Genomic DNA, 72,089 nt, shown 5'->3' on the forward strand with positions numbered 1-72,089 from the left:
AAAATCATCAGAGTACACCCAGAACTGTCTGTAAATGACAAAAGACTTAAAAATGACCATGGTTAAAGATTTGATGAAAGTTCATAATAATGCAGTTGACAAGAAAATTAGTTATTTCTGAGATATACATTTTAAAGTAATAACTAGGATTATTACTTATAACATTATACCAGAACATATAAGATTTTTAGAAGTTTCCTGTAATGTCTGAAACATTTATATTAACATATTTCCATACATATTTCCATACAAATACAAATAGAAGATTTTTAGAAATTTCATGTAATGTCTGAAACATTTATATTAACATATTTCCATACATATTTCCATACAAATACAAATATAAGATTTTTAGAAATTTCATGTAATGTCTGAAACATTTATATTAACATATTTCCATACAAATAACCCAATGAAAGTTTAGTATTAGTTGTTTTGTTTCTTTTTTTATACTGCAGGTTCTTATTAGGCATCAATTTTATACACATCAGTGTATACATGTCAATCCCAATCGCCCAATTCAGCACACCACCATCCCCACCTCACCGCAGTTTTCCCCCCTTGGTGTCCATATGTCCATTCTCTACATCTGTGTCTCAACTTCTGCCCTGCAAACTGGCTCATCTGTACCATTTTTCTAGGTTCCACATACATGCATTAATATATGATATTTGTTTTTCTCTTTCTGACTTACTTCACTCTGTATGACAGTCTCTAGATCCAACCACGTCTCAACAAATGACTCAATTTCGTTCCTTTTTATGGCTGAGTAATATTCCATTGTATATATGTACCACTTCTTCTTTATCCATTTGTCTGTTGATGGGCATTTAGGTTGCTTCCATGACCTGGCTATTGTAAATAGTGCTGCAATGAACATTCGGGTGCATGTGTCTTTTTGAATTACGGTTTTCTCTGGGTATATGCCCAGTAGTGGGATTGCTGGGTCATATGGTAATTCTATTTTTAGTTTTTTAAGGAACCTCCATATTGTTCTCCATAGTGGCTGTATCAATTTACATTCCCACCAACAGTGCAAGAGGGTTCCCTTTTCTCCACACCCTCTCCAGCATTTGTTGTTTGTAGATTTTCTGATGATGCCCATTCTAACACGAGTGAGGTGATACCTCATTGTAGTTTTGATTTGCATTTCTCTAATAATTAGTGATGTTGAGCATCTTTTCATGTGCTTCGTGGCCGTCTGTATGTCTTCTTTGCAGAAATGTCTATTTAGGTCTTCTGCCCATTTTTGGATTGGGGTGTTTGTTTCTTTACTATTGAGCTGAATGAGCTGTTTATATATTTTGGAGATTAATCCTTTGTCCATTGATTCCTTTGCAAATATTTTCTCCCATTCTGAGGGTTGTCTTTTCGTCTTGTTTATGGTTTCCTTTGCTGTGCAAAAGCTTTGAAGTTTCATTAGGTCCCACTTGTTTATTTTTGTTTTTATTTCCATTACTCTAGGAGGTGGATCAAAAAAGATCTTGCTGTGATTTATGTCAAAGAGTGTTCTTCCTATGTTTTCCTCTAAGAGTTTTATAGTGTCCAGTCTTATATTTAGGTCTCTAATCCATTTTGAGTTTATTTTTGTGTATGGTGTTAGGGAGTATTCTAATTTCATTCTTTTACATGTAGCTGTCCAGTTTTCCCAGCACCACTTATTGAAGAGACTGTCTTTTCTCAATTGTATATCTTTGCCTCCTTTGTCATAGATTAGTTGACCATAGGTGCGTGGGTTAATCTCTGGGCTTTCTATCTTGTTCCATTGATCTATGTTTCTGTTTTTGTGCCAGTACCATATTGTCTTGATTACTGTAGCTTTGTAGTATAGTCTGAAGTCAGGGAGTCTGATTCCTCCAGCTCCATTTTTTTGCCTCAAGACTGCTTTGGCTATTCGGGGTCTTTTGTGTCTCCATACAAATTTTAAGATGATTTGTTCTAGCTCCGTAAAAAATGCCATTGGTAATTTGATAGGGATTGTGTTGAATCTGTAGATTGCTTTGGGTAGTATACTCATTTTCACAATGTTGATTCTTCCAATCCAAGAACATGGTATATCTCTCCATCTGTTGGTATCATCTTTAATTTCTTTCATCAGTGGCTTATAGTTTTCTGCATACAGGTCTTTTGTCTCCCTAGGTAGGTTTATTCCTAGGTATTTTATTCTTTTTGCTGCAATGGTAAATGGGAGTGTTTCCATAATTTCTCTTTCAGATTTTTCATCATTAGTGTATAGGAATGCAAGAGATTTCTGTGCATTAATTTTGTAACCTGCAACTTTACCATATTCATTAATTAGCTCTAGCAGTTTTCTGGTGGCAGTTTTAGGATTCTCTATGTATAGTATCATGTCATCCGCAAACAGTGACAGTTTTACTTCTTCTTTTCCAATTTGTATTCCTTTTATTTCTTTTTCTTCTCTGATTGCCGTGGCTAGGACTTCCAGAACTATGTTGAATAATAGTGGTGAGAGTGGACATCCTTGTCTCATTCCTGATCTTAGAGGAAATGCTTTCAGGTTTTCACCATTGAGAATGATGTTTGCTGTGGGTTTGTCATATATGGCCTTTATTATGTTGAGGTAGGTTCCCTCTATGCCCACTTTCTGGAGAGTTTTTATCATAAATGGGTGTTGAATTTTGTCAAAAGATTTTTCTGCATCTATTGAGATGATCATATGGTTTTTATTCTTCAATTTGTTAATATGGTGTATCACATTGATTGATTTGTGTATATTGAAGAATCCTTGCATCCCTGGGATAAATCCCACTTGATCGTGGTGTATGATCCTCTTAATGTGTTGTTGGATTCTGTTTGCTAGTATTTTGTTGAGGATTTTTGCATCTATATTCATCAGTGATATTGGTCTGTAATTTTCTTTTTTTGTAGTGTCTTTGTCTGGTTTTGGTATCAGGGTGATGGTGGCCTCATAGAATGAGTTTGGGAGTGTTCCTTCCTCTGCAATTTTTTGGAAGAGTTTGAGAAGGATGGGTGTTAGCTCTTCTCTAAATGTTTGATAGAATTCACCTGTGAAGCCATCTGGTCCTGGACTTTTGTTTGTTGGAAGATTTTTAATCACAGTTTCAATTTCATTACTTGTGATTGGTCTGTTCATATTTTCTGTTTCTTCCTGATTCAGTCTTGGAAGGTTATACCTTTCTAAGAATTTGTCCATTTCTTCCAGGTTGTCCATTTTATTGGCATAAAGTTGCTTGTAGTAGTCTCTTAGGATGTTTTGTATTTCTGCGGTGTCTGTTATAACTTCTCCTTTTTCATTTCTGATTTTATTGATTTGAGTCCTCTCCCTCTTTTTCTTGATGAGTCTGGCTAATGGTTTATCAATTTTGTTTATCTTCTCAAAGAACCAACTTTTAGTTTTATTGATCTTTGCTATTGTTTTCTTTGTTTCTCTTTCATTTATTTCTGCTCTGATCTTTATGATTTCTTTCCTTCTGCTAACTTTGGGTTTTGTTTGTTCTTCTTTCTCTAGTTTCTTTAGGTGTAAGGTTAGATTGTTTACTTGAGATTTTTCTTGTTTCTTGAGGTAGGCTTGTATAGCTATAAACTTCCCTCTTAGAACCGCTTTTGCTGCATCCCATAGGTTTTGGGACGTCGTGTTTTCATTGTCATTTGTCTCTAGGTATTTTTTGATTTCCTGTTTGATTTCTTCAGTGATCTCTTGGTTATTTAGTAACGTATTGTTTAGCCTCCATGTGTTTGTCTTTTTTACGTTTTTTTCCCTGTAATTCATTTCTAATCTCATAGCATTGTGGTCAGAAAAGATACTTGATATGATTTCAATTTTCTTAAATTTACTGAGGCTTGATTTGTGACTCAAGATGTGATCTATCCTGGAGAATGTTCCGTGCGCACTTGAGAAGAACGTGTAATCTGCCGTTTTTGGATGGAATGTCCTATATATATCAATTAAATCTATCTGGTCTATTGTGTCATTTAAAGCTTCTGTTTCCTTATTTATTTTCATTTTGGATGATCTGTCCATTGGTGTAAGTGAGGTGTTAAAGTCCCCCACTATTATTGTGTTACTGTCGATTTCCTCTTTTATAGCTGTTAGCAGTTGCCTTATGTATTGAGGTGCTCCTATGTTGGGTGCATGTATATTTATAATTGTTATATCTTCTTCTTGGATTGATCCCTGGATCATTATGTAGTGTCCTTCCTTGTCTCTTGTAACATTTTTTATTTTAAAGTCTATTTTATCTGATATGAGTATAGCTACTCCAGCTTTCTTTTGATTTCCATTTGCATGGAATATCTTTTTCCATCCCCTCACTTTCAGTCTGTATGTGTCCCTAGGTCTGAAGTGGGTCTCTTGTAGACAGCATATATATGGGTCTTGTTTTTGTATCCATTCAGCCAGTCTATGTCTTTTGGTTGGGGCATTTAATCCATTCACGTTTAAGGTAATTATCGATATGTATGTTCCTATGACCATTTTCTTAATTGTTTTGGGTTTGTTTTTGTAGGTCCTTTTCTTCTCTTGTGTTTCCCACTTAGAGAAGTTCCTTTAGCATTTGTTGTAGAGCTGGTTTGGTGGTGCTGAATTCTCTTAGCTTTGGCTTGTCTGTAAAGCTTTTGATTTCTCCATCAAATCTAAATGAGATCCTTGCTGGGTAGAGTAATCTTGGTTGTAGATTCTTCCCTTTCACCACTTTAAGTATATCATGCCACTCCCTTCTGGCTTGGAGAGTTTCTGCTGAGAAATCAGCTGTTAACCTTATGGGAGTTCCCTTGTATGTTATTTGTCGTTTTTCCCTTGCTGCTTTCAGTAATTTTTCTTTGTCTTTAATTTTTGCCACTTTGATTACTATGTGTCTCGGCGTGTTTCTCCTTGGGTTTATTCTGTGTGGGACTCTCTGTGCTTCCTGGACTTGGGTGGCTATTTCCTTTCCCATGTTAGGGAAGTCTTCGACTATAATCTCTTCAAATATTTTCTCGGGTCCTTTCTCTCTCTCTTCTCCTTCTGGGACCCCTATAATGAGAATGTTGTTGCGTTTAATGTTGTCCCAGAGGTCTCTTAGGCTGTCTTCATTTCTTTTCATTCTTTTTTCTTTATTCTGTTCCACAGCACTGAATTCCACCATTCTGTCTTCCAGGTCACTTATCCGTTCTTCTGCCTCAGTTATTCTGCTATTGATTCCTTCTAGTGTAGTTTTCATTTCAGTTATTGTATTGGTCATCTCTGTTTGTTTGTTCTTTAATTCTTCTAGGTCTTTGTTAATCATTTCTTGCATCTTCTCAATGTTTGCCTCCATTCTTATTCCGAGGTCCTGGATCATCTTCACTACCATTATTCTGAATTCTTTTTCTGGAAGGTTGCCTATCTCCACTTCATTTAGTTGTTTTTCTGGGGTTTTTTCTTGTTCCTTCATCAGGTACATAGCCCTCTGCCTTTTCATCTTCTCTGTCTTTCTGTAACTGTGGTTTTTGGTCCACAGGCTGCAGGATTGTAGTTTTTCTTGCTTCTGTTGTCTGCCCTCTGGTGGTTGAGGCTATCTAAGAGGCTTGATGGGAGGCTCTGGTGGTGGGTAGAGCTGACTGTTGCTGTGGCGGTCAGAGCTCAGTAAAACCTTAATCCACTTGACTGTTGATGGGTGGGGCTGGGTTCCCTCCCTGTTGCTGTGGTGGTCAGAGCTCAGTAAAACCTTAATCCACTTGACTGTTGATGGGTGGGGCTGGGTTCCCTCCCTGTTGGTTGTTTTGCCTGAGGCAACCCAACACTGGAGCCTACCCGTGCTCTTTGGTGGGGTTAATGGCAGACTCTGGGAGGGCTCACACCAAGGAGAACTTCCCAGGACCTCTGCTGCCAGTGTCCTTATCCCCACGGTGAAACAGAGCCACCACTTGCCTCTGCAGGAGACCCCCCAACACCAGCAGGTACGTCTGGTTCAGTCTCCCCCAGGGTCACTGCTCCTTCCCCTGGGTCCCGATGCACACAGTACTTTGTGTGTGCCCTCCAAGAGTGGGGTCTCTGTTTCCCCCAGTCCTGTCACAGTCCTGCAATCAATTCCCACTAGACTTCAAAGTCTGATTCTCTAGGAATTCCTCCTCCCGTTGCCGGACCCCCAGGTTGGGAAGCCTGACGTGGGGCTCAGAACCTTCACTCCAGTGGGTGGACTTCTGTGGTATAAGTGTTCGCCAGTCTGTGAGTCACCCACCCAGCAGTTATGGGATTTGATTTTACTCTGATTGCGCCCCTCCTACCGTCTCACTGTGGCTTCTCCTCTGTCCTTGGACGTGGGGTATCCTCCTTGGTGAAGTCCAGGGTCTTCCTGTCAATGATTGTCCAGCAGCCAGTTGTGATTCTGGTGCTCTCGCAAGAGGGAGTGAGAGCACGTCCTTCTACTCCGCCATCTTGGTTAATCTCCCCTGGATACTGTTTTTTAATGTTTTGTTGAGGATTTTTGCACCTATATTCATCAGTGATATTGGTTTGTAATTTTCTTTTTTTGTAGTATCTTTGTCTGGTTTTGGTATCAGGCTGATGTTGGCCTCATAGAATGAGTTTGGGAGTGTTCCTTCCTCGGCAATTTTTGGGAAGAGTTTGAGAAGGAAGGGTGTTAGCTCTTCTCTAAATGTTTGATAGAATTCACCTGTGAAGCCATCTGGTGCTGGAGTTTTGTTTGTTGGAAGATTTTTAATCACAGTTTCAATTTCATTACTTGGGATTGGTCTGTTCATATTTTCTATTTCTTCCTGGTTCAGTCTTGGAATGTTATACTTTTCTAAGAATTTGTCCATTTCTTCCAGGTTGTCCATTTTGTTGTCATAGAGTTGCTTGTAGTAGTCTCTTAGGATGTTTTGTATTTCTGCGGTGTCTGTTGTAACTTCTCCTTTTTCATTTCTAATTGTATTGATTTGAGTCCTCTCCCTCTTTTTCTTGGTGAATCTGGCTAATGGTTTATCAATTTTGTTTATCTTCTCAAAGAACCAGCTTTTAGTTTTATTGATATTTGCTATTGTTTTCTTTCTTTCTATTTCATTTATTTCTGCTCTGATCTTTATGATTTCTTTCCTTCTGCTAACTTTCGGTTTTGTTTGTTCCTCTTTATCTAGTTCCTTTAGGTGTAAGGTTAGAGTGTTTATTTGAGATTTTTCTTGTTTCTTGAGGTAGGCTTGTATACCTATAATCTTTCCTCTTAGAACTGCTTTTGCTGCATCCCATAGGTTTTGGATTGTCGTGTTTTCTTTGTCACTTGTCTCTAGGTATTTTTTGATTTCCTCTCTGATTTCTTCAGTGATCTCTCGGTTATTTAGTAACGTATTGTTTAGCCTCCATGTGTTTGTGTTTTTTACGTTTTTTCCCCTCTAATTCATTTCTAATCTCATAGCGTTGTGGTCAGAAAAGATGCCTGATATGATTTCAATTTTCTTAAATTTACTGAGGCTTGATTTATGACCCAAGATGTGATCTATCCTGGAGAATGTTCCGTGCGCACTTGAGAAGAAAGTGTAATCTGCTGTTTTTGGATGGAATGTCCTTTAAATATCAATTAAATCTATCTGGTCTATTGTGTCATTTAAAGCTTCTGTTTCCTTATTTATTTTCATTTTGGATGATCTGTGCATTGGTGTAAGTGAGGTGTTAAAGTCCCCTTTAGTGTAAAATAGTGTTAAAGTAACACTATTACTGTGTTACTGTTGATTTCCTCTTTTTTAGCTGTTAGCAGTTGCCTTATGTATTGAGGTGCTCCTATGTTGGGTGCATATATATTTATAATTGTTATATCTTCTTCTTGGATTGATCCCTGGATCATTATGTAGTGTCCTTCCTTGTCCCTTGTAACATTCTTTATTTTAAAGTCTATTTTATCTGATATGAGTATTGCTACTCCAGGTTTCTTTTGATTTCCATTGGCATGGAATATCTTTTTCCATCCCCTCACTTTCAGTCTGTATGTGTCCCTAGTTCTGAAGTGGGTCTCTTGTAGACAGCATATATATGGGTCTTGTTTTTGTATCCATTTAGCAAGCCTGTGTCTTTTGGTTGGAGAATTTAATCCATTCACGTTTAAGGTAATTATCGATATGTATGTTCCTATGACCATTTTCTTAATTGTTTTGGGTTTGTTTTTATAGCTTCTCTTCTTCTCTTGTGTTTCCCACTTAGAGGAGATCCTTTAGCATTTGTTGTAGAGCTGGTTTGGTGGTGCTGAATTCTCTTAGCTTTTGCTTGTCTGTAAAGCTTTTGATTTCTCCATTGAATCTCAATGAGATACTTGCTGGGTAGAGTAATCTCAGTTGTAGGTTCTTCCCTTTCACCACTTTAAGTATATCATGGCACTCCCTTCTGGCTTGGAGAGTTACTGCTGAGAAATCAGCTGTTAACCTTATGGGAGTTCCCTTGTATGTTATTTGTCATTTTTCCCTTGCTCGTTTCAGTAATTTTTCTTTGACTTTAATTTTTGCCAGTTTGGTTACTATGCATCTCGGCGTGTTTCTCCGTGGGTTTATCCTGTATGGGACTCGCTGCGCTTCCTCATCTTGGGTGGCTATTTCCTTTCCTATGTTAGGGAAGTTTTTGACTATAATCTCTTCAAATATTTTCTCTGGTTCTTTCTCTCTCTTCTCCTTCTGGGACCCGTATAATGCAAATGTTGTTGCATTTAATGTTGTCCTAGAGGTTTCTTAGGCTCTCTTCATTTCTTTTCATTCTTTTTTCTTTATTCTGTTCCGCAGCCATGAATTCCATCATTCTGTCTTCCAGGTCACTTTTCCATTCTTCTGCCTCAGTTATTCTGCTATTGATTCCTTCTAGTGTAGTTTTCATTTCAGTTATTGTGTTGTTCATCTCTGTTTGTTTGTTCTTTAATTCTTCTAGGTCTTTGTTAAACATTTCTTGCATCTTCTTGATCTTTGCCTCCATTGTTTTTCCGAGGTCCTGGATCATCTTCACTATCATTATTCTGAATTCTTTTTCTGGCAGGTTGCCTATCTCCACTTCATTTAGTTGTTTTTCTGGGGTTTTATCTTGTTCCTTCGTCTGGTACATAGCCCTCTGCTTTTTCATCTTGTCTATCTTTCTGTGAATGTGGTTTTTGTTCCACAGGCTGCAGGATTGTAGTTCTTCTTGCTTCTGCTCTCTACCCTCTGGTGGATGAGGCTATCTAAGAGGCTTGTGGAAGTTTCCTGATGGGAGGGACTGGTGGTGGGTAGAGCTGACTGTTGCTCTGGTGGGCAGAGCTTAGTAAAACTTTAATCCACTTGACTGTTGATGGGTGGGGCTGGGTTCCCTCCCTGTTAGTTGTTTGACCTGAGGCAACCCAACACTGGAGACTACCTGGGGTCTTTTGTGGGGCTAATGACAGACTCTGGGAGGGCTCACGCCAAGAAGTACTTCCCAGAACTTCTGCCTCCAGTGTCATTTTCCTCATGGTGAGCCATAGCCACCCTCACCTCTGCAGAAGACCATCCAACACTAGCAGGTAGGTCTGGTTCAGTCTCCCCTGGGGTCACTGCTCCTCTCCCTGGGTCTTGATGTGCACACTGCTTTTTGTGTGCCCTCCACGAGTGGAGTCTCTGTTTCCCCCAGTCCTGTCGAAGTCCTGCAATCCAATCCCACTAGCCTTGAAAGTCAGATTCTCTAGGAAGTCCTCCTCCTTTTGCCGGACCCCCAGGTTGGGAAGCCTGACATGGGGCTCAGAACCTTCACTCCAGTGGGTTGACTTCTGTGGTATAAGTGTTCTCCAGTCTGTGAGTCACCCACCTAGCAGTTATGGGATTTGATTTTACACTGATTGTGCCCCTCCTACCATCTCATTGTGGCTTCTCCTTTGTCTTTGGAATGTGGGGTATCTTTTTTGGTGAGTTCCAGTGTCTTCCTGTTGATGATTATCCAGCAGCTAGTTGTGATTCTGGTGTTCTCGCAAGAGGGAGTGAGAACACGTCCTTCTACTCCTTGGCCTGCTTTTGGCAAAAACTCCTGTTAAGTCAGCTTAGCAAGAATTCCCCCTACCCTGATGTCTCCTCTTAATAACTTTCTGTCCACTGACCTCCCTTGGTTATAAATCTCTTCTTTTCCTTGTTTTATTCAAAACTGAGCCCAGTTTTATACTGAGGTCCCTTTCCCCCTATTGCAATAGTTCCTGGATAAAATCTGTCTTTTGCTGCTTTAACTAATTTCCAGCTCTGTCTTCTTTAATTCCATCCATCCACCCATCTGTAAAAACGAGTACAGGAAAACCTCATTCAAAAGGAGTCAGGAAGCTCTGAAGGGGAAGCTCTCATGCACATCCTACTCTTTGCAGCTAATTTCACATACCCCTGCAGGAAAAAGCTTGCTTCACATACCCCAGCGGGAAGAAGGAAGATTTTTCCCCTTTCCCAGCAACAGCCCCGCCAATGAGGAACCACCGCAACTCAATGAGAAGTTGCCATGGTGCCTAACTCTCAATCTCCTCCAATGAGCTTTTGTTCAAAACGGCCCCTTTCAACTTTCTCCTTTCCTCTATAGACAAATGCTCTTCTCTTTTGTTCTCCAGACTTGCCTATGGTTCGCCATAGTTTGCATGACCAGAATTGCAATTCCTCTGCTTTTCTCAGCTAAACACGATTTTGCTGGATAAATCACTTACCTTTTTGTTTTAAAGTTTGACACATCTATCCTTTCCTTCATCTTTCCATCCACCTACCCACCCATCCATACATGCGCACATGGACATGTTACTTCTATATACTTTGGTATGTGTTTCCTGAAAATGAGGACATGCTATTACCCAACCATAGTGAAAATTTCAAAATCAGGAAATTGTCATTACCAGGGCATTATTATCTAATTCACAGACTGTATTCAAATTTCTCCAATAATCTTTTATACTGAAAAAATTTTTTCTTGATCTAGGTTGGATCCAGTCTACAAACACATGCTGCATTTAATTGTCATGTCTCTTTAGTTTGCATTAACTTGAAATATTTTTTTGTATCTTTAAACTTCAAGCCTCTAGGAACTGAGTTGAGTGTAGGTGTTACATCACAGCCTATTATAAATATTTCTTTGTGAGTGGGCTCCTTCAATCCTACACCCAGGAGCTGTTCCATGGCTTCTTGCTTTGGAATTGCTTACAAGTCAGAAACTACCTCCTGTGAAAGTTGTTTCCTCCAATGAATTAGAACATCTAGAGTCATAGGATATGTGTAGGGGGGTGATCCTTAAGCCACATGAATCCAAGTGAAGCTGACTGATGGTTTGCTCCCTGCCCTGATGCAGGTGTCTTTGGGCCCATGGACCTAGTGATGCCTGTCTGGATAAGCCCTGTTTAAAAGCTACTATCAAGCTCTGTAGCAAAAAGGCATCTGAATTAACTTACCATTTAAAAGTTTTATCTCCTAATGTCTAAAAGGTTTACGTACATGGAAAACACTTTTCTAGAATTGAATCTCCTTGCCTTAGCTCCTTCTTACTCGGGCTTGGCAATCTGCTATCAGCTGAGGTCACTGCCACTCACAAGCACACCTTGTGTTGTAACTGAAATGCACAGTCAAGTTGAAGCACGCTGCACCCTGAGGCCACCTCTGCCTGTTACAGGCCTGCTGGCTGCTGTGGGCTTGCTAGAAGCCTAGCTGAGGACACCTCCATGGCTTGTGGTGTCACCAACGCCCCCTTGTGGCTTTAAAAACGTTGTTCTTTTCTAACATGTGAGCAATTGGAAACTTTCTAGGTTACCTGTAGTTGAGGCCAGAATCTCTGCGGTTTGCTTGATGTTATTTGCATATGTCGTGCTGTCACTGAAGAAGCAGCCTTTAACCTATGGACAGAGCTGCCACAAGCTGCAGTCCTCTCTGATCAGGGCTCAGTAGAAAGCAGGCAACCCAACTGTGAAATCAGCTGTGTTGCCCCACACAGACTCCTAGAATCAAAGAGTTGTAGGGCTGTTCAGGGTGCTCGGGAAGCTGTAAGGTACATGATGCTAGAAATTTTGTTTACATGCAGAATATGAGCATTTTGTGATTTAAATTTCTTACCTTTGGCTCTAATAATAAAGTATGAAGAACCAGAATCTCAATCAAGTTTCATGCCTCCATGATTTCTAATTCATCATTAGTTTTTTTTCTGCCTTTTGCTACAATGAGTCCCTTTTCCTAAATTGTATTTCATCAGATACGGAGTGCTGGTTTCTTGATTCCCATTTGCAGGAATCATGGTCCCCAGTATGACATGGTCTTCAGGCCCTCATGCTTCACTAAGTCTGACTGCACAATGTTATAAAGCTTAGCGGTTCATCAATCAGACCCCTTCTGAGGAGAAAATTGGGAGCATTAGATATGAATAATAAATCTGTCATTCACTGCGTCTGTGACTTTGGGAAAGACCCCTAACCTTACAAAGCTGTGGTGTTCTTATTTACAAAATGGAAATAACAAGGACTTCCTTATCAGCTTGTAAGCTGGTTTTGATGGTTATGGAGATATTAGGCAGGGGAGTATCTTGTACTGTTTTAGCTCAGGAAATATTATCAAAAGGCCTAGTTTAGGTCATAGCTCATCTCATCCACTTGTAAGTACCCCTTTGTTCTCCACCTATTCATATAATCTTTATGTTGACCTCTTGGCTTTGCCCTCATCCCCGTGATTCTTATTTTTCTTAATTAGGTGTCTATTGTTGATTTTGGCAGATATGACAATTCCTCCTAATACCTCTTATTGTCTGTCTCTCACTTTTCTATGCTTTGAGCAGACCTCCTCATTCTATTTTTTTAAAAAATGTGCACACACACACACACACACACAGTCTGCTGGAATTTTTATTGTGATCGTATTGACTCTAAAGATCAATTGGGGGAACTGACATTTTGATAATGTTTTGACTTCCAAACAATAAATACGGTACATCCATGCATTTACTTAGCTTTTCTTTATCTCAGTAAACGCTCTTTAGTTTTCCACGTTAAGATATTGTACATCTTCTGTCAGATTTATTTCTATATATTGTTTTTGATGTTGTGATAAATTACATCAATTTTTAAATAGGTTTCTTGAAATATCATTTACATACATTAAAATCCACTCTTTTTAAGGGTGTAAGTCTATGAGTGTTGACAGATGCATGGAGGTTGTGTAACCACCATCACAAACAAAATAGAGAACTGTTCTACCACTTGCCAGAATTCTCTCATTTCCCTTTGTAGGGAACATCTTCCACTCCCCACTCCAGTCCCTACAACAACTGATCTGTTTTCTGTCCCTATCGTTTCGCCTTTTTCAAATTGTCATATAAATGGAATTGTGGAGTATGTAGCTCACCTTTTGAGACTGGCTTCTTTTACTTAGTCCAATGCTTTCAAGATCCATCCATATCACTGTGTGAATCAGTACTACATTCTTTTTATTGCTGAGTGGTTTTCCACTGTATGGATAGACTACAATTTATCCATTTACCAATTAAAGACATTTGAGTTGTTTCCAGTTTGTGACAATTCTGAATAAAGCTGCTATGGATACTCATGTATAGGTTTTGTGTAAAGATAAGTTTTCATTTCCCTTGGGGAAATACTTATGGGTAAGATTGCTGGGCTATATGGTAAGTATATGTTTAACTTTATGAGAAACTGAAAATCTGTTTTCCAAAATGGCTGTATCATTTCGTGTTATCACCAGTAATTTATGATGGTTTTAGTGCATCTTGGTATTGTCAGTTTTTTCTTTTTAAATTTTAGTCATCCTAACAGGTGCACAGTAATAGCACACTGTGGTTTTAATTTGCATTTCTGTGATAACTAATGATATTGAGCATCCTTCAAGGGCTCATTGGCCATGCCAGTAACTTCTTTGGTAAAGTGTCTGTTCCAATACGTTGCCTTTTTTTGAATTGACTTGTTATTATTAAGTTTTGAGAGTTCTTCATGTATTCCAGGTGCAATTCTCTTATCAGCTTTGTGTTTTTTTAAAAAATATATATTTATTTATTTATTTTTGGCTGCATCGGGTCTTAGTTGTAGCAGGCGGGATCTTTCTTTGCAGTGCGTGGGCCCTTCATTGGGGCACATGGGCTCAGTAGTTGTGGTGTGCGGGCTTAGTTGCCCCACGGCATGTGGGATCTTAGTTCCCTGACCAGGGATCGAACCCACGTCCCCTGCATTGGAAGGTGAATTCTTAACCACTGGACCACCAGGGAAGTCCCTCAGCTTTGTGCTTTGAAGATATTTTTAAATTTAAAAAAGAACAGAAGTTTCAAACTGTGATAAAGTTCAGTTTATCAATAATATACCGAAATTGCCAGCCTTCTTGAATTTGGAGATTACAAATCCAAGGTGAGACTGATTACTCGGTTTTGTGTTTATCTTCAGTTAGTTCTTTCATATGCAACCACTGAACTTCAGACGTGGAGTAAGTGGAGCTCTGGATTTAGCAAGGGTAGGAATTTCTCCTGGTGAATAAGATGGTGGGGGGATATAGGAGCTGAGTGCATGCTAGGAAACGATTCTAGTGATTACCATGGAAACTAAGATGGGTAAAGAGGAAGTTCAGGAGTGAAACGGTAGTGAAAAATGGCAGGGTCAATGGATTGGACCATTCCAGCGGGTCAAGAATTGTGGAGAAGTATCACAAAAAAGAAGCTAGAAAAATAGGAGATGGTGATCAGAGAGTGGAGCGCTTGCACGTGAGATCCTGGAGATGGTAGGGTTGTTGGTAATAATGTTTGGGGTGTGACAATGAGCGTGAGTGACTGAAGTCGGTTGGAGAACAAGATCACTGAAGGAGAGGAGTTCAAAAAATGGGAAGTCTGGTGTTAAGTAGGAGGACCACCTCCAGGGATGTTGACGTTACCAAAAAAGGTGACAGGGAAGGTGGCAGAGAGAGAGTGACCCTGGTTACATATCCCTTTGAAATATAATGAAAGCTACACACTATCATTTTAGAAAAGTGCACATACACATATATTTTTGGTGGTGTAATATTCAAACCCCTGCTCCCTTCATGGATGGATCTCTAGATGGATCTCTAGACCAGGCTGAAAGTTAAAGTAGCTCTGCTCCAAAATTTTAAATTTATCCTTAGGTAGGGTTATTATTTCTCCCTCCCTCCCTCCCTCCCTCTCTCCCTCCCTCCCTTCTTCCCTCCCTCCCTTCCTTCCTTCCTTCCTTCCTTCCTTCCTTCCTTCCCTCCCCTTTCCCTTCCTCCCTTCCTCCCTCTTTACCTTCCTTCCATGTGACTAACCATCACTTATGTGAACTTTGGTTAAGAACTCCTTTTGGAAGAATCCTGTTCCCCGAATGCAACAGCGAAGAACCGTGCTTCCCCATTTGCAACGGTAGGGGGCACCCTAACATTTCTAAACTTCGCGATGAGGTCCAGCTCACAGTGCAGAAGAGCAGCAGCCCGTTCAATAATACTTTCAGAAAAAAGGAGAATGTCAAGCTGGAGGGAGGAGACTGTCTACCACTGCACTTTCCGAAATCCAGGGTGATCCTAGCAGTTTCCTCTTTTATTATTTAGTGGCAGTAATTAGACTGGAAAGGAACATTTTCAATAGTAAGCTAGAGGGGAAGTCTGTTTGGATCATGAAGTTCCATCTCTTAGTGAAACAGGTACAGCAATGTGAAATATTCATGTGAAATATAAATAAATATCCAAATATATCACCACGTTTTCACCTAAATCATGTTTCTACAGAGTTCAGGATGGTCTTGTTAATAGTAAAATATGTTCAACTCATAAAAACTTTAAAAAGCCACTGTTTCCTAGCCCAGACAAATAAACTCAATAAATTTTCCTCACAACATAGCTAACAAATGGAGGAACTTGTTGGAAATATTATGGGGACCAATAAAAGGTAATTTTATTTTATGTAATACCACTTATGAAAACTCACTGTGGCTTGATGTGAAGAGCTGGACTCCTTAGAGGTTAACACCCCAATCATTAACCAACAATGAGGGTAAACTTGAAGGGCATTTCTTCTATTATGAAACATTTACAATAATAACCTTGTAAAAAATAATGGGATCTTTTTAAAGCTCATTTATTTCCTGGCTAAGTGGCAATTTCCCATCACTCAAAATGCCAATACTTCCTCCTGAAACCCTAGGGATAATCCAATTCATGTATGTTCGTTAAAAAAAAAAAATCTGGTTAAAATAAGCAGGTGATTCTGTTTTAATAATATCTGTCCTGCCAGCAATAAGACAGTCTCAGGTGCAAATAAATATATAAACAAACAGATTTTCTTTAAAGCACACGGGGTCTCATATCATTTCCAAATTAGCCAATTAGCATGGTGCTATTGGAAGAGATAATTAAAAAGTACATTTAGACTCAGAAATGTTTCCTGAGAGTAATCTGGAACTTACAGCCCTTATTCCACCTGTAATTACTTTGCCTGATTTTCCACTCTGTAGATAGAGGTGAACACACCTTCATCTGGGCAGAGGGAAAGCCTTCTTCTTTCTCTCCTGGAGTAAGCTTACATATATCAATACTTCAAAACGATCAATAAACAATTATTTTTTAACAAAAGAACTCCCCATACCAACTCTCTAAGTTGTTTGAGGGAGAGTTAACTAGTACAGAATTTAAATTAAGACTAAAAGTGTTGTCTTTGTCCAGAGATCCAGCCTGTAATTTGTTCTGTTAGAAATATTTTCACAATTAGAATCCTTGGTAAGTTCATCGACTTTTGTAGTAAAGGATGTCTGTCAGAAAAACTGAATTATTGAACTGTATGAGGTCACTTATATGTGGAATCTAAAAAAGACAACAAACTAGTGAATATAACAAAAAAGAAGCAGACTCACAGATATAGAGAACAAACCAGTGGTTATCGATGGGGAGAGGGAAGAGGGAGGAGCAATATCGGGGTTGAAAATTGGGGTACAAACTGTTGGGTGTAAGATAAGCTCAAGGATGTATTGTACAACACGGGGGAAATAGCCAATATTTGTAATAACTGTAAATGAAAAGTAACCTTTAAAAATCGTATAACAAATTTAAAAAGATAAAAAGAAAAAGAAAAACCGATTTACTGAGCTTTATAGGTGAAAGAATTTTGCTGGGGAGAGGTGGGGTTTGGGGAGGACAGAGGATGAACAGACAATCTGTATTTGTTTGATAGTCATTAAGTTGGTGCCTTTTAAATTTTAAAGTGCATATAAATCACCTATAGAGCTTGTTAAAATGCAAATTCTTATTCAGTAAGTTGGGGTTGGGCCTGATACTCTGCATTTCTAATGTTTCCACGTGATAAAGTGTTGCTGGTTAGAGGTCACACTTGGAGTGACAAAGTGTTAAGCTTTCTGGCAATTCTGTGCCTTTGCTTTATGTGTACTAGCTCTCCACCATTCACCCTCCCTGTTGGTATAACTCTTTTACTATTTACACGCCTGCTCTCTGCTCAGGCGTGCATGCATTCCTTCTCTTTGGGTAGCATTCACTTTATTTTTAAAAATAAAATTTTAATTTTAGAACCGTATTAGGTTTACAGAAAAAATGTGAAGATAGTTCCCCGCACTGATTCCCTTATTATTAACTTCTTAATAATTAACTAAGGTCCATGACAATGAATGAACCAATACTGATACAGTATCATTAACTAAAATCCACACTTTATTCAGATCTCTTTGTTTTTACCTAATGTCCTTTTTCTGCCCCAGGATCCCATCCAGGACACCACATTCCATTTAGTGGTCATGTCTCCTTAGGCTCCTCTTGGCTATGATAATAGTTTCTCAGACATTACTTGTTTCTGATGACCTGGACAGTTTTGAGGAGTGCCAGTCAGGTATTTTGTAGAATATCCCTCAATTGAGAATTGTCTGATTTTTTCCCTCATGGTTAGACTGCAGTTATGTGTTCTGGGGGGAAGACCACAGAGGTAAAGTGTTATCCTCATCACATCACATCTAAAGAATATACTCTCAACATTATTTATCACTGTTGATGTTGGCCTTGATCACCTGGCTAAGGTAGTGTTTTCAAGTTTCTCTACAGTCAAGTTACTCTTTTTTACCCTTTTCCATACTGTTCTCTATGGCAGGCAGTCACCATGTGCAGCCCACAATTAAGTGGGAGGTTATGTTCTACCTCTCTGAGAGTGGAGTGTCTACACAAATTATTTGCAATTCTTCTTCATGGGAGATTTGTCTATCACCCCCCATTTATATGTCTATTTCATCATTTATTTATATCATAGATATTTATTCTATACTTTGGGTTATAACCCCATGCTATTTAATTTTGTTGCTCAAAACATTCCAGTGTGGTTTTTTTGTTTGTTTGTTTGTTTTTAGCACTTTTGAATTTTCTGGCACTATAAGATGCTCCAGGCTCATCTTGTATATTTTCTGCCCCAGTCATAGAATTAGCCATTTCTCTAAGGAGCCCTAACCAGCCCTTTTAGTAGAGAATGCTAGGGGGAACCAAGTTCTGGGCACTAAGTGTGTTAGTTTCTACAGGGGTATCTTTGCTTCTGTGTCCTCTTGGCTGATAGAGCAAGCAAATATACATGTGAATATTAATCCATGTATATACACATATCTGCAAATATTTCTATGTATAAATATTTGTATGTACATTAAGCTAAACATGAGTTTATATTGATGTCTCTGACTCCATTTTTTTTTTAACATCTTTATTGGAGTATAATTGCTTTACAATGGTGTGTTAGTTTCTGCTGTATAACAAAGTGAATCAGCTATACGTATACATATATCCCCATATCTCCTCCCTCTTGCGTCTCCCTCCCTCCCACCCTCCCTATCCCACCCCTCTAGGTGGTCACAAAGCACCGAGCTGATCTCCCTGTGCTATGTGGCTGCTTCCCACTAGCTATCTATTTTATGTTTGGTAGTGTATATATGTCCATGCCACTCTCTCACTTTGTCCCAGCTTACCCTTCCCCCTCCCCGTATCCTCAAGTCCATTCTCTAGTAGGTCTGTGTCTTTAGTCCCATCTTGCCCCTAGATTCTTCATGACCATTTTTTTTTTTTTTAGATTCCATATATATGTGTTAGCATACGGTATTTGTTTTTCTCTTTCTGACTTACTTCACTCTGTATGACAGACTCTAGGTCCATCCATCTCACTACAAATAACTCAATTTCGTTTCTTTTTATGGCTGAGTAATATTCCATTGTATATATGTGCCACATCTTCTTTATCCATTCATCTGTTGATGGACACTTAAGTTGCTTCCATGTCCTGGCTGTTGTAAATAGAGCTGCAATGAACACTGTGGCACGTGGATGTCTCTGACTCCATTACCGCATGGATCATTCTAGACCTCGTTCCTTGCTTATCTATAACCACCCACTCCAACAATGAAAATCCAGGCTCCAACCTCCCTCCATCCACTGAGGGCCTGCTGGCGGATGGGGCCATGTTGCTACGAGGCTGCCTGCATGCCCCAGAGGGGTGCGAGGCTAGTGCTGGTTTGTTGGTGGGCGAGTATGCCTCTGGCACTAATAGGCTAGATGGTAGATTCCAAAATGGCATGCGCCAGTGCTGGCATCATTGCGGTACAATGAACTCCCCGATATGGCTGCCACCAGTGTCTTCATCCCCGGGGGAGTCCCAGTTGCCTCCTGTCCCTCTGGCAGGATCTCCAAGGTCAGCAAGTGGGTCTGACCCAGGCTTCTTTCCAATTACTGCCTCTGCATTGGGACTCAGAACATGTGAGGTTTTGCATGTGCATGTGTATCTTATAGTACTCTGGCTCCCAAACTTAAGCCCTACTAGTTTTCAAAGCCAGACGTTTTGGGGGTTTGTGTTCCTGGTGCAGGACCCCTGGCCAAGGAGCCCAGTATGAGCCTGGGGCTGCTTGTTTCTTGGGGAGAACCTCTGCAATTGTGATATTTCTCCTGTTTGGGGGTCACCCACTCACGGGTGTGGGTCCTGACTAAGCTGTGTCTCTGCTGCCACTACCCATCTCATTGTGGTTCCTTCTTTATATCTTCAGTTTTGGAAAATCTTTTCTGGTCGTTCTCATAGATAGTTGCTCTGTAAGTTGTAATTTTGGTGTGCCTGCAGAGGAGGTGAGTTCGGAGTCTTCCCACTCTGCCATCTTGGTCATACCCTCAATCGCATTTTATTTTCAATCACATGTTTTAGTTGGATGTGGAAGTTTGCTTGACAATTTGATAATTATTGTCACTCAGCATGTTGGCAATATTCACTGTATTTTAGTTTACATGGTTACTTTAGAAATAACTGCTTTCTGACTAATTATTGTTTATTTGTAGGCCATATGTCTTTTCTCTCTGCTTGCTTTCAAGACTTTCTCGTATTTTTTGTGTGACTCTATTTTGCTTATTTTGCTCAAAACTCGTCTACTCCTTATATCAGGATTCACTTTTGACAAGAGAACTAAAAAGAAAACCCAAGAGTTTCATATGCTTTATTCTCTCAAGTTAAAAAATAAAGAATAACCTGATTTAAATTTGGTGGAGATTTTTGCTGAACGAGACTGAAGTTTCAGAGATTAGGAACAGAACTGAAATCTAGTTTTGGGCACGGGGACTGGACTAACACTTTTTTTCCGCCCATTACTAACACATGGACCTGATGGATAGAATACAAGAACAACAGCAAAACTAAATCATACCTTTAAAAAAAGAGATGGAAATCTGTGGGTACTTCACTTAAAACAAAGTTAGAGAAGACATGTAATTTGAAGTTAGAGAAACATGCTTGCAGCATGATATCCTGATAACCTGGGCCTGTGTGGGATACACGTCAGAACTGAAGCTCTTATGTCCAGCCAGGGCTCTGTAAGGGCTGCTGTGGCAGATTGCATTCTCCAGAGATGGTCATAAGAATATTTCTTAGTCCACATGGTTTTGTAGAAACTTGTCCCTCCTTCATCAAAGGTGGAATCTAATTCCCCTTCCCTTGAATCTCTTATGTCTCACTTTTAACCAATAGAATTGGTCAGTGGAAGTGATGTTCCATGATTTCCAGGTCTCGGTCAGAAAATGTGGTGCATCTTCCAGTTGCTGGTTGGAACACTCGTGCTGGGGGCCTGTGCTGCCATGAAAGCTGTCCAACTGCCCCAAGGCCACCGTGCCATGAAGAAGCCCAAATTATCGCATGTGGAGAGACCACTTGGAGAAGCCCTGGAACTACACTTAGAGCGATGCCTGGCCAGCACCCATCTGCTCCTGCTGGCCTCCACCCCACCTCCCCACCCCACTTCCAGCTGCAGTCACCTAGTACTGCAAATGCTTCAGAGATATTGAGCCAGAACTGCCCATAGAGCCAGTGTCAAATTTCTCACCCACATGAGATAAGAAAATGATCATTTATGTTATTTTAAGTCGCTTAAAATTTAGTGATTTGTTATGCAGCGTTAACGACTTGAACAGCTGTTCTTTAGTGAAAAGGGACTAAAGGGATCCTTTCCACAGACCCACTGATGTGGCAAGAAACCTCCTCCCTGTCTGGGGACTCTGGGCAAATAGTCTCTTGGGAAATTAAAGTCATAAAAGATCTCTCACCTTCTGAGATTGTAAGGTATGAAGACAATTAAATACGGATTGTTGGGGATTTTTTCATTACATGGTAATTGCCTTTTAGGAAATAAAGCTAACATGGAATCAAGTAGAGCCAAGAGTTAGAGGGAGAGAGAGAGTCCTGAATACAATATTTGAGCACCTATTTCCAGCTATGCTTGATTACAGTTACATGATTTCCCCATTTGTTAAAAGGCACAATAGTAGCATTTACCGTTTGTGGTAAGCCCCAAGCAAAAAACTATTATTATTATCCAAGATGATTCCTGGATCATCAACTCTGTCTTAGGAAACCCATTCACTTTTCTTTATTTGAAAGGAAATGGTAGTCATCTTTACTTCCTAACAGGAACAACTAGTAAATAAATCCTCATTAGTATTAACTGACTCCATCCTTCCTTTTCACTCCATGCTTTGGGTAATAAAGATTTTAGTAAATAATGTTAAGCTTGAAAAAATGCATTAATGTATTAAATGATTTTTATACCCATAAGCATTACCTTATTATATGATGTCTGAAGGAGGAACTGGTGCAATATCTGAATATGATTAGTTTTATAATGGAATGGGGAAGCAGGGAGGGAGAAATGGTCTCATTTTTTCCTTTTTGGAAGAATGCATAATACTCTGTTAATTGACAAAGGAGAGAACTTAGCTTTCATGGGATTCGGGTTTGAGGAGTGAACAGTAAGTTCTAGCCAAGCTGGGAAACTTTGGGAGGTTCTAATCTGCAGAAAGTAGAAAGCCTCTATGTACCAAGAACATGGAAATCATGGCCCCAGTTTGGGCTTTGACTCTGCCACAGTTCTGTTATAATTTAACCCCCTGGTCAATTCATATCGTCACGTTTGAGCATCTGAGGAGGATATGTCAGGTATTGTTCAGAAAGCTCTGTGATACCCTGTGCATTGGGATTATACTCTTTAGAATGACAATGATAATTCTGATCCCAGAACTGAATGAAGTAGCTCAAAGTGTGTATGAGCTGGAAAAATATGTAGAAGACTCTAGAATTGCCATGATGACAAAAATAGAGTCTCATGTCTCAGTCCTCACAGAGCTTATAGTTTAGAAAGGGAGGTAGATTTAACCACTCACAGAAACAAAGCTGAAGTTACACTGTGATGAGTGGGAAAACTGGGGACATATAGAATACCAAGAAAGCCTCTAACTGGGGAATTTGAACCTCTGTATTTCATCAAAACTTAGAGGCAGTTTTTATATGATGCATGGTTATTCTATGTACCACTAAGAAAAAAATCAACCACAATGGAATTCCTAAAAGGGAACCTCCACCTGAAGCTGGGATGCCCCCTGCAATAAAAGGGCAAGTGAGAAATAAATGATCTCACGGAAAGGGACAGCAAGGAAATTTACTTGTCTCAATGTCGGCACTGAGCTGAAGGAGGAAAAGAAAACTCTCCCGAGAATTTCAATGTCAAGTCAGTGCTTAAGTGTTCTCCATCTGAATTCACATTAATAATAGGTCCCAAAACTCAAGGAGAGAATTTAAAGTGATTTCAGATTGGCAGTTCCCTGAGATGACTGGCAGAGGCAAACGCAATTCTTGTTGGAAGAATTGACTTGCATCTGGGCCAACAGTACTCACAAGACTCCACTTACTTGTAGGACACACTCTAATCTCAGAGAGGCTAAAGCATGAAGAAACTGGGATGGAGGTTGGGTCTCAAAGATTCACAGGCTCTATCTTGGTGAGGAGGTGGGAGGACATTCCAGTCAGAGGCATGAGCACATGCAAAGGGACCCAAGGAGAGGGAGGCTCAGGGAGGTCAGGTGACAGGAGGGCCGAGTGTGCAGAGCACAGATGCAGGGAACATGGTGGTGGGTCAGGCTGGAGAGGTGGGCTCAGTTGAGACAGCGCAGGGCGTTGGAGCCACATGAAGGAGTTTTGTCCAGATCCAAAGAGAAATGGGGGAGACTAAAAGGTTTTTGGAGGGAGAGTTTGAGAGAATCACATTTGTGTTTAGAAACAATGATTTTGGCTGCAGTAAGGAAAATGGATCGAGGGTAGATGGAAGCTTAGTGGATGGTGCCTACCGTATAATGGTCCAGCGGTCCCCAACCTTTTTGGCACCAGGGGCCGTTTTCGTGGAAGACAATTTTCCAAGGACTGTAGGTTGGGGATGGTTTCGGGATGATTCAAGGGCATTACATTTATTGTGCACTTTATTTCTATTATTATTACATCAGCTCCACCTCAGATCATCAGGTATTAGATCCCAGGGGTTGGGGACCCTTGGTATCCTATGACTCTCCTCTTTGCAAGAAGGATAACCCGGAAAGACTGAGGCTCACTTTGGACTTAACGGACTGAAAGGGAAGAGTCCTCAGACATGGCGAGATCAGAGAGCGTCACCCATGCCAGGAGGTCTGTGGGTGATGGGGATCCTGGGGAAGGACCCTGGTGGACTCTGAAGGTGTGGCCTGGCTTTCTCATAATATATCTTATAACACAGTATTTGCCTCTTTTTTGTTGTTGTTCTCAAGTGAACTGCCAAGAAACCGTAAGTGTTTTGAAAGAGATTTTCACAGAACAGATGATAATGTTTTCCTTAACTTCTCACCTATCTTATTTTTTAATGAAAATCTCCTGAAATTCAGTAACTTGGGACTGGTTCTACACTCAGAGAAAGGCAGGGTGTATCATCTCTGTGGCTGAATTTGCTATGTTTGGTCTTTCTGCAGATGCCTTAACTCTGGCTTTTTATTGAGTATTTTATCTTTGAACTCTGAAGACAGCGTTAGGAAAGTGACTTCCAACACTTATAAGAGATTTAAAATTTGCTCATTGTTTTACAATTTTGCTTTATAAATAAGCATAAAATTATATAAACAGGCATTAGTGGGATCATATCACACATATTGGGATTTTATTTAGTGAAATTATATTTTTCCTGTTTCCTTTTTCACTTGCTATTCTCCATTCCTAGCCTTCCCAGTCCATGACTCTGTAACCCCCTCCCACCAGTAACCCATGAAATTTATTTTTATTTGTTTAATTAAAACTTATGTAGTGCTAATAGGAACTGGGCATGTTTTAAGCACTTGACAAACTTTATGAGTCTGGTAAACCTTGTGGGTTTCTTCTCAGAATAATGTTTTTAAATGCATAAAATAAAATGCATGGGATTACAAAGTAAACAAATTATACTGAAAAAAATTATCAAATCTTTAAAATATTGTGATATTAAATATCATATTATTTAATAGCACATTAAATAAAAAGATCTAGTGTCAGGTCAAATAACTGGCATATTTCAAAGTAATGATAAGCATAAATAACATTTTGAGATACTTGGAACACCTCTGATGTGATAGGAAAATATTTGTAATTTTATTTGTAACACAGTCACAGGTATAGCAAATAATAATGCAGTTTTTTGCCTACATTCAGAATTGAAGGAAATGCTAAACTTCAGGTGGATGTTGTGAAAATCATTTTTTCTATTCAAGTTTGTGCATCAACCCCCAGTAAAGATACTAGTGCCTTTTGGGGGAGGAATGCCATTTCTGCCAAATGAACAGAGTATCTTGTACTCTGTGTGTTCAGAGCTCATAAGAACGTAGTTTGGTATTCAGGGAAATAAAAGTTGACGTTTCCATGTTGGCGGAGGAACACATGGGAATTGCTTATACGTCGAAGCTAAAAAATGATACAAATGAACTTATTTACAAAACAGAAATAAAGTCACAGACATAGAAAACAAACTTATGGTTACCAAAGGGGAATGTGGGTAGGGGAGGGATAAAGGAGGAGTTTGGGATTAGCAGATAAACACTAATATGTATGAAATAGATAAACAACAAGGTCCAACTGTATAACACAGGGAACTATATTCAATATCTTATAAAAAACTACAATGGAAAAGAATCTGAAAAAGAATATATATGTATATATATTTATATATATGTATAAAAAATATATATACATACATATAACTGAATCACTTTGCTGTAACCTGAAACTCACATAACATAGTAAATCAACTATACTTCAATAAAAAAAAAAGAACCCCAGGTTTGTGGACAAACACCTGCACGTAGGCATCTAAAAGGGCATCTGGATGCATGTAAAGGAGGCCTGTGGTCTTCTCTCCTTGTTCTCTTCTCAAATTACTTTCCCAACTCAGTAAGGGTCACCCAATTATAAAATCCACTCACTCAATTATAGAAACCATTTACCCAACTGTAAAAACAATTCACCTGATTGTAAAACCCAGAAGCCTGGGAATCATCTTTAACTTTCTCCTTTCCCTCACCCTCATGCCCAGCCCATCACCAGGGACTGTCAACGTTCCCTCTAAAAGTTTCCCCTGATCCATTCATTTCTATCTCCATTGCCATTTCCCAATCCAATCTCCATCATCTCTGACTTAGCCTCTTGGATTCCACTTTTCTTTCTCTGAAACTTGTTCTCCATAATGATTTTATAACACATTCACTTATGGTCAACTAGTCTATGACAAAGGAGGCAAGAATGTACAGTGGAGAAAAGACAGTCTCCTCAACAAATGATGCTGGGAAAACTGGACAGCTACATGTAAAAGAATGAATTTAGAACATTCTCTAATACTATAAACAGAAATAAACTCGAAATGGATTAAACACCTAAGTGTAAGACCTGAAACCATACGACTTCTAGAAGAAACAAAGGAGAACACTCTTTGACATATACTGAAGCAATACTTTTTTTTTTGTTTTCAAAGGCAAAAGAAACAAAAACAAGAATAAACAAATGGGACCTAATTAAACTTAAAAGCTTTTTCACAGCAAAGGAAACCATCAACAATATGAAAAGACAACCTACTGAATGGGAGAAAATATTTGCAAATGATATGACTGATAAGGGGCTAATATCCAAAATCTATAAACAGCTCATACAACTCAATATCAAAAAAACAAACAACCCAATTAAAAAATGGGCAGAAGAACTGAATAGACATTTTTCCAAAGAAGACATGCAGATGGCTAACAGGCATGTGAAAAGATGCGAATCATCAGAGAAATGCAAGAGAAAGACAAATACTCTATGATATCACTTATATGTGGAATCTAAAAAAAATGAAACAAACTAGTGAATACAACAAAAAAGAAACAGACTCACAGATATAGAGAACAAACTAGTGGTTACCAGTGGGGAGAGGGAAGGGGGAGGGGACAAGATAAGGGGAGGGAATTAACAGGTACAAACTACCATGTATGAAGTAAATAAGCTACAAGGATATATTGTACAACACAGAGAATACAGCCAATATTTTATAATAACTTTAAATGGACCATAAACTTTAAAAATTGTGAATCACTATGTTGTACACCTGAAATGTATATAATATTGTGAATCAACTATATGTCAATAAAACAAACAAACAAACAAAACTCACTTCAGGGTCGCCCCTCAAAAATTAGAATAAAATCCAAACCCTTTAACATTGTGTAAAGGCCTCGCATGGTCTGACTCTTTCCTACCTTTCAGATCTAAGTGTTTCTTTCTCACTCTTGTTTGGCACTCCAGCTATACTGGCCTCCTCTCTGGTTCTCAAACACGCCAATCCTTCTGCTGCCTCCAGACATTTGCACATGCTATTTCCTCTGCCTAAAATATGCTTTCCCTAGATCTTTGCATCACAGGATCCTTCTCACCCTTTGGGTCTTAGCTCAAGTAGTACCTTCTCACAGTGGCCTTACCAAACTGCTCTGATGTGGTGTCCATTTTTTCATTACTCTACTATGATTACTTTTAGATTTTAACATGGACACTTAAATGTATTGTTCTTTTTTTTTGAATTTTATTTTATTTATTTTTTTATACAGCAGGTTCTTATTAGTTATCCATTTTATACATATTAGTGTATACATGTCAATCCCAATCTCTCAATTCATCACACCACCCCCACCACCCCCCACGCTGCTTCCCCCCCTTGGTGTCCATACAGTTGTTCTCTACATCCGTGTCTCAATTTCTGCCCTGCAAACCGGTTCATCTGTACCATTTTTCTAAGTTCCACATATATGTGTTAATATACAATATTTGTTTTTCTCTTTCTGACTTACTTCACTCTGTATGACAGTCTCTAGATTCATCCACGTCTCTACAAATGACTCAATTTCACTCCTTTTTATGGCTGAGTAATATTCCATTGTATATATGTACCACTTCTTCTTTATCCATTTGTCTGTTGATGGGCATTTAGGTTGCTTCCATGACCTGGCTATTGTAAATAGTGCTGCAATGAACATTGGGGTGCATGTGTCTTTTTGAATTATTGTTTTCTCTGGGTATATGCCCAGTACTGGGATTGCTGGGTCATATGGTAATTCTATTTTTAGTTTTTTAAGGAAGCTCCATACTGTTCTCCATAGTGGCTGTATCAATTTACATTCCCACCAACAGTGCAAGAGGGTTCCCTTTCCTCCACCTCCTCTCCAGCATTTGTTGTTTGTAGATTTTCTGATGATGCCCATTCTAACTGGTGTGAGGTAATACCTCATTGTAGTTTGGATTTGCATTTCTCTAATAATTAGTGATGTTGAGCAGCTTTTCATGTGCTTCTTGGCCATCTGTATGTCTTCTTTGGAGACATGTCTATTTAGGTCTTCTGCCCATTTTTTGATTGTGTTGTTTGTTTTTCTAATATTGAGCTGCATGAGCTGTTTATATATTTTGGAGATTAATCCTTTGTCCGTTGATTGGTTTGCAAATATTTTCTCCCATTCTGAGGGATGATTTTTCATCTTGCTTGTAGTTTCTTTTGCTTTGCAAAAGCTTTTAAGTTTCAGTAGGTCTCATTTGTTTATTTTTAGTTTTATTTCCATTACTCTAAGAGGTGGATCAAAAAAGAACTTGCTGTGATTTATGTCAAAGAGTGTTCTTCCTATGTTTTCCTCTAAGAGCTTTATAGTGTCCGGTCTTAGGTTTAGGTCTCTAATCCATTTTGAGTTTATTTTTGTGTATGGTGTTAGGGAATGTTCTAATTTCATTCTTTTACATGTAGCTGTCTAGTTTTCCCAGCACCACTTATTGAAGAGACTGTCTTTCCTCCATTGTATATCTTTGCCTCCTTTGTCATAGATTAATTGACCATAGGTGCGTGGGTTTATCTCTGGGCTTTCTATCCTGTTCCCTTGATCTATATTTCTGTTTTTGTGCCAGTACCATATTGTTTTGATCACTGTAGCTTTGTAGTGTAGTCTGAAGTCAGGGAATCTGATTCCTCCAGCTCCGTTTTTTTCCCTCAAGACTGCTTTGGCTATTTGGGGTCTTTTGTGTCTCCATATTAAATGTATTGTTCTAATGTCTGCAGTTAAATAGTATCTCTGTAGCCTTCCATTAAACAATACAAAAAATGTAGCATGCTTTTATGTCTTCTCCTTCCTCTCCTTTCTCCACCTCCCATCTTTTTTTTTAAACACATTTTTATTCGCAGATGTTTTTTTTGGCCATGCCCCATGGCATGCGGGATCTTATTTCCCTGACCAGGGATTGAACCCATGCCCCCTGCAATGGAAGCGTGGAGTCTTAACCACTGGACCACCAGGGAAGTCCCTCTCCATCTCCCATCTTGATTTCAACTGGAATTTTAGTTTCAGATTATTTTCAATATTTTAACAATTATTTAGACTTAAGAATAATTTTTTCTAATAGTTCATGCATGTATCTATTCCTCTGAGCTTCATTTTCTTTTTCCTGAAGTTTGTTTTCTCATCATTCTTTCAGCATGGATCTGTGGGTAATAAATTGAGTTCTTGGATGTAAAGGTGGATATATACATTTGTTAAAACTCATCAAACTCTATACTTAAAATCTGCACATTTCACTGCATGTAAGTTAGAAATATAGTATTGGAAAAAATTTAATAGATGAACCAGTGGATACCACTGAGAACCCAAGCTGAAGAAATTTCTCTTAGAACACAGCACAAAGAGATAAGGAAATGGAAAGTATGAATATGAAGTCAGGAGAGAGAGAGAGAGAGAGAGAGAGAGGACAGATTTAGAAGGTGTAACATTCAATTACATTCAATTGATGGGAGTTTTAGGAGAAAAGGTAGTCTCTTGGAATGAGAACTGGAATGAAGGATATACTCAGAGAAATAAAGGAAATTTCCTAGAACAGAAGACAGATGGAAAGGGCCAACTGAGCAATATAAATATGTACTTTATATCCATATTTAGGCACATAGCAGTTACTGAAGTTAAGAATAGCAAAGCTGACGTGGAAATACTTAGGTGACAGACGTGGTTTTACCCACTGGACAGAATGTAGTATGGACCATGTGTTCATCACAAATTTCTGAACGTTTCCTATGCACCAGGCATTGTGTCAGATGCTTAGTGATTTAGAAGCATGTGAGAGATGACCCTTGCCTTGAAGAAACTCTTTGTCTAGAAGGAGCAATAGACAGGTCAGTGGATAAGTGCAACCAAAGGCTGATAAATGGAAAAATGGAGCACACAGATACACAGATGGGGCAGCACCAGGGGTTAATCAGCCTGGTAAGGGGAGAACAATGTCCTAGCTAATTGAAGTGAGACATCTAGAAAGGAAAAATAACATGTAAAATATTTTCTTTTCAGAATACAGTTCTTTAAATTGCTTTAGTAACAAGGTGTGGGTGTGAAAGGCTGGCAGTGGGGAAAGCACAGGTGTGAGGTGCGTTAGCTGCAGTCTCTAGTTACTCAGGTTAATGTGCAGTTGCTGGAGTGTTGCTCAGAGGCCCAAGTGGGTTTTGGAAAGCTTTCAATCACAAGTAACCATGAAGGTAACCGCAGATGAAGGGAAAAGATCTAAACATCTCCGGGCTTCCGCTATATCTGTGAGGGAAAAAAAGGGAAGGACCAAAGAATTTATGTATGTAGAATTTTCATGGAAGAATACATAATTTCTTTTTTTAAATTGTAATATAGTTAGTTGATTTACACTGTTGTGATAGTTTCAAGTATATGGCAAAATGATTCAGTTATACATATACATATATATATATATATATATATATATATATATAAATTTCAGACTCTTTTCCATTATAGGTTATTACAAGATATTGAATATAGTTCCCTGTGCTTTAAGTAGGTCCTTGTTATTTATCTATTTTTCATATAGTAGTTTGTATCTGTTAATCTCAAACTTCTACTAATTTATCCCTCTCCCTACCCTTTTCCCTTTGGTAACCATAAGTTTGTTTTCTATGTCTGTGAGTCTATTTCTGTTTAGAATACATTATTTCTTCATAGAGTACTTGGACTTTACCTTTTATGGGTTCTATCTACAAAAGGATAGAGAACAGGTGGGTAGGGTTGGTACTAAATGTGGAAAATCCTTTTGTGGCTGAAATCTGTAAGTAAGATGAGGTTTAGCTAAAATTTTCTTTGTTATTTAGCAGTTGATTTCTCAAAGAAAGATAACACTAATACTGAAGGTAATTTCAAGTTTCATAAAGTAATTTAACTGGAGACAAATATCCCCAGATCTATTTATGCAAGGAGCCAGAGGCAATAACTGAGTAAACTGCAGAATTTGGATGAAACAGAAACGAGACTATTTTATTGGCTGCAGCTCATTACATAGATCCTAGAAATGCTGGTCGTATCACTGCTCATGCTTGCTAGAAAATGCTAAAGGGAACTAGATGTCTTAAATTCTACCTTTTAAAAATGGGTTCCCGGGCTTCCCTGGTGGTCCAGTGGTTAAGAATCTGCCTGCCAGTGCAGGTGACATGGGTTCGAGCCCTGGTCTGGGAAGATCCCACATGCTGTGGAGCAACTAAGCCTGTGCGCCACAACTACTGAGCCTGCACTCTACAGCCCACGAGCCACAACTACGGAAGCCTGTGCATAGCAATGAAGACCCAACGCAGCCAAAAAGAAAGAAAGAAAGAAAATTAAAAGGCAAGTTAGAAATTAGAAAAAAACAAACACAAAAAGACAAAAGTTGCCTTTTCTTTTTGATATCTGACATCATCTTAGTGTTCTTCCTTTTCAGAGTTTTCAACATCTGGATTTCTTTAAGCAGTTCGATGAGTTCTTCTTTCAAATTAGAATGAAATTTGTCGATGGCTTCCTTACAAATTCTGAGTCTGTTTTTGTTTATACTCTAAGGGGATGTTCTCAAATGTAGACAAAACAACATCTAACTCCATGATGTCACTGGTTTTCTTTTAAACACCAAATAGGTACACAGTAGGAAGTATCCGAGTCTGTGACTTCACTTCTTGGTTTCTTCCTTTTGCAACGAAACATCTTTTTCTGAGTTTTCAGTTGATTTTCTGTTGCCAGGGTCTCTTTTTCAACAGAGAGCTCAGCACTAAGGGGTCCTATCTTTTTAGGCGTGACTGATTCAGCTGGTTTCTCTGAAAGTTCTGAAGATGCTGTAGCTGAAACAGCTTCATGTTGTCGTGTATTATGTTGTCTGCTGGTTTAATTTTTCTTCTTATATCACTTTCTTCAGTGCTTTCAGATTCATCACTAATGGGCTTGCGTTTTCTTCCTGGCTTTTTTGCACTATTTTTTACAGACTCGTTTTCAGTTGCTTCAATTTCAGAAGTGTCCAAACTTCTTTTTGCTTATTTTCCTTGAGGAGTTGAGGGGATAGGTGATCCGCAGTGTTTGGAGAATTCTTCATCAGCGTATATAGAGTGCTGTGTAGAGGAGGGTATCTTCCGTGGAGTGTGTTCTTCCTACAGTGTTCTTTGAACATCTCGTACCTGAGCACCGCACTCTCCCCGGCGGGGCCATCCCAGCCCACCACTCTCTCCAGTCCCCTTTTTAAGCTAAAGTATTTTGAAACAAATCCCAGAGAGTATGTTATTTTACCTGTAAATACTTCAGTAAAATCATGGCCATCTTATAGAGAATGAACTAGTGGCTATCAGTGGGGAGAAGGAGGAGGGAAGTGGCAAGATAAGGGTAGTGGAAATAAAAAGGATTATTATGGGATTATATTAAATTATGTGTGTGAAACTTTTGAAAATTGTAAAGCATCATAGAATTTAAAGAATCTTTCACTCAATAAAAACTATTCCATTTAGACTAGTAAAAAAAAAGAAATCATCTTTCTTTCATATCATACTTGTTGCAGATACTCAAATTATCACTAATACTCATCATTACTTAAAATTATAGTCGTTATTGGAGCCAGCACTAGATCTTGTTATTTAATTCATTAGGAATAAAGCACATATTTCACCATATCATATTTTTGAAATGATTTGACAATTGTGTTTATAACTGATTTTCTTTTTTTTAAACAAAAACTTTTTTTTACTTATAAAATGTAAAGAGTTACACAAATTTAGAAGAATATACACATGCATACATATATATTTATCTTTTTCAAAGGAGAATTTGCATTATGACCTATTACTAAATGTTGTCTGAATAATGAGCTTTCGTTGGCAAGGTTTATCACTATTGTCGGTTTGGTTTAACATCAATATTATACCTTCTACTTTGAGTGATTATTTAGAGTAATATATAACTGATTTTCTTTGTAAATTTTTTTTATGTCTTGTATTTTAAAATATTAATATTTAATTAATATGTTTCTTAATAGTGTTGACCTTTGGTCCAAGCTAGGATAAGGGTAGGGAGAAAAAGAAGATTTGTGGTTCCCTGGGGTTGGTGGTGGGAATGGAGATGAACACAAATGGCATATTTCTTTTTGGAATGGTGGAAATGTTTCATATTAGATTGTGGTGATGGCTGTATAATTCTGTAATTTAATAAAAAGTACTGAGTTGTAGGTATAAAATGAGGGAATTTTGTGGTATGTAAATTACCCCTCAATAAAGCTGTTTTAACAAAAGAAAAGAAATCATGGCCATTTTAATAATCATCTACATAGGAATGAGAATAAAATAGATTATTATAGTTTACATGTATTAAGTTCTGTGTTCAGAGCTCTTTATTAAGCATTCTGTATTGCATTGTGTCATCCTTTCAACATCCAATCAACTAGGCATAACTGTTCTCACTTCTCTGATGGGGAAAGTGAAAGTCCAAGAGGTGTAGTAAATTGCCAAAGATCACACAGCTAGGAAGTGATGCAACTAAGATTCAAAATTTTTTTTTTGCCTATTCTGGATCTTGTGCCCTTAACCACTGTGTACAAATGCCTCACCTCTACAACATACTTGACTTCTGAAAATAAACCCACCCTTGCATGCATGAATTAACTGCTTTGCATAAGACTATTTATTCTATTGTTTAGTGCCCTTAAATAAATTCCTTTTTGACTGAGAATTTGGGGGCAGAAGGAGTATTGGCTTTGGGGTCATACAGCTTTAGGTTAGTTAGGCATAATATTCCATCACTTTCTGGTTGTGAGACTTTGGGTGAGACTCCAGCTCTGAGTCTCAATGTTCTCATCAAATCCCACGAGGATTACATGAGACACGTGAAAGCTCTAGAGCAGCTCAATATATGGAGACTGGAACCCAGCATATGTCAGCACTCTGCTTCCACTATCTCTTCCTCCAACTCCTTCATCCTACTCTGAGTGTGCTTTCTCCTTTCCCTCCCCCCATCTCTCTTCCATGCTATATTGTCAAGGCTACATTTATATCCACATATCCTAGGTTTCTTCATTTAGCAGTTTTGGGGATTTAATTTCTACTTCTTTACCTTCTCCTATATACATTTAAAAATGCCCAAGCCTGGCTATTACCTTGTGTTAATTCTCATTGCATTTTTTAAATGTAGGCTATGTAACACACTTTCAGAAAGTCGGCAGGGTGTAAACGACCTATCTCATCATTTCGTATCACATTCCCTATGAGATTATGAAGTAGTATGTGCTGTATAAACCATGGCACATTTTGGTCATCACTGTGTTGTCAATTTCAATTAAGGCTGAGAACGTCTGAATAGATGGGGGTGGCCAGGGGAGGGAAGGGGAGGGTCAGACAGGCTGATGGTCACTTGGGCAGCCTGGCATATTCTTAAAACTGATTTACAAGGCTGTTTTAATTACCTTGGCAACTCTCCTTGGGACACTCTCCAAGTTCCTCACATTAAAGTCTTCTCATCAGCAACCACCCAAATTATCAATGATTAAAATGCATAAACCGCCCAGTTCTCTGCTGGGCTCATCATATGGATGAACTCTAAGGTTGTCATAGTCTGAGATGTCAAGCTGATTCTCTGGTTGCCATTGGAAACAGTTTAGATCTCTTAAAAACACTGAATAATCTCTCCAGGTCAATTCATATTCATATTGTGACTACTGAATAAATCAAATTGGGTTAAAGAATCTTTTACAGAGAATTAAAAGGGTTTTTTTGTCGGAAATTGGTACATTATTAGTTGGCACTGGGAGACATATAAAGAGGTAGACATCTAGGTTGAATTATTCAAATATATATAGAATTAAATGTAATTTTGACTTGGTTGAGACCTAGGGCATATAAATAAAAATAAGTATGTGCATACAGATATACATATGCACATTTCCAGATCTTCCTTATGCTCAAAAATAACCATCTGCAAATTGTGATTTTAGGGTCTCTGAGGGAAGATCCAAGCTGAATATGGTAGTGGCATTGCTATTACGAGACAGAGGTGTTGCAGAATAAATCAGAAATGGGGAAAATTCCTAAAAGTTTATCTGAGGCAAAGCAAAGTGGAAATGGGACAAGACTGGCTTGGGAAATGTGGGCAGGAAGCAAGCCTGCTGGCCCATTTTGGCTCCAGGGAGGATTTTCTACCGGGCATCATTTCCTGCCTTCCTAAAAACACCCAGACAGATGAGATCTGGAATGCAGTTGAGTAATAGAGATGAGGAGGTAGGGGAAAGAGATGGCTTATTAGATGGCTGCATCACAAGCCTCCCCAAAACCTAGTGCCTTAAAACAACACCATTTATTGTGTAAAATTCTGTGGGTCAAGAAATCCCAGCAGGACTCAGCAGAGACAGCTCATGTCTGCTCTGCACACTGCTGGCTGAGCTCACTCATGCAGCTGTGCTTGACCAGGGCTGGGAAGGCTCTAATGTCCAAGGTGGCTTCACCCATAACACTGGGAGCCTTGGTGCTGCCTGTCAGCTGGGTGGCTTCGGTCCACCTCCACTTCACCTTTCTCTCTCTCTTTTTTATTTTTATTTATTTATTTTAATATCTTTATTGGATTATAATTGCTTTACATTGTTGTGTTAGTTTCTGCTGTACAACAAAGTGAATCAGCTATATGTATACCTATATCCCCTCCCTCATGAGCCTCCCTCCCTCCCTCCCCATCCCACCCCTCTAGGTCATCACAAAGCACTGAGCTGATCTCCCTGTGCTATACAGCAGCTTCCCACTAGCTATTTTACACATGGTAGTGTATATATGTCAATGTTACTCTCTCAATTCATCCCACCCTCCCTTTCCCCCTCTGTGTCCACAAGTCTCTTCTCTACATCTCTGTTTCTATTCCTGCCCTTCCAATACCACCCTGAATGCACCGCTCTCTTTTCTCTCTTTTTACAAATTGAAATATAGTTGAATTATAATATTATATTAGTTTAAAGTATATAGTGCTCCAGTACTTTTATAGATTATATTCTATTCAAATTATTATAAAATATTGGCTATATTCCCTGCACTATACAATATATCCTTATAGCTTATGTATTTTATACATAGTATTTTGTACCTCTTAATCACCTACTCCTTTCGTGCCCCTGCCCCATCACTCTCCTTACTGGTAACCACTAGTTTGTTCTCTATATCTGTGAGTCTGCTTCTCTTTTGTATATTCATTTGCTTGTTTCATTTTTTAGATTACACATATAAGTGATATCATACAGTATTTGTCTCTCTTTGACTTATTTTGCTAAGCCTAATACCCTTTGGTCCATCTATGTTGTTGCAAATGGCAAAATTTTGCTCTTTTTTTGTGGCTGAGTAGTATTACATAGTATATATATACCACATCATCTTTATCCTTTCATCTGTTGATGGACACTTAGGTTGCTTCCATATCTTGGCAATTGTAAATAATGATGCTAGGAACATTGGGATGCATGTATCTTTTCAAATTAGTGTTTTCATTTTCTTCAGATATATACCCAGGAGTGGAATTGCTGGATCATATGGTAGTTCTATTTTTAGTTTTTTGAGGAACCTCCATATTATTTCCCACAGTGGCTGCACAAGTTTCCACCAACAGTGTATGAGGATTCCTTTTTGCCACATCCTCACCAATATTTGTTATTTGTGGTCTTTTTATTGATAGTTATTCTGACAGGTGTGAGATGATATCTCACTGTGGACTTGATTTGCAGTTCCCTGATGATTAGCAATGTTGAGCATCTTTTCATGTGCCTGTTGGCCATCTGCATTTCCTCTTTGGAAAAAAGTCTGTGCAGGTCTTCTGCCCATTTTTTAGTCAGGTTGTTTTTTTTTTTTTTTTTTGATATTGAGTTGTATGAGCTGTTTATAGATTTGGATATAGCACCTTATCAGTCATATCATTTGCAAATATGTTCCTTCATTCAGTAGGTTGTCTTTTTGTACTGTCAGTGGTTTCCTTTGCTGTGCAAAAGCTTTTAAGTTTAATTAGGTCTCATTTGTTTATTTTTGCTTTTGTTTCCTTTGCCTTAGGAGACAGATAAAAAAAAAACTTGCTATGATTTATGTTAAAGAGTGTTCTGCCTATGTTTTCCTGTAGGAGTTTTATGGTTTCCAGTCTTACATTAGGTTCTTTAATCCATTTTGAGTTTATTTTTGTATATGGTCTGAGAAAATATTCCATTTTCATTCTTTTACATGTAGCTCTCCAGTTTTTCCAGCATCAATTATTGAAGAGACTGTCTTTTCTCCATTATATATATATATATATTTTTTTTTTTCCATTATATATTTTCATCTCCTTTGTTGTAGGTTAATTGGCCATAAATGTGTAGGTATATTTCTGGGCTCTCCATCCTGTTCCATTGATCTATGTGTCTGTTTTTGTTCCAGTACCATACTGTTTTGATTACTGTAGCTTTGTATTATAGTCTGAAGTCAGGGAGTGTTATTCCTCCAGCTCTGTTGTTCTTTCTCAAGATTGTTTTGGCTATTTGGGGTTTTTTGTGTTTCCATACAAATTTTAAAATTTTTTGTTCTAGTTCTGTGAAAAATGCCATTAGTATTTTGATAAGGATTGCACTGAATCTGTAGATTGTCTTGGGCAGTATGGTCATTTTAACATTAATTTTTCCAGTCCAAGAACACAGTGTATCTTTCCATCTGTGTTGTCTTCAGTTTCTTTCATCCATGTCTTTTTTAAAAAATTTAAGTACAGCTGGTTTGCAATGTTGTGTTAGTTTCTGAGGTACAGCAAAGTGATTCAGTTCATATATATATATATATATATATATATATATATATATATATATATATATATATATATATATATATATAAAATATTCTTTTCCACTATGGTTTATTATAGGATATTGAATATGGTTACCTGTGCAATACAGTAGGACCTTGTGTTTATTTTATATATAGTAGTGTGTATCTGTTAGTCCCAAGCTCCTAATTTATCCCTCTCCCCACTTTCCCCTTTGGTAACCATAGTCTGTTCTCTATGTCTGTGAGTCTATTTCTGTTTTGTAAATAAGTTCATTTGTATCATTTTTTTAGATTCCACATATAAGTGATATCGTATGATATTTGGTTTATCCCTGTCCCTGGCATGTAGCCATTTTGAGGTCCCAGCTGAGAGTCCAGATAAAATATTTACTAGAGCCTTATACTTTCTGGTCTTGAATTCTTATTTTTGCCTCCTTGGCACTTGAGACTGTTCAAAATTCTTCCTTCTTTTCAGCATCTTTTTGTTTAACCTATTAGATTTTTGCCCCATGCAGTGTATGAATCCAACACAAGCCTTGGGTGGAATACCACGATGTGTCACACTTCTCTCCATTTCTTTTCTCTTTAGGAACTTGAGCACTCAATTATTAGCTGCCTTAGGAGGCCCAAGTTCTAATCTTTCTAACTTTGTCAGGAGCTCCATGTTTGTAGTTCTCTCCCCAGATTCTTACACCACGCCAAGAATTTGCAAATGCTTTCAAGGTAAAAGTGGCTTTACTTGGCTTAACCTTTCTTGGCTTCTCAAGTCCTAATTGCCTTGCAGCTCTCTGAGCCTTCAAATAGATATTTTTTGGTATTGTATGCAATTTTTTCTAGTTGTTCTTGGAGGAAGAATTGCTCTTCCACAAGCTACTCCTTTCTATCAAGAAGGTGAAGTCTCTCATGTATTTTTTGGTACATGAATTTTACAGTTACCTGAATATCTTCTGTATTTTATAATTTCTACGAGTTTTTCTTTAAAGGAAGTTATCTTCTATGTATGCATATATGTTGTTTTGTGTGTGTGGGGGGGCTTGCATATGTTTTTAGTAGTGGAGGCTTTTCTATAGGGAAGTTTCATTTTCCTTTTTGCCAGAACTCCATTTTTGTATCAGTTTTCACCTTGGTTTCTGTGACTGGATTTTCTGTATGTGTAGTGGTGCATATTGGATATTCACCCATGGATAGAATAACAGCTAATTTCTCTCATACTCTGTTTCCAACATGGCTGGAGGTGGGTGACTGATTTATGCTACAACTTTGGACCGGTGGGTTGAGATTTTCTGAACTTCTTTCACTGAAGATAGACTGTTTTTCTTGAGTCTGGACTCAGTTGAGGAAATTACAGTTTGGCTCATGTGAACAAAGTTGTGCAATAAATCATCATGTGTTAAAAAATAGAGTAACTCCATTGATACTTGAAGAAGCAAATTTAGAGCCATTATATGGAAATAGTGTTCCTTATAGAAAGTAATAAACTATCAGAACATTTTATCCACAAGAGATCTATAGGCTGAAAATAGAAATACATGACAGAGTATTTAGTATAGAAATTAGTGAAAGTGGGGAAATTGATAATAAATGTAATACACATGAACATTTCTAGCTTCAAGTCATTGTTGGAAGGGGAAGAGAAGGAAAAGGAGCTTTAATATATTAAGTCCTTACTATGTGAAGGTACTTTACACATTTTATTTCGTTTATTCCTCAAAACAATCTTATGAGGCAAAGATTAGTTTTTCCATTTTACTGGTGAGGAAAATATGACTTAAAGAAGCAACTCACCTAAGGCCAAAGAATGTGTAAATTAATTTTTGTTTGATCAGTATATATTAAATGGAAACTGGGATACAAGGGTGGAAGAAGACAAAGTCTTCATGACTTTCATAAATGGATGACATACCCTTTTGGCCTCTCTTGATGTACCTGCTCTCCTCTGCTATTTTGTGTGTAGTAATCTTTTTACTGTATTTTTCTATCCTTTTTTATTTTTAAGATTCTTTTCTTGCAAGCTTACCCTCCTAGAACTTTATTTATTTATTTGGTGGCACTGGGTCTTAGTTGCAGCAGGCAGGCTCCTTAGTTGCGGCTTGCTGGCTTCTTAGTTGCGGCATGCATGTGGGATCTAGTTCCCTGACCAGGGATTGAACCCAAGCCCCCTGCATTGGGAGTATGGAGTCTTACCCACTGGACCACCAGAGAAGTCCCTGTAATAATCTTTTTAGATTTCTGTCTCCAACTCTGGGCCACGAGTTCCTAGAGGATAGTGACAGAAACACATCCATCTTTGTATCCCTAGTGCTAAACGAATGAACAGATAGCAATTGCTAAATCCAATGTTCAGATAGAGGTGGATCTTATAACAAAAGCCGTGCTGTTCCCTTAACCCATGGAGCCATGGAAAGAGGGAAAATGCTGGGAGAATCTGCCTATGAACTATGACAATGATATGTTCTTCAATGCATGAGCTGTATATCAGCAGGGATAGGATGAATCAGCGTTCACTTTGATTTTGGAAAGAGAGTTGGCTTTGATAATTTATAAAAATAATTTCCCCCTTTACACCACATATCATCAGCTTTTACTGAATAACTGGAAATAAAAATGACTGATAGTGATACAAATAGCTATCTTCTCCAAGTTGTTTTGCTTTTAAATTATTTCTCTTGTTATTTAAAGCACAATGATTTAACAGATAGAAAAATGGCTAAATTCTTCAATCTCCTTTAAATAGTTTTGCCCATAAATATATCTCTTTTATTAAAAACACAGTAAATTCTAATGGATGGTTGGTATAGCTTCCCTAGGAAGGTGTGAAATTGCTTTATCAGACTAATTTAGTAAGACTCAGTTTTTGACAGCTTCTTCAGAAGGCTACAGCAGTAGATAACATAAAGGCAAAGCTGTTATAACATAGGGGGCTAAATTATGGTGGTTTAAAAAAGAATTTTGTTTATTCAAGTCTCACACAAGATTTTTGAGGTGAGTGTCCAGGTGAGGACAGCTCAGCTCCACACAGGTGTCTTTCATCTTGTGGGTTCCTCCACATCCTCGGGCTTTGTCTTCATCTGCATGGTCAAGCTGAATCTCAGGGACAGTAGACTGGGAAGAAGGGGATGTCTAGGGCAAGTTATCTTTTCTCATAAGTAACTGAAGTGTAAGATGCACACTTTACTTCTGCTCATGTTAAATTAGTGATAGCAGTTACGTGGCTACACTTAGCTTCAAGGGTGGTCAGGCAATATAGTGTTAATTGGGTAACTCTTTCCTAAACTCTATTGTAGAAGAACGGGAGAATGGATTTTGTAAGGCAATTAGCAGTCTCCACTGCTAATTGTAATCCTGGAATTGACAGGACAGAAAATGAAGTTTTGGGATGGGTTCTGGAAAATCTTTGGTATCTGTTACCCATAAATGACAATGTGCTAAGCAACTTTCAGAACTTTCATGCATTTTAATCCTGAGAAGAGTTAGTTTAGCTTGTCCTGAAAAATCCCTATTCCAACTTGGGGTAGCTGACACAATATAATCTCCATCTCTTTTTTTCTGTGAATCACTCAGAGCTGTATGACTTGCCTGTTGCCAAGTTGTCCAGTCAGTTGGTTGTGGATCCCAAAGCACAGACACAAGGAGTTTTGCTTTGCTAAGTGCTGAAATGATGGCAGACATGAATGACTTTCTGAGACATTCAGGCTGGGGTGTGAGTTCATTTAATAGAAATTTATCAAGTGTTGCTCATTGAAGATGAACCTTTTGACACTGGCTGATATCAAACATTCTTGCCCAGCCATTTTATGTTCTTCAAGTGTTGTGCTAAATCTTCTTAAATGTGATTTGATAGAATAGAGCCCTTTGGGGGCCCCTGGTGCATCTCAAGTGGTATTTATATTTTGTCCTAAGTTGGACAAATTATCATTATTGAAAATAGCTTGTAGATAGAAAATATAAAAAGTTAACTACTTAGCTAACCTGGCAATTCAGTGTAGAAGATTTTGTTCAAAATGGAAGATTTTGTTCTGTTGATCTCTCCTCATTCCCTTCCCTTTCCTCTGTTTTTCCTTCCACACCAGCTTCAGATGCAACTTTGTTTTTTAATCAAGCCCATTCTGTGCCATGATGTGGGTTGAAGTGTCTGGAGTGCATGCTGATAATGGTGTTGATAGGAGAGACTCAACCATTTTATGGTTGGTCCTGGAACATTTTGGTATAAATAGGGGAATGAATGCTTTTTTGCTTTTGCTCTTGAAAATGTTCTGGCTCTACTACAGACTTGTTACTTAAAGAGTGGTCTCTGGACCAGCAGGATCAGCATCATCTGGGAACTTGTTAGAAACTTGAAAGTTGAAACTCTACTTCAGACTTGCTCAGTCAGAATCTGTGTGCTAACCACATCTCCAAATGATTCTACATACATTTAAGCTTGGGAAGCACTGTACTAGAAAATCAGATGTCTAATGAAGTTATCTAGCTCTTTATAGGACTTTAATTAGACTACCAAGATCCACACCTATCCTCCAGGGAAGTCTAATATCAGAGCAAGCCCTTACTACTCTAATATTTAACTTACTTTTCCTTTATAGCATCTGGAGGTTTCCTTTTCTTTACTATAAACTTAAACAAAACAAAACAAAACAAAACCCAGTTCAGACGTGGTTATATTTTATGTAGCATTTCTAGGCTTCTGTTGGCTGAGAAGAATTTAGATTATTTTAGTGCACTGGTTTTTGTTTTCTCAAAAAATTTTAACTGACCATAACAGTGCAAGACTAGAAATCAATTACAAGAAAAAAACCCCAAAGCTCTGCAAAAACCACAGACACAGAGAGGCTAAACAACATGCTACTAAACAACCAATGGATCACTGAAGAAATCAAGAGGAAATAAAAAAATACTAGAGACAAAAGAAAACAAAAACAAAATAACCGAAAACCTATAGGTCATAGCAAAAGCAGTTCTGAGAGGGAAGTTTATAGCAATATCAGGAAACAAGAAAAATATCAAATAAACAACCTAACTTTATACCTGAAGGAACTAGAGAAAGAAGAACAGTAAAACCCAAAGTTAGTGGAAGGAAAGAAATCATAAAGATCGAAATGGAAATAAATGAAATATAGACTAAAAAAACCGTAGAAAAGTTCAGTGAAACTAAGAGCTGATTCTTTGAGAAGATAAACAAAATAAATATTTAACCAGACTCATCAAGAAAAAGAGATGGTCAAAATCAATATAATCAGAAATGAAAAAGGAGAAGTTACAATTGACACCACAGAAATACAAAGGATCATAAGAGATTTCTATGAATAACTATATGCCAATAAAATGGTCAACTTAGAAGAAATGGACAAATTCCTAGATATGTATAATTTCCCGAGACTGAACCAGGAAGAAATAGAAAATATGAACCTTCCAATTACCAGTAATGAAATTGAATCGGTAATAAATAAAACTGCCCCAAAACAAAAGTCCAGGTCCAGACAGCTTCACGGGTGAATTCTACCAAACATTTAAAGATGAGTTAACACCTATTCTTCTCAAATTATTCCAAAAAATTGAAGAGGAAGGAACACTTCCAAACTCACTCTTTGAGGCTAGCATCACCCTGATACCAACCCAGACAAAGAAATCACAATAAAAGAAAATTACAGGCCAATATCACTGATGAATACAGATGGAAAAACTGCAAATGGAATCCAACAATACATTAAAAGCATTTTACCCCATGATCAACTGGAATTTATTCCAGGGGTGCAAGGATGTTTCATATCTACAAATCAATCAGTGTGATACACCACATTAACAAAGTGAAGAAATGAAATCATATGATCATCCCAACACATGTAGAAAAAACTTTTGACAAAATTCAATATCCATTTATGATAAAGACTCTTAACAAAGTGGGTATAGAGGGAACATACCTCAACACAATAAAGGCCATATATGATAAACCCACAGCTAACATCATACTCAACAGTAAAAAGCTGAAAGCATTTTCTCAAATTCAGAAACAAGACAAGGATGCCCATTCTCACCACTTTTATTCAACACAGTATTAGAAGTCCTAGCCTCAGCAATCAGACAAGAAAAAGAAATAAAAGGAATTCAAAATGGAAAGGAAGAAGTAAAACTGTCATCATTTGCAGGTGACATGATAATATACACAGAAAATCCTTATGATGCCACTAAAAATTATTAGAACTAATAAATAAATTTGGTAAAGTAGCAGGATAAAAAATTAACATATGGAATTATGTTACATCTCTATATATTAACAATGAACTAGCAGAAAGAGAAATTAAGCAAAGAATCCTATTTACAATGCCATCAGAAAGAATAAAATACCTAGGAATAAACCTACCTAAGGAGGTAAAAGACCTGTACTTGGAAAACTATAAGACAGTGATGAAACTGACTCAAACAGATGGAAAGATATACTGTGTTCATGGATTGGAAGAATTAATATTGTTAAAATGACCATAATGCCCAAGGCAATCTACAGATTCAATGGAATCCCTATCATAATAACAATGGCATTTGTCACAGAAGTAGCACAAATAATTTAAAAATTTGTATGGAAACAAAAAAGACCTTGAATAGTCAAAAAAAACCTTGAGAAAAAGAATCGAGCTGGAGGTTTCATGCTCTCTGACTTCAGACTACACTACAAAGTTACAGTCATCAAAACAGTATGGTACTGGCACAACAGCAGACACACAGACCAATGGAACAGAATCGAGAGCCAAGAAATAAACCCACACACTTATGGTCAATTAATCTAGGGCAAAGGAGGCAAGAATATACATGAAGAAAAAAAGTCTCTTCAATAAGTGGTTCTGGGAAAACTGCACATTACATGCAAAAGAATGAAATTAGAACATTTTGTCACACAATATACAAAAATAAAGTTGAAGTAGGTAATGACCTAAATATGAGACTGGAAACCATAAAATTCCTAGAGGAAAACATAGGCAGAACATTCTTTGACATAAATTGTAGCTATATATATATAATCTGTTTCCTAAGACAAAGGAAACAAGAGCAAAAATAAACAAATGGGACCTAATTAAACTCAAAAGCTTTTGGGCAGCAAAGCAAACCATTGACAATATGAAAAGACAACCTGCTGAATGGGAGAAAATATTTGCAAATGATATGACCAATGAGGGGTTAATATCCAAAATGTGTAAACAGCTCATGCAATTCAATATCAAAAACCAATCTGATTAAATATGGACAGAAAATCTGAATTATTTTCCAAAGAAGACATACATGTGTTCAACACATACATGAGAAGATTCTCAATGTTGCCATCATCAGGGAAATGCAAATCAAAACCACAATGAGATATCATCCCACATCTGTCAGAATGGCTATCATCAAAACACACACACACACACACAAATAACAAATGTTGGTGAGGATGTGAAGAAAAGGGAACCCTCATACACTGTTGGTGGGAATGTAAATTGGTGCCGCCACTGTGGAAAATAGTATGGCCATTTCTCAAAAACTAAAACTAGAACAACCTTATGACCCAGCAATTCTACTCCTGGGTATACATCTAAAAATACTGAAAACACTAATTTGAAAAGATACATGCACCCTAATGTTCCTAGCAGCATTATCTACAATAGCCAAGATATGGAAGCAACCTAAGGATCCATTAACAGATGAATGGATAAAGAAGTTGTGGTAAACATATACAATGGAATACTACTCAGCCATTATAAATAATGAAAAATGCCATTTGCAGCAACATGGAGAAACCTTTTCTTGATAGCTCTCAAGTTTCTTGGATTATGTATTTCTACAGGGTAGACTATATCTGTCAAGGCAAGAATTTTTAACAAAGGGTTCCTTTCAAATGAAGTCTTTAAAGTATCAGAGTTCCTTATGTCTGCAGATTGAGATTTTAGTTTATCTGGAACAGACCTTCTTGTTTAGGAATATTTTAGTATGGCCATTTAGCTCTTTTTTTTTTCTTTTTTCCTTTGATACCTCTCTCACTGGATTCTTTTTTTTTTTAACATCTTTATTGGAATATAATTGCTTTACAATGGTGTGTTAGTTTCTGCTTTATAACAAAGTGAATCAGCTATACATATACATATATCCTCATATCTCCTCCCTCTTGTGTCTCCCTCCCATCTCCTCTAGGTGGTCACAAAGTACTCAGCTGATCTCCCTGTGCTATGTGGTTGCTTCCCACTAGCTATCTAGCTATCTATTTTACATTTGGTAGTATATATAAGTCCATGCCACTCTCTCACTTCGTCCCAGCTTACCCTTCCCCCTCCCTGTGTCCTCAAGTCCATTCTCTACATCTGTCTTTATTCCTGTCCTGCCCCTAGGTTCTTCAGAACCATTTTTTTTTGATTCCATATATTTGTGTTAGCATACAGTAGTTGTTTTTCACTTTCTGACTTACTTCACTCTGTATGACAGACTCTAGGTCCATCCACCTCACTACAAATAACTCAATTTCGTTTCTTTCTATGGCCGAGTAATATTCCATTGTATATATGTGCCACATCTTCTTTATCCATTCATCTGTTGATGTACACTTAGGTTGCTTCCATGTCCTGGCTATTGTAAATAGAGCTGCAATGCACATTGTGGTACATGACTCTTTTTGAATTATGGTTTTCTCAGGGTATATGCCCAGTAGTGGGATTGCTGGGTCGTACGGTAGTTCTAGTCTGCCATTTAGCTCTTGACAGACTCTTTAGTGGGATGAGCAAGGCCACAATGCCTGTGATCCCTGGTATGTAAGATGTTAAATGGGAAGGAAAAGGAGCAATTTGCCCAAGAATCCCAATCTTACTTGGAAGCACTTGAACAATACTTTCCCTTTCTCTCATTTAATATACAATCATCTTATTATTTAAAATTCTTTTTAAAAATTAATTAATTTCTTGGCTGCGTTGGGTCTTCGTTGCTGCATGTGGGCTTTCTCTAGCTGCGGCAAGCAGGGGCTACTCTTCGTTGTGGTGCACGGGCTTCTCATTGTGGTGGCTTGTTTTGTTGCAGAGCACAGGCTCTAGGCAAGCAGGCTCAGTAGTTGTGGCTCACGGGCTCAACTCAGCCATAAAAAAGAATGAAATTCTGCCATTTGCAACAGCATGGATGGTGCTGGAAGTTACTATGCTTAGTGAAATAAATCTGATGTAGAATGACAAATACTGTATGTTATCACTTATATGTGGAATCTAATAAATGAAACAAATGAATGAATAAAATGAAAAACACTCAGAGATATAGAAAACAAACTAGTGCTTGCCAGTAAGAAGGAAAGAAGGGAGAGGCAAGATAGGGATAGGGGATTAAGAGGTACAAACTACTATGTATTCAATAAAAATAAATAAGGTACAGGATATATCATATAGCACAGGAACTCTAAATGCAGTATAATTTATAATAATTTTGAATCACTATGTCATACATCTGAAACTAATATAATTTTGTAAATCAACTATATATCAGTAAAAATCTATTGAAGAAATAATTTATAGATTGACTCTTGTGCTCTTTATTTGGCCTCATCATCCCTTAACCATATACTCTTTGCTCTATAGAAGACTTGTATTGCTCTGAAGAAGACATTTATTTCTATCTCTGCATGCTTACTCTTTTTTGTGTTTGGAATACTTGTTTCTTTTTATGCATCTGATGAGCTTCTGCTCATCTTTTTTTTAAAAAATTTTTTTAAATTTAACATCTTTATTGGAGTATAATTGCTTTACAGTCGTGTGTTACTTTCTGCTGTATAACAAAGTGAATCAATTATACATATACATATATCCCCATATCTCTTCCCTCTTGTGTCTCCCTCCCTCCCACCCTCCCTATCCCACCCTTCTAGGTGGTCACAAAGCACCGAGCTGATCTCCCTGTGCTATGCGGCTGCTTCCCACTAGCTACCTATTTTACATGTGGTAGTGTATATATGTCCATGCCCTCTGTCACTTTGTCCCAGCTTATCCTTCCCCCTCCCCGTGTTCTCAAGTCCATTCTCTAGTAGGTGTGCATCTTTATTCCGGTCTTGACCCTAGGTTCTTCATGACTTTTTTTTTTAGATTCCATATATATGTGTTAGTATACGGTATTTGTTTTTCTCTTTCTGACTTACTTCACTCTGTATGACAGACTCTAAGTACATCCACCTCACTACAAATAACAAAATTTTGTTTCCTTTTATGGCCGAGTAATATTCCATTGTATACATGTGCCAAATCTTCTTTATCCATTCATCTGTTGATGGACACTTAGGTTGCTTCCATGTCCTGGCTATTGTAAATAGAGCTGCAATGAACATTGTGGTACATGACTCTTTTTGAATTATGGTTTTCTCAGGGTATATGCCCAGTAGTGGGATTGCTGGGTCATATGGTAGTTCTATTTTTAGTTGTTAAGGAACCTCCATACTGTTCTCCATAGTGGCTGTATCAATTTACATTCCCACCAACAGTGCAAGAGGGTTCCCTTTTCTCCACATCCTCTCCAGCATTTATTGTTTGTAGATTTTTTGATGATGGCCATTCTGACTGGTGTGAGATAATATCACATTGTAGTTTTGATTTGCATTTCTCTAATGATTAATGATGTTGAGCATTCTTTCATGTGTTTGTTGGCAATCTGTATATCTTCATTGGAGAAATGTCTATTTAGGCCTTCTGCCCATTTTTGGATGGGGTTGTTTGTTTTTTTGATATTGAGCTGCATGAGCTGCTTGTAAATCTTGGAGATTAATCCTTTGTCAGTTGCTTCATTTGCAAATATTTTCTCCCATTCTGAGAGCTGTCTTTTCGTCTTGTTTATGGTTTCCTTTGCTGTGCAAAAGCTTTTAAGTTTCATTAGGTCCCATCTGTTTATTTTTGTTTTCATTTCCATTTCTCTAGGAGGTGGGTCAAAAAGGATCTTACTATGATTTATGTCATAGAGTGTTCTGCCTATGTTTTCCTCTAAGAGTGTGATAGTGTCTGGCATTACATTTAGGTCTTTAATCCATTATGAGTTTATTTTTGTGTATGGTGTTAGGGAGTGTTTTCATTTCATTCTTTTACATGTAGTTGTCCAGTTTTCCCAACACCACTTATTGAAGAGGTTGTCTTTTCTCCATTGTATATTCTTGCCTCCTTTATCAAAGACAAGGTGACCACATGTGCATGGGTTTATCTCTGGGCTTTCTATCCTGTTCCCTTGATCTATATTTCTGTTTTTGTGTCAGTACCATACTGTCTTGATTACTGTAGCTTCATAGTATAATCTGAAGTCAGGGAGCCTGATTCCTCCACTTCCATTTTTCTTTCTCAAGATTGCTTTGGCTATTCGGGGTCTTTAGTGTTTCCATACAAATTGTGAAATTTTTTGTTCTAGTTCTGTGAAAAATGCCAGTGGTAGTTTGATAGGGATTGCACTGAGTCTGTAGATTGCTTTTGGTAGTATAGTCATTTTCACGATATTGATTCTTCCAATCCAAGAACATGGTTATCTCAACAACTGTTTGTATCATCTTTAATTTCTTTCATCAGTGTCTTATAATTTTCTTCATTACAGGTCTTTTGTCTCCTTAGGTAGGTTTATTCCTAGGTATTTTATTCTTTTTGTTGCAATGGTAAATGGGAGTGTTTTCTTAATTTCACTTTCAGAGTTTTCATCATTAGTGTATAAGAATGCTAGCGATTTCTGTGCATTAATTTTGTATCCTGCTACTTTACCAAATTCATTGATTAGCTCTAGTAGTTTTCTGTTAGCATCTTTGGGATTCTCTATGTATAGTATCATGTCATCTGCAAACAGTGACAGCTTTATTTCTTCTTTTCTGATTTGGATTCCTTTTATTTCTTTTTCTTCTCTGATTGCTGTGGCTAAAACTTCCAGAACTATGTTGAATAATAGTTGTGAGAGTGGGCAACCTTGTCTTGTTCCTGATCTTAGTGGAAATGGTTTCAGTTTTTCACCTTTGAGGATGTTGTTGGCTGTGGGTTTGTCATATATGGCCTTTATTATGTTGAGGAAAGTTCCCTCTATGCCTACTTTCTGCAGGGCTTTTATCATAAATCAGTGTTGAATTTTGTCGAAAGCTTTCTCTGCATCTATTGAGATGATCATATGGTTTTTCTCCTTCAATTTGTTAATATGGTGTATCACATTGATTGATTTTCGTATATTGAAGAATCCTTGCATTTCTGGGATAAACCCCACCTGATCAAGGTGTATGATCCTTTCAATGTGCTGTTGGTTTCTGTTTGCTAGTATTTTGTTGACGATTTTTGCATCTATATTCATCAGTGATATTGGCCTGTAGTTTTCTTTCTTTGTGACATCTTTGTCTGATTTTGGTATCAGGGTAATGGTGGCCTCTTAGAATGAGTTTGGGAGTGTTCCTCCCTGTGCTATATTTTGGAAGAGTTTGATAAGGATAGGTGTCAACTCTTCTCTAAATGTTTGATAGAATTTGCCTGTGAAGCCATCTGGTCTTGGGCTTTTGTCTGTTGGAAGATTTTTAATCACAGTTTCAATTTCAGTGCTTGTGATTGGTCTGTTCATATTTTCTATTTCTTCCTGGTTCAGTCTCTGAAGGTTGTGCCTTTCTAAGAATTTGTCCAGTTCTTCCAGGTTGTCCATTTTATTGGCATATAATTGCTGGTAGTAATCTCTCATGATTCTTTGTATTTCTGCAATGTCAGCTGTTACTTTTCCTTTTTCGTTTCTAATTCTGATGATTTGAGTCTTCTCCCTTTTTTTCTTGATGAGTCTGGTTAATGGTTTATCGATTTTGTTTATCTTCTGTAAGAACCAGCTTTTAGTTTTATTCATCTTTGCTATTGTTTCCTTCATTTCTGTTTATTTCTTTTTTTTAAAGCAATGTCAAACCTCCAGTGTTTTTAAATTAATTAATTAATTAATTAATTTATTTATTTATTTTTGGCTGTGTTGGGTCTTCGTTTCTGTGAGAGGGCTTTCTCTAGTTGCAGCAAGCGGGGGTCATTCTTCATCACGGTGCATGGGCCTCTCACTATCGTGTCCTCTCTTGTTGCGGAGCACAGGCTCCAGACACGCAGGCTCAGTAATTGTGGCTCACAGGCCTAGTTGCTCCACGGCATGTGGGATCTTCCCAGACTAGGGTTCGAATCCACCTCCCCTGCATTAACAGGCAGATTCTCAATCACTGTGCCACCAGGGAAGCCCTGTTTCATTTATTTCTGATCTGATCTTTATGATTTCTTTCCTTCTGCTAATTTTGGGGTTTTTTGGTTCTTCTTTCGATAATTGTTTTAGGTGTAAGGTTATGTTGTTTATTTGAGATGTTTCTTGTTTCTTAAGGTAGGATTTTATTGCTGTAAACTTTCCTCTTAGAACTGCTTTTGCTGCATCCCATAGGTTTGGGTAGTCATGTTTTCACTGTCATTTGTTTCTAGGTATTTTTTGATTTCCTCTGTGATCTCTTGGTTGGTTATTAAGTATTGTATTGTTTAGCCTCCATGTGTTTGTATTTTTTACAGATTTTTTCCAGTAATTGATATCTAGCCTCATAGCATTGTGGTCAGAAGAGATACTTGATACGATTTCAATTTTCTTAAATTTACCAAGGCTTGATTTGTGACCCAAGATATGGTCTATCCTGGAGAATGTTCCATGAGCACTTGAGAAGAATGTGTATTCTGTTGTTTTTGGATAGAATGTTCTATAAATATCAATTAAGTCCATCTTGTTTAATGTATCATTTAAAGCTTGTGTTTCCTTATTTATTTTCATTTTGGATGATCTGTCCATTGGTGAAAGTGGGGTGTTTAAGTCCCTACTATGATTGTGTTACTGTTGATTTCTCCTTTTATGGCTGTTAGCATTTGCGTTATGTTTTGAAGTGCTCCTATGTTGGGTGCATAAATATTTACAATTGTTATATCTTCTTCTTGGATTGATCCCTTGATCATTATGTAGTGTCCTTCTTTGTCTCTTGTAATAGTCTTTGTTTTAAAGTCTATTTTGTCTGATATGAGATTTGCTACTCCAGCTTTCTTTTGGTTTCCATTTGCATGGAATATCTTTTTCCATCCCCTCACTTTCAGTCTGTATGTGTCCCTAGGTCTGAAGTCAGTCTCTTGTAGACAGCATATATATGGGTCTCATTTTTGTATCCATTCAGCCAGTCTATGTCTTTTGGTTGGAGCATTTAATCCATTTACATTTAAGGTAATTATCGATATGTATGTTCCTATTATCATTTTCGTAATTGTTTTGGGTTTGTTATTGTAGGTCTTTTCCTTCTCTTGTGTTTCCCATTTAGAGAAGTTCCCTTAGCATTTGTTGTAGAGCTGGTTTGATGGTGCTGAATTCTCTTAGCTTTTGCTTGTCTGTAAAGGTTTTAATTTCTCCATCAAATCTGAATGAGATCCTTGCTGGGTAGAGTAATCTTGGTTGTAGGTTTTTCCCTTTCATCACTTTAAATATGTCCTGCCACTCCCTTCTGGCTTGCAGAGTTTCTGCTTAAAGATCAGCTGTTAACCTTATGGGCATTTCCTTGTATATTATTTGTTGCTTTTCCCTTGCTGCTTTTAATATTTTTTCTTTGTATTTAATTTTTGATAGTTTGATTAATATACGTTTTGGTGTGTTTCTCCTTGGATTTATCCCTTATGGGACTCTCTGTGCTTCCTGAACTTGATTGACTATTTCCTTTCCCATATTAGGGACGTTTTCAACTATAGTCTCTTCAAATATTTTCTCAGTCCCTTTCTTTTTCTCTTCTTCTTCTGAGGCCCCTATAATTTGAATGTTGGTGTGTTTAATGTTGTCCCAGACGTCTCTGAGACTGACCTCAATTCTTTTCATTCTTTTTTCTTTATTCTGCTCTGCAATAGTTATTTCCACTCTTTTATCTTCCAGGTCACTTATCCGTTCTTCTGCCTCAATTATTCTGCTATTGATCCCTTCTAGAGAATTTTAAATTTCATTTATTGTGGTGTTCATCATTGTTTGCTCTTTTGTTCTTCTAGGTCCTTGTTAAACGTTTCTTGTATTTTCTCCATTCTATTTCCAAGATTATGGATCATCTTTACTATCATTATTCTGAATTCTTTTTCAGGTAGATTGCCTATTTCCTCTTCATTTGTTAGGTCTGGTGGGGTTTTACCTTGCTCCCTCATCTGCTGTGTGCTTCTCTGTCTTCTCATTTTGTTTAACTTACTGTGTTTGGGGTCTCCTTTTCTCAGGCTGCAGGTTCGTAGTTCCTGTTGTTTTTGGTGTCTGCCCTCAGTGGCTAAGGTTGGTTCAGTGGGTTGTGTAGGCTTCCTGGTGGAGGGAACTAGTGCCTGTGTTCTGGTGGATGAGGGTGGATCTTGTCTTTCTGGTTGGCAGGTGCATGTCTGGTGGTGTGTTTTGGAGTGTCTGTGACATTATTATGATTTTAGGCAGCCTCTCTGCTAATGGGTGGGGTTTTGTTCCTGTCTTCCTAGTTGTTCGGCATAGGGTGTCCAGCACTGTAGCTTGCTGGTCATTGAGGGGAGCTGTGTCTTGGTGTTGAGATGGAGATCTCTGGGAGATTTTCGCTGTTTGATATTACATGGAGCTGGGAGGTGTCTGATGGACCAATGTCCTGAACTTGCCTCTCCCACCTCAGAGACACAGTCCTGATGCCAGTTTTTCTTCTGTTTATTTTGAGTGAATTATAGGCCCTCCCCACTCCGGTACTCACTAGGGTTTAAGCATGATCCTCTGCACATAATTTAAAAATCAAAACACCAACTGGCGGATTTAAGCAAACCTCCTATTTTTAGAACAGTATTAAAAAATATGGCAGATTTTATTTTCGGCCACACAGCCGAGCAGCAACAGAGGAGGCTCCTGGGCATTCCTCCATCCCTCAGTGCAGAGCTGGGCTGCCATCTCCTTGCCTGGGCAGCTGCCTCTCCTCTGCTCATCTTTCAAATTTCCCTTTCTACAGGAAGTTTAGCTAGCCAACCATAGGCAAAGTTATTTTCCTTTATCTCTGTACACTATAGCATCTTTTAAAAATCTGTGTATATTGGTTTAATCCATGTCAAATGTAGTTTATAAAGGGAAAGGACAAGTACCTTTGTACAGAATATACAGACAAAGCCTCAGTCCATGTGGTCCATAAGAGGGGCAGGGCAGACAACACTTTTCCCTGGGAACAACAGCTCTAATTCCAGGAAGGGTTCTCAGCTGAAGTCTGTGCAGCCAGGACCACCCTCCTCCAGCCCCAATCTCAGCCCCTGCTTCAGCTGGGTTCCCATTTCCCGTGCCTCCCCACTCACTTAACCCCTGATGAAGAGCCCCAGGAGCTAAGGCTAAGAAGATCATGTCCTTAGGGCATGCATCTCATGTTTAGGAGAAGAAATATACACCACTGAACATGGAGCACATGGGAGATGGAAGGGACACCACGGTCCAGGGAGGGGGAGAGGCAGGCATCCCAAGAGGTGGGAGGGCCTGGCCCCCAGCCAGACCTGAATACGGCGCTGCTTCCAGGTGTTCTTAACAAAAGAAGAAACTCCTACAACCTAAGGGGAGGAGTTGTCCCATTTATACACAACATTGTAAACATATACGGTCCTGTTATTACATGTGCTTCAGTTTGGTGTTTGCATGTCTGTCTGTCCATCTGTCAGGCTGGGGGCTGGATCTCAGGAGACTTGCTGGACTACCTCCCCTTCCTACTGCCCCCACATTCCCACCCCGGGAATGGAACCTGGAACAGGTATGGTCCCACATCTTGGTGGGATCCGGCAGGCAGAGCCTGAGCCTCTGCCTCCATTCTGACTCCAGAGTCCTGTGTGTGTGCGTGTATGTACGTGGAGAACCTGTGTGCAAGTGTGTACAAGGGGGAGGTCACGTCACGGGGGGTGGGGTGCGGAGAGGGGGGCTGCTGGAGGCAAGGTCTGCCTGGGGTGGCTGGCTCACGAGTGGATTCTCCGTAGGTCTCTGGGCAGAGATTCTCGGCAACCAGGGTCCGCAGTCAGCACCCCTCACAGTGCACATGCTAACCCTGGATGGTCTTCAGGGGCATCGAGTACGAGTCCATGCCGACGAGGCACTTGTAACGGTCCCCACAGGAGAGCCGCCGTCCAAGCTCCCTGACCCGGCAGGGCCTCAGACATGGTCACAGCTACATCTTTGGTCGCTATTTCTTGCTGGTCTTCTGCACGGCCTCCTGCGTGCCGCTCTCACTGCTGCTGGTAGAAGGCATCTCGTTCCTCGCCTGTTTAGAGAACTCGGGCGTGGTGCATGTGCTGGGAGGGCTGTGTAGGACTGCGCCCCGGAGGAATGTGCCTCTCTCCTCGGCTTCACCTGGCTCCTCACCTGTGCAGGGGATGGCGTCAGCCTCTGTGTACCGTGGCTTCCCAAGCTCCAGAATGTCACCCACATCCACACCCAAGTCAGCATCCCTGTCCCGATTCTCTTGGCCGCGGTACGTGAGGAAGCCAGAGCCTGGAAAACCACCTCCCAGGAGAGTGGTGGCCCGCCTCCGCCTCCGCGGGCTCCACTCACGCCCCAGGATGGTGCTGTTCTCACGCTCCACCTCCAGGTTATCAGTCGATCCAGGGCATCATTCGCAGCCATGCAGGAGCCTCTGCCCTTCATCTTGCTTCCTCCGTTTCATATTCCCAATCGGAGCATTCAGTAGGGTCTGCGGGAAGGCCTACTTCCTCCTTCCTGCCGGCACCCCCTCCCCGCCCACTCTGTCATTGGTTCAGACACTCAGCATAGCCACCAGGGGGCTTCTCTAGCAGGACCACGTGGCCGGGGATGCGGGCGGATGCCCCCTGGCTGCCTGGTAGTGGTGGCAGTCATGATGACTCCTCTATAGCATCTTGTATATGGTTCCATTAGGGACCTATAACATCCAGAGGCACAGAGGTCGGTCTTGATAAAGACCCATGTTATTGATAAATAAACCCATGTTATTGAATAATGAAATTCATTTCAAAACTTAGGGTGAAGCAAAGGGTTGAATCTTTCAAATAAACCGGTGTATTTCCTTCTAATAATAATGAAGGATGCATACCTCATTTTCTGTCAGAAACTCAGAGCAAACTTCTGGTGAGCATTTCTATAGCTCCTTGGTATTCCCTTGTTTGCTTGTAGCTGCCCTTGGTCCTATTTTAATCATCTTTGATCTTTTTTTAAAAAAAAATTTATTTATTTTTGGCTGTGTTGGGTCTTCATTGCTGCATGTGGGTTTTCTCTAGTTGCGGCAAGCGGGGGCTACTATTCGTTGTGGTGCATGGGCTTCTCATTGCAGTGGCTTCTCTTGTTGCGGAGCATGGGCTCTAGGTGCGCAGGCTTCAGTAGTTGTGGTGCCGTGGTCTAGAGTGCAGGCTCAGTAGTTGTGGTACACAGGCTTAGTTGCTCCGCGGCATGTGGGATCCTCCTGGACCAGGGCCCGTGTCCCCTGCATTGGCAGGCAGATTACCAACCACTGTGCCACCAGGGAGGTCCCATCATCTTCAGTCTTATGCTGCCTGTGTTTTATTATAAGCAATCCCAAGTGTTTTTAAAGATGTAAAGACCTAAATAAAAACCAAAGAACACCATGAGTCTGTGTTACCGACAAGGGCCCTTGGATCCTTTAATCAGTAGAAACTGATAAGAGGCCAGATGAGAATTTCAGGTAAGGCTTTATCGAGGCTACTTCTGTAGCTCCAAGGAGCAAAAACAAGAAACAGGTGTCCTTACTATTCCCTGAGAGAAGCTCTGTGGGTCCTTAAATGGGGTAATAGAAGGGTCAGGTCTGTGGGTCCACAGGAGGCCTACCTTAGGTGGTCTGCTCACCTCTGTGGTGGTGCTGTGTGCAGGAATCATGCCACAGTACCCTGCTTTTGCTCCTGGCACCTCAGAAATGGCAGTTGGTTTGTGGCCTTTTTGTATCCTATTGTTCATAATTACCCCAACCGCACATGCATGTAGTTATTTTTAGTCATTCATAGTTTCTTTGTATTTTGTTACTGGAGGAGACCTTTGTCCCAGTGCAAGCACTCTGGTAGAGAATCCCAGGTCCCAGCCTATCTCAGCTGGATTCAAGGGCTTGCCCTTAGCAGCATCTTGGGACCAGAAGGGAAGGGAACCAATGCCCTTAATGTTTCTGAAGGAGGGGAGAACATTCATTTTTAAAAAAATCCATCAGAGTTAGAGAGGAATCTCCCTGAGCAATTTGTTAAGTCCTTAACTAGGACCAGTTTAGCGAAAGGCATTGAGATTCTCTGACCTGCTGGGTGTGTTAGTACATTATATAGTCAAATTTGGAATATGTGATCCACATATTTTCCAGAAGGCTTTGAATTCCAACAATGCCTAAAACATTTACCAGCAATTTTTAGACTGTAAGGCAGTTTTTTAAAACTGTAAGGCAATTTTAAACTGGAAATACAATTGACTTTCTAAATGCTGAGGGGAAGAAAAAAACTAGTGAATTAGAAACTGAAGTCAATTCTCTAATCTTTATTTCTTCTTCTTACACCCATCTACTTATCCACATCTCCTATTTTCTCCCCCCACATGTTCCCTTTTCTATTACTCTAACTCTAACATGCAGCTTTCAGTTTTTAATACTTTTTTTGGAGTGACTCAGGAACACATGAGCTTTCTCTCCCTACTCCAGAAACTTCCACACCATTGCCTGTGAGCCCCATGGAAGCTTGAACTGCTTGATTCTTCATTTGCCTCCTAGTTTAGGACATGTGTGGCTCAGAGGAGCCAGAGAAAGAAGGGTCTTCATCTTCAAAGTTCCAAGATAATAATGTAATTATATGATGAATTCAAGTCTTTGAAAGTCTATGCCTGGAATCTAACTGCATCCTGAGTTCCCAAAAACCAAATTTGTGTCATCTGATCATTCTTTCATTCTATTCACCATGAAACTTTTCTCCTTGTCCCTCCTAGTCTGAAAAAACACTTGTTTTGCTTAAATATTACACAAGCGTGTTTCACTGGGCAGAAAGAGGAGTGCAGAGGTCAGGAGGGAGGGTCCTCTAAGGTAACTAAGAAGCTCCTTAGAGTTTCCCATGTCTTTATTATAGAGCTGCCGTAGCTTTGATAGAAGTTACCTGCATGGCTGCAGGTACAACCCTACCTTTATAGACTAGCATGTCTTCTACTGCCTGGGACAGCCTGAAGGTCTTCCCATGACTTAGCTACCTTCCTATACATTATATCTCAGGCCAGGGGAGAGTAAACTATAGCTCATGGGCCAAATTTTGGTTGTTTTTTTTTTTAAATGACACTCCTGTTTAATGCTTTCAATGTTTAATTCTGATTTTATATTAACATTGTAACTCTTGCTTTTTTAATTTTTAATTTTTTTAAATAAATTTATTTATTTTAGGCTGTGTTGGGTCTTCGTTGCTGTGCGCAGGCTTTCTCTAGTTGTGGTGAGCAGGGCCTACTCTTCATTGCGGTGTGCGGGCTTCTCATTGTGGTGGATTCTCCTGTTGCAGAGCACAGGCCCTAGGTGCGCGGGCTTCAGTAGTTGTGGCTCATGGGCTCAGTAGTTGTGGCTCGCAGGCTCTAGAGCACAGGCCCAATAGTTGTGGCACACGGGCTTAGTTGCTCTGCAGCATGTGGGATCTTCCCGGACCAGGGCTTGAACCCATGTCCCCTGCATTGGCAGGTGTATTCTTAACCACTGTGCCACCAAGGAAGCCCAAATTTTATGTTTTTATATGGTTTACAAATTAAGAATGGCTTTTACATTTTTAAATGGTTGACAAAAAACTAAAAGAAGAATAATATTTTGTGACACATGAAAACTTAGGTGAAATTCCAATTTCGAAATATATATTTTTTACATATTGTCCACAGTCACTTTCATGCTACAATGGCAGAATTGAGCAGTTGTGACAGAGACTATGGACCTCACAAGGTCTAAGATATTTACTTGTTTGCTCTTTATAGAAAATACTTGCTGACTCTGTTTCTCTCTGCTCCTGTATTCCCCTGTCTGTGTAGGCTGTTTCTAAGTTGTTCCAGGACCACTTGGATGTATAGGATCATCCGTTCACTGTTTCCACTGGAAAAAAAAATTCCCATCAAATTTTTACATATATTTTGAGGATCTTCACTGAATTTTGGGGAAGGGACGTAGGAAGGGATCACATATTGCACATCTTGTCACTTTTCTTGCTATCGCACCTTTTTCTTCTTCTTCCTTTCCCCCCCTCTCCATCTGGCTTCACTGAGAATTTCCTCCAGGTCACTTCCACACACTCTGAGGTTCCCTGCAGGTCTCAGTATCTACCCCAGGCAGGCTTATTGAGGAGTGACTTCCAAACAAAGGTAGTACTGTCCCTGAAAAAGAATTCTAGTGAACATAATTTTCTCCATTTCATTACTATGGGAGAACAATAGTTCTGTAGAGATTTAGCTGAGGCTCAGAGCCTTTGCTAGGTGCTAATGACTTTGCTTTCTAAGACTCTTAAGCTGGATCTCAGTCGGATCCCAAAGTCTCTTCATGGATCACTTCGTCCACGCATTCTTTCCGACCTCAGATCTCTGGATGGTCTTTCAGCTTTAATCCTCTTGCCTGTATCAATGAAAGAAGAGATCAGAGGCTGTTCTTTCAGGCACTTTCAGCTACTTAAACCCATAATTATATAAGTCTGATTTTTAATGTACAATGCTTAGCAATTTCGTTTTTAATCAAAACATCACACTCAGAACTTTAGTTGGAATGGTGGGTCAGTGATCTATTGTTACATGGAAAGATTGCTTAGTGAGTAGCTGGGATTATTAAAATATATAGCAGTGTCAGAAATTCTGGCTGGAGTCCTGATTAAGAGTGATTAGAAGTTATTTATCAAACTCTTCTGAAAGCTATTCTTTGTTCTCCTCATCATGGTTTTAGAAGAGAGCTCTTCTTGGGAGTATAGTTACAGACAGTAAAATATGTATGTGAAATACATATTTTATTTAATAATATAACATTTTATTTCCTTCAGCATATAGATAGAGAAATATAGGAAAAATATTTGCATATCACCATACATTTCTGATCAAGAAGGAGTCGTAAATTCTTCTCCAAACATGTTGGAATGATATAAAAAATATAAAAGACCCTATGTGGGCTCAAAATCTAGAGGAACATCTCTCTGGGCAGAAAATCAAAGGTGTGATTGAGGTTCAAAGTATAGGTTTTCTGGGCTTCGTGTAACATGTATATAGGGACTGTATAGGGCTCACTGTTTAATGTCCCCTGCTCTGGAAATGAGGCATAAAGAGGCTATTGTGGGCTTATAACTAATTTGTGAGCCTGAGGAGTTGGGATTCAGCCTCACCAATATCAACCGAGCAAGTCTCCCACTGGCTCAGTGACTGAACTGGATTTGTTATATTTCCCCAAATCACTCTGGGATAAGGACTTTGAATCATCAATATAAGTCCACCTGGGATGGAGAGGAGAGAGAGAGAGAAAGAGAGAGAAGGCAAAAGCTCCCATTCAACAAATCTGAGACTCAAATTCTACAACAAACGAAGCAACTTTAAGCCAAGAACGAAGGTAAAATAAATCAACAATCAGATGAAAAAATTAGTTTAGATAAAAATAATAACACAACAAATCCCAAAGCTATAAAGCAGATTGACAATTTTGACTATATAAAGATAAAAAGAAATTTGTATTGCAAAAGTCATTGCATTGATTGATGGCCACAGGATTTGATTGCTAAAGAAGACTCATAGGATCCCAAATGACAATGGCTTTCAAATCTACAGTTTATTTTAGGAAAATGATGTAATATAGCAACAACATTAAAATAAGGATATGCATCACAGCCAAGGGCAGCCTGGAGAGGCTAGGTGCAAACTTCAACCGTACTCTATCTGGAGGGCTGTACCATGATGTACTTTATCTCTCAGATCAGGAACCACTGATGTATGCACAAAATATCTCAGACCAGGGAGCCCCCAAAGGAGTCTCAGATGGGGCTTATTCTTACCTTGCTGGTCACTTAGACATATTCCTTCCATGTAAGAGCTTAAGTTAGAGCTCCTCTAGGAGTCTTAGTGAGGCTGGGTACAAATCATCAGTCTCACTGCTATCAATCAAAAATGCTAACAAGCTGGTATAAACTACTATGCCAAAACTCACCTAAAACCCATGGTTTCAAAGCAACACTATTAATCAGTTCATTTCATTCCTTGACCAATGCTGTGCATGTGTTTCAGCCAAACAGTTCAGGCTAATTCCAGACCTACAGGAATTAATCCTTGCAACACAGCCACCATAAACAAAGTCAAAAGACAAGTGACAAACTAGGAAAATGAAGTGCAGTTTACATTGTAGAAAAAAAGGTAAATTTCCGTAATATATAAAGAATTTCTATAAATAAATATTGAAAAGACTATCAGCTCAATTGAAAAATAGTCAAAGGATATGAAGAGACACCTTACAGAAATGAAAAAATTCTTAAACATAAGAAAATAAGAATACAAAAAAGTATTCAATCTTGTTCATGATAAGGAAATGCTTATTGAAACTACTGAAATGTCATTTCTCACCTATTATTGGCAAAGATCAGAAAGTTTGAGTACACATTGTGTTGGCAAGGCTATCAGCCAACCACTCTCCTCACAGCTGGTAAGTGAGTCCTTTCTTTCTTTCTTTCTTTCTCCCTTCCTTCCTTCCTCCCTCCCCCCCTCCCTCCCTTCTCTCTCTCTCTCTCTGTCTCTTTCTTTCTTTCTTAGATATTTTTGCTTGTTTATTTGATGTGGACCATTTCCAAAGTCTTTATTGAACTTGCTAGAATATTGCCTCTTTTTTTTGTTTTGGTCTTTTGGCCGCGAGGCATGTGGGACCCTAGCTCCCCGACCAGGGATTGAACCTGCACCCCCTGAATTGGAAGGTGACGTCCCAACCACTGGACCACCAGGGAAGTCCCAAAGTGAGTCCTTTCTTGAAAGGGTATCTGAGAATCACATTTCATTGTCTACTACGGTAAGACAACTTTGATGGAGGATTTTTATATCCACAAGCCCTTACATCAGGAATGATTTTCTTAATGTATAAATCAGTGTCTTCCCATTGTACCCAGCCGCCATCTTAATGTCTCTACTCCTTGTTCCTTGCATTCCAGGTATCTTTCACCTGGGATGCAAGAAATAACAATGCAAATAAAAATTGATATTATAAGGTAGTCTACCTAATGAAGGTAGTCTAACTAATGACTAAAAAGAAAACCTCTCAATTTTAGAAAGTTTAAAAGATGAAAAAATATATATTCTGGATAAAAGTTATAAGATTCAACTCTGCTGTTGTCATTTATAACCAAAGCAGCCACAGGACAATATGTAAAGAAATGGGTGTGGCTGTATGCCAATAAAACTTTATTTATGAACAGGATTTATTTATGGATTTAACAAATCCATAAATGTATGGATTTAACACATGAGCCATTGTTTGCTTATACCCCAAAGATATAAAGTAATAATTTCATTTGGGAAATTCTAGTTAGTGGGAGTTTAGAGGAGGGAGAACTTGCATTTAGCTAGCAAACATCTAAGAGGACTTCATGAGGATGATGATACCTAATATGGAACCTTAGCACTGGGTGAAAGCTTGGGGGTATGGTAGGGAGAAAGGGAGGGTGAGGCAGGAGGGATGCTCTTGTTGGAGGAAAATATGTCAGCAAAACCACAGCGGAGTTGGTTAACAAGAGGGTGTGTAGTAGCAACTCACTGGTTTAAGAATAGTATATATTAAGTGGACTAAAAGGGACATAGGTGGGAAGGAATGTTTGGGCAAGACCAAGAAAGGTTCAGTCAGGTAGAGGAGAATGTGTTTATTATGTAGTCACCTTGGGTGGGTTGATGGTGGGCCACTGAGTCAGAGATTGGCATGGTCAATCATGCCTTAGGAAGTCTGGTGCTCTGAGGGCCTGAAGCTTAAATAATTAGGGGGGTGCTCTTCAAGAATGAATTTGACATTAGGTAGAGGACCTTGGAAGGGGCTCATGTGAGTGTTGGGTCCTGAAATCTAAGTTTCACTAGCCTCCTAGAACATCCACCTGTGCAGGTGATATTAAATGGGGTGGCTACAACACTAGTCTTGGTAAGAAATAACAAGAACTGGACATGTAAATGGCAGAGGGAATTGGGAAGATGGGACAAACATCAGACTCTTTTGAGGTAAAAGTGTAGGGCTTGGCAACTGGGAAGCTAAAAATAGACAGATTTACAGCATCTGCTGGAGACAAAGAAGAGGAGGAGACAAAGATAGAGCTGAGATTTACAGTTTATAAGGGCTAAAAAAGGTGGTGATGACATAAACAGAAAAAGATAACACAAAAGGAGGCGCAGGTTTTCCAAGGAAGAGAATGCACTCAATTTTGAACAGAGTGAGTTTAAGGTTATCTAGGTGAAAATATTCAGCTGGCCATTGAAAACGTGAAAAAAGAGATTGGGAAAGAAGTCTGAATTTAGGGGTCACCAACATCAACATGAGTGTTGTGAGAGAATGAGATTATCCAGAGAGAGGATGCAGAGAGATCAGAAGTCTTTGGATGGAGCTGCCTCCTTATTTGGCAGAGGCTGAAATGGAAGAATTCTGCCTGTAGAACTCATATGCTATCTGGATGTTCTTATTTGCTTTCTGACTGCCATTTGTTTTAGTAGATTATTTGGAATGAATCTACTTTTTTTAGATTCCTCATTCTATGAATTTATTTTAAATAATGGGTGATATCCAGTGGGGTAACTAATTAAGAATATAGAGGAGGGCCACACATAACAGCATTGAGGTCAGTATCAGAGTTTGGGAAAGAGTCCCTGAATCACTTTTTTTTTAAGAGTTATTCTCCATTTATAGTTATTATAAAATATTGGCTATATTTCCTGTGTTTTACAATATATTCTTGTAGCTTATTTTATACATAATAGCTTGTATTTCTTACTCCCCCATCCCTATATTTCCCCTCCCCCCTTCCCTCTCCCCACTGGTAACCACTAGTTTGTTCTCTATACCTGTGAGTCTGCTTTTTTTTTTAATATATTCAGTAGTTTGTTGTATTTTTTAGATTCCACATATAAGTGATATCATACAGTATTTGTCTTTCTCTGACTTATTTCACTTAGCATAACGCCCTCCAAGTCCGTGTTGCTGCAAATGGCAAAATTTCATTCTTTTTTATGGAATGAAACTACTTTTTATGCGTCTTTATTATCTATTAGAAGTTATAGGTATTGCCCTGAAACTTAATATTTAAATAAATTATTTATATTCATTCTGACTTTAAGCACCTATTTCTTAAGATGACATTTACTGTGTTTTTTAGTCTCCTTTCATGAAGCTACAGAAGTTTGTGAAGTATATGCCCCCACCTCCTGACAGATAACCTTTAAATCTGTCTTACTTCCCTAGTATTTACAAGTACTCTACCTCAGAAGGGGTCAAACCTCTAGAACTGGAAGGAAAGAACTCTTCAGAGGCATGTAATTATAAATAACAGTTATGCTCTTTTACTGTAATTACTGTTCCATTTTAGAGCTTCCATCTGTCCCTTCATGATTCCTTCTGACACTAACAGGATCTAAGAAGTTTGGTGCAAGCTTCTGGAAAAAATACATATACTTCTTGAGAACGTTTAATTACCTGGTCTCAAATGGTTGGCACAAGAAACCAGGATATTTGTTATGTTGATATCTATCCAATTAGTCAACTTTCTTTCTTTAAGAAACCTAGTTACATACACATCATATTTTATTATACACATCATATTACTCTATTTCTCTATTGTCTTAATGATATTTTTCATGAGTTCTCCCAGTAATTATTTTTGCTGAGTATTTTGAGCAGCATATTCCCCTTCTCAGCATTCTTGGGATTATTTGAACCATGGGAGAAGTACCTTTGCCAGAAAGTTTATTAGGAAAAATACTATAAAGCTGTGGTTTCCAGCCTGGTTCATTATCAGAATCACCTGGGAGACTCAAAATACACCAATTTACATTATCTGCAACCATCAATACTTTATGCTTTTTCTTGGGTTGGCATGCAATACTTTCCTTCTTCTTTCTCTCTTTATGTTTTACTGCGATATTTAATCTATTCCCATGGCTCAAAATATTACCTCTATTCTGCTGATCCAAAGATTTACATCTCTAGTCCAGTATGATTCACTTATGTCTCAAATTTAACATGTCCTGAACTCATGATTGTCCACTCCACCCAACCTGTTTTTTTGCTCCATCTTTTCCTTATCAGGGAATAGCCACCATCTATGCAGATATGTAGGAAGCACCCTTGATTCTTCTCTCTTCCACACCCCACCCCAGCTCTACGCCAATCCATTACCAATTCCTGTAGATTCTTTTTTTTTAAATATTTCATAACTGTTCATGGTAACATCTCAATTATCCAACACTATCTAGAAATGATATCATCAAGGACCTTAAGTTTCCACATGAGCAAATATGAAACCCTTTAAACCCCAACCTTAACTATTTACCTACAGTTTGACAGAAATCATTCCAACATCCACTGTATGTTTTCAGGCACTCTTAAGTTAACATATTTAATGATTTACTAAGAGCTACAGTCATTATTATGTATAACATACTTTGATATTGCTGTAATAGATTCATACACCACTGCTACTACTAATAACAACAATAGTGGTGGCAACAACGTTTGTTGAATGTCATATGATATGCCAGATGCTATTCTAAGCACTTTACATTTATTAATTTATTTAGTTTTCACAGCAACCATATGTAGAGTAAGCCCCACTTTACAGATGAGGAAACTAAAACACAGAAATGTTAAGCAACATGCCCGAGATTACAATGGGAGAGCTCCTGATTTAAATATAGGTATAAGGGGCTTCCCTGGTGGTGCAGTGGTTAAGAATCCGCCTGCAAGTGCAGGGGACATGGGTTTGAGCCCTGGTCCAGGAAGATCTTACACGCCGCGGAGCAACTGAGCCCGTGTGCCACAACTACTGAAGCCCGCGCGCCAAGAGCCCGTGCTCCGCGACAAGAGAAGCCACCGCAATGACAAGCCTGCGCGCCGCAAGGAAGAGTAGCCCCCGCTCGCCGCAACTACAGAAAGCCTGAGCACGGCAACGAAGACCCAATGCAGCCAAAAATAAATACATAAATTAAAAAAAATTTTTTTAAAAATAGGTATAAGGGCAAATGGCAAATACATGGCCATAAAGTATAATTTCAAGACAAAGTCCAGAAATCTCTGTTTGAAAAGGATAAGGATACTGGCTATTCCTTTGTCAATCTCCCTCTCTCTCTCTCTCTCTCTCTCTCACACACACGAGTTCACCTGTCCTGTCACTGATATGCATTTTTGTTGGCATGAGGCTGTCTTCACAAGTCAGACTCCCCACTGGCACTGAGCTACTCACTGTTGCTCCCACTCTCCTGTGAGAACGTCTACTGCTCTCCTTCCACGTTTTTGCCTTTCCCCTCTGCTGTCGCCACTGGGCCCTCCAGCACCACAGCGCAGAGCTTACTGTCTACTATATTCTATTCTCCCTTTCCCCCACCCCCCATTCTCACCTTTTTTTCTTATCTCTTTTGAAGGCTGTGTTTTCCCCACATTTCTTAGGTTTTTTATCAGATATCTTTGGGTCAATATTGTTAACCAGCAGGGTCACTACTAGGTCGCTATTGCCAACCTTGGGCCACTTACTTGAGGCAAGAAAGGCACCTTGTGCACAAATTCCAGACACCTTGCTTGCCTCACGCCAGTCCTGGCCTGGCCACCCAATGTTTCTTTTGTTGCTATTATGAAAAGGCATGGTCTCTGATTCTAATTTCTGATATTTATTTCATAATGAATCATCTCCATCTCCTCTCATTCAGGTTCAAGCCCATGTAATTCTTTTTTTTTTTTTTTTTAGAAAAGTTAAAAATTCCTTAATTTTTTATTCCTGGTACCACTACCGCAATTTACAGGGCAATATACCTGATGTAATGAAAAGAAAAAGACAAAGCTACAACAGATAAAAAGACCTCAAGAATGTACATCTAATTGACACTCCATTGCATTAATCAATAGCTGCACTTTTTGCAAACTGTAAGCCCATGTAATTCTTGACCCAATCATGTTGTAGTACCCTTCAGAAGGCTATAAATCTGTAACGGTTACAAAAGGATGGTTCAAATAATTCATCTGATTGTTAGATTCTGGGAACTCTTTCATTGGCCTGCATTAAAAGAGCTGAAACAGAACAGATATGACCACTGGGTAGATAGGGTGTACAATCATACCTGGGATCACTGGGATGAGCCCTGGGTACCCCCATTTCTAATGAGCTGCCTATTCTCTTCACTCCCATGCTATATATCTAGTGCATCTTTGATGGTTCCTACTTAACCCTCCAGGTCCTCTGCTGGGACTAGAACCTTGTCCGAAGAGTCAGCCCACTTGATTGATATTTGCCAAGTTCCTGCAACCCTTCCTCCTTTGTACCCCATATATCCAGCTCATGGCTCCCTGGGAGTCTATTACAAATAGTTGGATCATCTAGAATTGTCACACTGATTGTAGCCTCATGTTGACTATTCCACGGAACACCCTAGAAGAGTGCACACTGCACTTCTGGCTACTCCCTTCCTCTCTGCCCCTGCCCCGAGTTCCCTCAGTCCCAGCTTCCTATCATTCACTGAATGCCCAAGATGCCTTCTAGCTGGGCTCATCCAAGTCAAAGCTCTAAGCATCCTAGGAACACATTTGGGCACAGATTGGAACTGCATAAGGGCAATGCTATGAAAGGAGGAAGTTTTGGTCAAGCACAAAATCATTAACTGAAGAAGCAATGTAATCTATTGATAAGTACTCCAAGGTTTCTTAGACGTTTTAGAAAGTTACTACTTGTATTGGTCAGGGTCCTTCAGAGAAACAGAACTCGTATACGTTAGATAAACAGATTTATATGGGTTATTAACTCACATGATTATGGAGGCCGAGAAGCCCAAAGAGCTGTAGTTCTGAAGCTGGGGACTTAATTTTGGAAGTTGTGGATCTGTCTGAACTCTCATATGAGAGAACTGTAAATAGAAATAGTTCTGGAGGCTAGAAGTCCGAGGTCAAGGTGTTGCCAGGGTTGGTTCCTTCTGAGGCTGGGAGGGATTTGTTTCAGGCCTCTCTCCTTGGGGTGAAGACGGTGATCTTTCCCTGACATTTCTTCATATTGGTGGGGAAGAAGACTTTTTCCTCTACCCTTCTGGGTTCTTTGGTCGGTCCGCTGAAAATCCCATCACATTTTTATGCTTCTGAGATGGGTGATAGGAAGGTCTTATCTAAAGGGCTTCAGAACACGAATCCAGACAAATGGCAGATCTGGTATCCATCTGTTCGCTCTGCTTCTCTCAGTTCGAGTGAAAGTTCCAGGCAGGCAGGTCGAGAAAGCCCTGGTTGAGAAAGCCCTTTCCAGCCATTTGGGTGGCTATGTGGGCTGGGCAGCTTGGGGACAAGACACTGGGGAAAAATTGTTTGTGGAACTGTTGACTTGCCGGGGACAGCAGTCGCAGGACCACCGGATCCCGGAGGGCTCGGAGAGCTCGGAGGACTCGGCTTCCGGGATGCAGGCTGAGCCCAGCAGCTGGGCGGTGTTTGCCTCAGGCGCTTCCCAGAAACCCCCGCGGTTCCGGCCGCCCCGCCCCGCCCGAGACCAAAGGCGCAGGCGCACCTGCCTGACCTCTGACCTCTAAACCCTCCGCACAGTGATAGAAGACCTGAGAGCGGGGCAGAGGGGGGCGTGAGGTCAGCTTCCTTCTTTTTCCCTCCAGGTGCCCAGCGGTGGGCTCAGAGCTCCCGGAGAACTCGGTCACAGGAAGCAGGACTCTGCAGGGCCGCTTAGGACAGGAGAGAGGAGGCTAGAGGGTTAACAGAAAAGCTATTTCCTAGAATCAGTGTATCCTTAGCAGAGTGGGAAACAAAAACAACTTGAATTTCATAGGGCTGTTACCGACCAGGGTTCTTGGCCTCTTTAACCAACAGAAATTGATCAGAGGCCAGACAAGAAATTCAGGCAAAGCTTTATTGGGGCCCATGCTGCAGCAGAGAGGAGCGAGAACAAGTAACAGTTTCCGTTGCTTGCTCCCTCTCTGGGCGTGGGAGGGCGAGCTTGTTCCTTATATGGGGGTGAGGGTAAGGGTGTGTCCACGGGTCAGGCTGGAGGGGTGGCTTAGGTGGTTTGCCCATCCCTTTGTGGTGGTGTGCGCAGGGGGCATGCGCAGTACCCTGCCTTTGCTGCCGACCCTTTGCTTTTGCTCCAGGCTCTTCAAAAGTGGCAGTTGGGTTTTCTGGTTTCTTTGTATCTTTTGTCCGTAATTTGCCCCAACTGAACATGCAGGCAGTTACTTTTAGTCCCATACAGTTTGTTTGTATTTTGTTGCTGGAGGAGAGGTGTATCCAGGTGCAAGCCCAGCAGCGCTGCAGCAGAGTCGCAGGTCCCAGCCTGTCTCACGGCTACAAAGGGAAGCATTGTAAAATTTGAACCTTAGAGATAAAAGGGAAATCATAACGCCTATACTGTAAGACCACCTTCAACAGCTTAAAAGTGAGAGATTTGAGGAAGCAGCCTGCTGAAGATGCTTTTTAAAGATACCTGGAAGCTCTCTGTTTCCACTGCCAGCAGCATCATCCAAGCTTCGATGGTCTCTCATGTGGACTAATACAACAGTCTCCTTGTGGACTCCCTTCCTTATTCTTGCCTCACCCATCCAGTGGTAAGTGGGTCTTAAATTGATTGTATATTGGATTCACCGGAAAACACACAAACTACTGGTAGTTGGGTCTCACCTGCAGAATTCTGATTTAATTGGTCTGGGGTGTGGCCTAGGTATAAGTGAGTTAAGTAATTTCCCCAAGTGATTATAATGAGTAATCAGAGTTGAGACTCACCGCTCCATTCCACGTGCAGCATGCAGAGCCAAATCCTTAGTACCTTAATCAGTCTGCTTAAAACCTCTCAGTATCCTCCAGTGGACCCCAGGCACTCATATTACTATCTCCACCCTATGCTGATCATGCTCTAGGCACCCCTGCATCCGCTGATTCTTCTGATGCATCCCCATCCCTTCATCTACCTTACTCTGCCTTGCTTCTGGTTTCAGCTTCCTCCCTTTCCAAGTACACCATTTCGTGCAATGGACATTGGAAGTGGCTAGGTACCCGTTACTCGTTGGTTATTCCTCTGCAAAGCAATCCCATCCCATCTTTCAGTCATAATTTGAATTGAGAGGACCCCATTCTTCTTCCCCTATCCCAGCTTTCACATTGTGGTTGGGAATGCGACCTGGGTTTGTTTCTCAGAATGCTCCATCAGGACTAACAAGCATCCTGTCTGATAGTTTTTGTCTGGAGGCATCAGGAGTTGTGAATTGCTGGAGTTGTAAATCCGCTGCCACCTCCCTTGGCTGCGAGCGGAGAGTCATCTCCAGTAGGAGAGAAAGGGACCAGTGTGTCAAGAGAAGCACTGAAATGCAGGGTGCTCCGTTTGTGTGATCCCATTTAATCCTCACAATATTCCATTAGAGTATCCATTGCTATCCCCATTTTGCTGATGAGAAAAGTGAACTCCAGAGAAATTAAGTAATATGCTTACATATTACTGTTCAGGTTAGAATTCCATTTTAGGTGTAAGAAATATTAGCTTATAAAAACCAATTTCTGAAGTATATTTACAATATTCTCTCAACCCAAGAATAAGTTTGTTGTGAACATTCCACATCAGTTTGAAAAGCCAGGTTTTAAGAATGTGCAGTTATTTGTACTAGTAACACTGATGAAGAAACAGGACACATGTTTTGTATAAATGGTGGTTGTTGGCAGATTCATTAAATGGTTCTGAATGCTGTTGGCACTGATGGATTATGTCAGTTAAAACAATGCTTTTCAAAATATAATGTGAATAGGCGTCACCTGGAACCTTGCTTAAATGCAGCTGATGATTCGCTAGAACTGAGATTTGGTCTGAAATTCAGCATTTGTAACAAGCGCTCGAGGGATGCTTGTGCTGTTTGGTCCTGCACCTCTCTTTGAGGAGCAAGGGGTTAGGATATCAGAGATGTAAGTTATATTTATTGCACCAATATCCCTGTAGCCTTCTGAAAGATTATAGCCTAAATTGTAGTCATAACCAATTGAATGCCTCACAAAATTCATTGACAATTAGAAGGAAAAAAACTTCATCAGAGTTGATGTGCATGTGATTACTTTAAGCACTAGATACTCACTGTTCTGTTAATCTGAGGACAGGTTAGGGAAAACTTGTATAACTCTTCCGGAATCCTGGGTGAGGAATAAATTCTTACAGAATAGTGAATTGAAGCTCTGGTGATGGGGAAGCTCCAGGAAGAATACAAATGATGGCAGTGAAGAATCCATAGAAAGAAGATATTGCTACTTAAGGTGTAAGTTCTTTCCAGAAGTCAAACACAATACACAAGCTTCAGTAATAAATGACTCTTGCTATTCAAGTGTAGAACCATCCTTGGTAAATAGAAGCCTTAATACATTTTTAAATAGTGGGTTCTGTTTTTTAAGAGAAAAATAGAGTTTTATTTTTCTCCCTATATTTCAAGCTGGCTTCTTAGGAGAAACAATTCATTTTATCAGTCTGTGAATAAAACTAACTTCAGGGCTGTTCAGAAGAATTGAGACTTCTGAAAAGTTGAATACCCTGGAGTCCTTCTGCCAACTATGAGAAGAAAAATTCAGTGCCAGTAGGTACATAACAAAATTAATGAAGTTTAATGCTTCATGAGAATTTACAAAATCAAAGTTTTGAAATAGTTTTAACATTGGGAAAGGCCATAACTCCTAAAATCAGTCATTTTCTCCTTGTAACTGGGCCCGTGGGACAGTGGTATTTCTTTTGCCTTTTGGGCAGCATTATCAGTATGAAGCCTTGGAGAGGAGGAAGAGTAATCAGTAAAGAGTAATCATTTCATTGTGTTTTGTGAAATGTGAAGATAAATATTTTTGCATGAATGGGATAGAGGGCAGTTTTGGAGGCTGTAGCAGATGTAAGCAAAAGGGATTAAGTTGAGCAGAAAGAAGGAACTTGCTGGGCAGTCTTGAAATATTTTCAGTATTTAAAAACAGCCTAAAGGAAATTCTTCGGTGATTAGACAACAGAGGCTTGTTATAACATCATGGCTTCCTTTTTTTGTTTTTTAACATCTTTACTGGAGTATAATTGCTTTACAATGGTGTGTTAGTTTCTGCTTTATAACAAAGTGAATCAGCTATACATATACATATATCCCCATATCTCCTCCCTCTTGCGTCTCCCTCCCACCCTCCCTATCCCACCC

At 39.2% G+C, this 72,089-nt stretch overlaps 2 pseudogenes; both read right to left on the reverse strand.

The window, feature by feature from the left end:
• Positions 1-30,224: 30,224 nt before the first annotated feature.
• LOC103006590 (centromere protein U-like) lies at positions 30,225-32,176 on the reverse strand (annotated as a pseudogene).
• A 22,286-nt stretch (positions 32,177-54,462) lies between these two features.
• Positions 54,463-55,446, reverse strand: LOC103006295 (E3 ubiquitin-protein ligase RNF220-like; annotated as a pseudogene).
• Positions 55,447-72,089: the final 16,643 nt, after the last annotated feature.

This window comes from Balaenoptera acutorostrata, chromosome 4 (genome assembly GCF_949987535.1).
Source record: "Balaenoptera acutorostrata chromosome 4, mBalAcu1.1, whole genome shotgun sequence".
NCBI classification, from domain to species: domain Eukaryota; kingdom Metazoa; phylum Chordata; class Mammalia; order Artiodactyla; family Balaenopteridae; genus Balaenoptera; species Balaenoptera acutorostrata.